The 71,333-nt window shown below is 42.4% G+C and overlaps 4 protein-coding genes across 9 annotated transcripts in view; all 4 read right to left on the bottom strand.

Moving 5' to 3' along the window:
- The window catches only part of LOC110521878 (major vault protein), a 26,407-nt gene extending 13,156 nt beyond the window's left edge, over nt 1-13,251 (bottom strand). The window contains exons 1-9 of one of the 3 annotated variants that reach the window (XM_021599811.2): nt 12,963-13,251; nt 6,498-6,667; nt 5,838-6,033; nt 3,994-4,117; nt 3,041-3,172; nt 2,792-2,886; nt 1,543-1,779; nt 1,210-1,335; nt 757-960 (exon numbers count right to left, since the gene is read on the bottom strand). In XM_021599811.2, coding sequence (XP_021455486.2) covers nt 757-960; nt 1,210-1,335; nt 1,543-1,779; nt 2,792-2,886; nt 3,041-3,172; nt 3,994-4,117; nt 5,838-6,033; nt 6,498-6,667 — 1,284 coding nt within the window. In that variant the 5' untranslated portion in view covers nt 12,963-13,251. Of the gene's footprint in view, nt 1-756; nt 961-1,209; nt 1,336-1,542; nt 1,780-2,791; nt 2,887-3,040; nt 3,173-3,993; nt 4,118-5,837; nt 6,034-6,497; nt 6,668-12,498; nt 12,769-12,962 lie in introns of those variants that run through there. The other 2 variants (XM_021599813.2, XM_021599810.2) reach the window with 2 other exon arrangements.
- Nucleotides 13,252-20,491: 7,240 nt separating this feature from the next.
- Nucleotides 20,492-37,136, bottom strand: LOC110521877 (ceramide synthase). Of its 3 annotated transcripts, XR_005040881.1 has the most exons (8): nt 36,463-37,135; nt 34,075-34,749; nt 33,766-33,849; nt 30,098-30,326; nt 29,595-29,690; nt 28,911-29,020; nt 24,150-24,514; nt 20,492-24,032 (listed from the first exon to the last, which is right to left on the bottom strand). XR_005040881.1 is itself a non-coding variant. In XM_036968773.1 (7 exons), exons 2-7 carry the CDS (start codon nt 34,197-34,199, stop codon nt 24,238-24,240), a joined length of 921 nt encoding a protein of 306 aa, XP_036824668.1. In that variant the 5' UTR covers nt 34,200-34,749; nt 36,375-37,136; the 3' UTR covers nt 20,492-24,237. The 3 variants fall into 3 exon arrangements, 2 of the variants coding, with proteins under 2 accessions (XP_036824668.1, XP_036824667.1); XM_036968773.1 differs by having other exon boundaries at nt 20,492-24,514; nt 36,375-37,136; XM_036968772.1 differs by having other exon boundaries at nt 20,492-24,514.
- A 596-nt stretch (nt 37,137-37,732) lies between these two features.
- Nucleotides 37,733-58,774, bottom strand: LOC110521876 (serine/threonine-protein kinase NLK2). Its single transcript, XM_021599808.2, has 11 exons — nt 57,188-58,774; nt 56,879-57,008; nt 56,311-56,366; nt 55,883-55,989; nt 55,524-55,609; nt 54,426-54,635; nt 49,493-49,594; nt 41,257-41,343; nt 40,885-41,083; nt 40,647-40,740; nt 37,733-40,531 (listed from the first exon to the last, which is right to left on the bottom strand). The coding sequence occupies exons 1-11, from the start codon at nt 57,496-57,498 to the stop codon at nt 40,483-40,485; spliced, it is 1,431 nt and encodes a 476-aa protein (XP_021455483.2). The 5' UTR covers nt 57,499-58,774; the 3' UTR covers nt 37,733-40,482.
- Nucleotides 58,775-58,897: 123 nt separating this feature from the next.
- LOC110521874 (myc-associated zinc finger protein) lies at nt 58,898-69,414 on the bottom strand. Of its 2 annotated transcripts, XM_036968650.1 has the most exons (8): nt 68,289-69,414; nt 67,521-67,671; nt 65,267-65,314; nt 63,843-64,207; nt 63,422-63,684; nt 61,261-61,324; nt 60,405-60,576; nt 58,898-60,210 (listed from the first exon to the last, which is right to left on the bottom strand). In XM_036968650.1, the coding sequence occupies exons 1-8, from the start codon at nt 68,319-68,321 to the stop codon at nt 59,885-59,887; spliced, it is 1,422 nt and encodes a 473-aa protein (XP_036824545.1). In that variant the 5' UTR covers nt 68,322-69,414; the 3' UTR covers nt 58,898-59,884. The 2 variants fall into 2 exon arrangements, with proteins under 2 accessions (XP_036824545.1, XP_021455480.1); XM_021599805.2 differs by lacking the exon at nt 65,267-65,314 and having other exon boundaries at nt 58,901-60,210; nt 68,289-69,412.
- Between the last annotated feature and the right edge of the window lie 1,919 nt (nt 69,415-71,333).

The raw sequence follows: 71,333 nt of genomic DNA, 5'->3' as shown, positions 1-71,333 counted from the left end.
AGTGAGTGATGCACATGGTAATGTGTTGTATGGCTACTTCAGGAATATGAACTCATCACAAGCCAGAAAAGGTGAGGAATTTATTCTGCAATGGTTATGAAAATATAATAAATAGGAAGACTCCTATGTCTTAATTATTTTAGATTCAAAACATGTTTAAAATATTTTTGCTCTTCTCACTAACAGCAAATGGCTGAATTCTTGTTTATGCTTTCCTGCTTTTAATTTTCATAATTTCCCCCCATTTTCACTTACTTGCCAGCTTTCAGTACAATATTTCAACCACTAGTAGATGTGCATGCACATGGTCTAAAGTTTCCAGAGAGGTGAGCACATTCTCACATCGAAATTGTTTTAATATAAATGCCAACTTTTGTGTGAAAACTGGAGCACGCACATGTCGGGGTATATTTTGTACATAAGCACAGTTTATAAATGGAGGCCCCTGGTCCCCAAGACGTGGAGAGATACTGTCCACTAGGAGGAATGTGAGCGCCTATTACCATCTAGTTCAACCGTGAGCTAGGGCTCTTAAGATGGTGGGTTCAATCCCAGTGCTAGGCACTTGTTTAAATTGTTTGTTTTAACAGCCCATCTCAAACATTAACCAGTTGGAATTAATGCCAAAAATGTACTGTCAAGTTCTGTTTAACCTAGCCCTAACCTTATCAGTCAAAATGACTGCCTAAACTTAACGGTCGAGTTGCCATTTGGGCCGTAGCCCGTCTTCAAACATTCAGCTGGGTAAAAACTCACCTTTCCTGTCTTGATGTCTCGGACATAGATCCCTTCGTTCTCGTCCAATGGGATGGCCTGTCGCCGTAGCATCACCTCCACGGCAGCCGGGGGGACGTACTCGATTGGTCCACGTAGCATCCAGCGGTCACCGGGGCGACGTTGGACTCCACCCCTCCGGGAGAGCTTGGCCCTCTCCTCCTCCTCCTCCTCCTCCTCTTCCTGCTGGCAGAGAGGAGAGGAGAAGGGAGAGAGAGAGAATGAGGGAGAGAGTGAAGGAGAGAGAGAAGGAGAGTGGGGGAAAATGAGAGAGAGAAAGAAAGAGAGAGTGTACATTGAATGGATTGTGTACCGGCCAAACCAGTCAGTCCTGTTAAGGATCGTTGTTGTATTTGACTAAGGTCCATTTGTTTCCCCTCCCAGCTGCATTTAAATTCTTCCACCATTCCCCCTCCCTCCCCCCTCTTTCCTCACCTCCTGTGTATCTTTGAAGGCCTCTACGGCCCTCAGCACCAGGCCCTCCTCCTCAGAGAGAATGTAAACATCCTGGATGCCCTCCTCTAAGTGCTCCCCTGGTTGCAGGAAGAACGAACGCTCCCCCTGGGAGGAGGAGAGGAGAGAGAGCAGTGTTAAATTAAAGCTAATTGGGGAAGTGACTAAAAACTACAAAAGGCAAATTAATAAACAAATGAAGTCACTGAACTTTCCTGAACTTTCCTCGCCAGTGTGTAAAACAGCAATGAGTGACTAAACAAACATTTGACCAAACAAAGGAGTGTAAGACAGCGCTCTCTTTCACAGTCTCACCTTGCACACCCTCTTCTGACCCAGCTGTGGTTTACCGTCTGGTCCCACCGGGTCCAGGATCACACAGTACTGACGGCTGCTCAGCGTGGTCACGTTGACCACTCCCACCACTTCCTCGGCAACAGACGGGATGTGTGCCTCCCGCTCCGCCATGGTAACGAGCCACTCTTCCCCAGTGCGCCGGTCCCGCCCCCCGGCGTCACGGAATGGCCGTATTGCTCGCACGTGCAGTGCTTTCTGAGAGTGAAAAAAAAAACTGAATTTGTTTAGGCAGGTCCTACAAAACATCACAAGACTAATAACATGTATTTTCTAATGAATAGAAGAGCATATGGAGTTTAATTAGGCCTATGTTACGGGTCAGTGCAGCCCTGGCTGCGCCATTCAAATGAAATCAATAGTTCGCTATTTTGCTTATTTAAACAGACAAGACACACCTATCCGATCACAGTCAGACATTTTATAGTAAGAATATAATGGAATATAACAGAATAAAATACAAATAATATTTTTCCCACGGGGATGTGTGGAACCGCTATTCATTTTTATTTGATTTAAGTTACATTTTGAAACATGCATTTTTTTTTTTTTTTTTTTAAATCAACGTTTCATCCCTTTCCTAACCTCACTCCACCTCGTTAGAAGCAGGCGTAGGATCTCATCTTCACCATGATACAGATAGAAAATAATATCCAATCCCATTTTCAAAAACACGAAAGTCTCATATTCATATTTCACAACCTCCGTGGGTTTTTGGAGTTGCTAATACGCAAGCAAAATAATAGGCCTAATCTTGATTTAGGCTGCATTGCATGCAAAAAAAAAGAGATATACCACCTCCACTTATTTTCCCAGCCAGAAAAACAATTAAACAAATAGCCTATACAGATGGAAATTCAGTGAAACAAAATCACATTGATTTATTATCAGTCAGTGAAATAACAGGCTTTTGGTCAGGAATAAGCTTAGGCTACTAAACTACTGCGAGTGAAGAGCAAAATAATTGGAGACCGCCAATCAAGGAGGGAGGGGGAGAACAAGAGATGGTGGATGAATCAAAAATAAAATAAAGGGCAGGAGAGAGGAGGGGAAAGAAAAGAGAGGGAGAGAAAGGAGGGAGGGGGAGTAAATGGTGGAGAGAGCGAGAGAGAGAGAAGGAGGAATGAGGAGTGATTGGTAAAGAGGGAGAGAGTGAAGGAGGGAAGGGAGTGATAGATAAAGTGAGGGCGAGAGAGGAGGGCGGTGTTACCTTGTCAGTGAGGATGAAAGCGTTGACAATGTCGAGGACCTCCTCATGAGCCCCTGGTAGATACGCCCCCACCTTTCTCACCTGCCACTCCTCACCTGGACAAAACACACAGGGAATCACTCAGCTAGGTAGGTGTGTGTGTCTGTGTGTGTGCAAATCTGTGTATGATAGCGATACAACATCTGCTACTTTTGTGTACATACATTATATGCACAATAAAAAATATAAAATACAGTATATGTGTCTCACCAGTGACCCTGCGGACGCCGCTCCTGTCCACGCCCTCCTTGCGCGCTCGGAGGCGGATGGCCTGGTTCTCTTTGATCACCATGGCCTTGATGGTCTCCAGCACTGCCACCTCCTTCCTGGGGATGTACGTCCCTATGGGGAGGGTAGAGGTTAAGGGTCGGGGGTTAGAGAAGCATTATTAGGCAATCAGGCTGTGTTTGGAATCGGGTACTATATACTGTTTGGAATGTAAAAAAAAAATGTATATTTGTCACATGCGCCAAATACAACAGGTGAAATGCCTTTAACCAGCAATGCAGTTAAGAAAAAAAAATCTTTAAAAAAAAAGGATAAGAAATAAAAGTAACAAATAATTAAAGAGCAGCAGTATATACAGGGGGTACCAGTACAGAGACAATGTGCGGGGGCACCGGTTAGTCGAGGTAATGTGTACATGTAGGTAGAGTTAATGTGACGATGCATAGATAATAACAGAGTAGCACCAGCAATGCAAATAGTCTGGGTAGCCATTTGATTAGATGTTCAGGAGTCTTATGGCTTGGGGGTAAAAGCTGTTTAGAGGCCTCTTGGACCTAGACTTGGCACGCCGGTACCACTTGCCCTGCGGTAGCAGAGAGAACAGTCTATGACTAGGGTGGAATGTACTACGTTTCTTGCATACTACTTTCTTCTACTACTTGTTATTTTTTATTGAGATTTGTACTGCATTGTTGAGGGAGCTTGCAAGAAAGTATTTCACTGCACCTTTTATACCTGCTGTAAACTGTGTATGTGATGAATCCAATTGGATTTGACTTCAACAAGTCAAATTAGAAACAAATTGAAAGAGCACTAGTTATCTTGTTAAATCAATGCTCTGATTTGGTAAAAAAAAAATATTTATCAATATGACCACTGTAAGGACTGAAGTAAATTGTAATAGATGTGTTAGGAGTGGTACCCAGAGAACTCACCTGGCCCTTCGAACAGCCACTCGTCTCCAGCCACCCTCTTCTCTCCTCCCACCTCCTCAAAGTCCAGCAGAGCCTGAAGGCGCAGGGCGGTGTCTGGGTAGACGATCTGCAGCACTGTCACGTGCTGGGAGATATATAGATATTATATATACATACATGAAGTCAGAGGTTTGCATACACTTTGCTTGAAGTCATTAAAACCTGTTTTTCAACCACTCCACAAATTTCTTGTTAATAACAAACTATAGTTTTGGCAAGTCCGTTAGGACATCTACTTTGTGCATGACACAAGTCATTTTTCCAAAAATTGTTAACAGATTATTTCACTTATAATTCACTGTATCACAATGGGTGGGTCAGATGTTTACATACACTAAGTTGACTGTTCCTTTAAACAGCTTGAAAAATTCCAGAAAATGATGTCATGGCTTTAGAAGCTTCTGACAGGCTAATTGATATCATTCGAGTCAATTGGAGATGTACCTGTGGATGCATTTCAAGGCCTACAAACTCAGTGCCTCTTTGCTTGACATCATGGGAAAATCAAAAGAAATCAGCTAAAGACCTCAGAAAAAAAATGGTGGACCTTCACAAGTCTGGTTCATCTTTGGGAGCAATTTCATAACCTGAAAGGCCACTCAGCAAGGAAGAAGCCACTGCTCCAAAACCGCCATAAAAAAGCCAGACTACGGTTTGCAACTGCACATGGGGACAAAGATTGTACTTTTTGGAGAAATGTCCTCTGGTCTGACGAAACAAAAATAGAACTGTTTGGCCATAATCACCATTGTTACGTTTGGAGGAAAAAGGGGGAGACTTGCAAGCCAAAGAACACCCTCCCAACCGTGAAGCACGGGAGTGGCAGCATCATGTGCTTTGATGCAGGAGGGACTGGTGCACTTCACAAAATAGATGGCATCATGAGGAACGAAAATTATGTGGATATATTGAAGCAACATCAAGACATCAGTCAGGAAGTTAAAGCTTGGTCTTCCAAATGAACAATGACCCCAAGCATACTTCCAAAGTTGTGGCAAAATGGCTTAAGGACAACAAAGTCAAGGTATTGGAGTGGCCATCACAAAGCCCTGACCTCAAACCTATAAAAAAAAAAAATGTGGGCAGAACTGAAAAAGCGTGTGTGAGCAAGGAGGCCTTACACACCTGACTCAGTTACTCCAGCTCTGTCAGGAGGAATGGGCCAAAATTCACCCAACTTATTGTGGGAAGCTTGTGGAAGGCTACCCGAAACGTTTGACCCAAGTTAAACAATTTAAAGGAAATGCTACCAAATACTAATTGAGTGCATGTAAACTTTTGACCCACTGGGAATGTGATGAAAGAAATGAAAGCTGAAATAAATAATTCTCTACAATTATTCTGACATTTCACATTCTTGAAAGAAAGCGGTGATCCTAACTGACCTAAAACGGGATTTTTACTAGGATTAAATGTCAGGAATTGTGAACAACTGAGTTTAAATGTATTCGGCTAAGGTGTATGTAAACTTCCGAATTCAACTGTACATTTTAAAAAAAGAGATTAACACCCATGTAATAAGAATTGCTACAACTCTCCAAACTTCTAATGCCTAGGCTTTAACTCTGCAGGCTAACACAGTGTAGCATGCAGGAGAACCAGGTTAGCACCCAGGTCCCAGACAGTTATATTATCTTTCAAAGTGAATGCCTACGCTTTAGCTCAATGGGATTGTAATGGAGGTGGTTCAGTGAACCACACCTGTGTGCTGACCAATCCCTGCACCGAGACCTGAAGACTTGCATTAGCTCCCTGCACTGCTAACACCTAGGCTTTAGCGCTGACGTCTAACAAACAGACCGTACCTGCTGGATCTCCTCTCCAGGGTAGAGGGGGAAGGGGTCCTGGGTGAGCCGGATCTCCAGGTCGGCATGGCGAAGCTTGGCCTGTCCTGATTGGTCGAAGAGCACCTGTCCGTGGTCGTCGCGAGCAACGGGGTTGAGAACCACGCAGTAGTGGCGAGGAGGGACCATGGTCATTCGCACAGGGGAGAACAGTACTCTGGGAAGGAGGACACAATACAGTCACCTACTGACTGAAATACTAGTCTACGCAGATACTGTACATACTGAGTGTAAACGTGTTTGTACATGGCATATGTTGACTAAGCTAAACCTGTAAAGAAACATCTAGAATGCACCACCTACTTCCACTCTAGCAATATAGTCAACCTCTATGCACCTGTTCATGTGTATGCATGTGTGAGTAATCATATGTTTAAACCAGCCACAGAGGAGCACATATGGATTTAATCTGGGTAAAAGATGCCATTATAAATGTGATATTTGGCAACATTCAAAGTGTGCTGTCAAACATTGTGTAACGCTGTAACCACAGCTTGTTTGGCGTCAGTAGGCTTAGAAGAAACCAACCAACCAACCGACCGCACTTGTAATTAGGTAATTACACGCAGACCTTATCAGATAAATGACAGATAAACGCACCAACACACACACACTCCTCACCTCTCATTGTCCTGTCTGATGTAGGTGAGCGGTCCAATCTCCACGCGGGCGATATTGGTGTTTTGGTCCAGGACATGGATGTAGTGGTGGGGCGGGACACGTATGATTGACGCATCTACCAGCCCCTCAAATTTCATCCCGCCTGAGCTCCCACCATTCATGGATATCATCTGGAATGGCCGGAGTGGAAAGGGTTAATGGGTATATTCAGTGATGTGAAACGTTCCGAAATATAATTAATAGAGCTGGCACGATTTCCTATTCTATCTGACAGATAATCATATATCTGTTCTACACAATACTTGTCTATCTGAAAAGTTCTGTAATGTTATGTCCTCCAGAACAGGCCCCTGATGTAGCCTGCCCTACTGCCTAAAGGCGACGCTGGCCATGTTCGAGAGCATCAAAACCGTGAAGGTCAATTGTGACGGACTGACCTACAAATAATATTGAGCAGTTAATTATGATGCAAGGTTATTTGTATGTCAGTCCGTTTCGACACACCTTTAAAGTCAACTGCAATGTCGAACACGCCCACTGACCTCCTGACTCATTGGGTGGATCTCAATCTCCCCCTCCGACTGTAGCCATCTTACCGTAAGTGGAATGCACTGACTGCAAGTTCCTCTGGATGTGTCTGTTAAATGCCCAAAATGTAAAATGTTTCTCCCTTTCTTGCCTCTTTTCTTTCGGTGATTCTGATCTGAAGGAGTTGACCAGGTGAAAGCTGATCCCCCATTAGGAATCCATTATCTAGCTCTCCTCTCAAGCAGCTTCTCTCTCTGCTATTTTGAAACACTTGTGTAAGAACATGTGCCAAGAATTTGATTGGCTCCAAGCCTACTTCTGGACTAAAAAGATGTCCAATAGAGAAGTGCCTTTCAGTCCAGGACAAGGCTTACTGTCACCTGTGCTTAGTGGTGTAAAGTACTTAAGTAAAAATACTTTAAAAGTACTACTTAAGTCATTTTTGGGGGGATATCTGTATTATGTTTTTATAATACACTGCTCAAAAAAATAAAAGGGAACACTAAAATAACACATCCTAGATCTGAATTAATGAAATATTCTTATTAAATACTTTTTTTCTTTACATAGTTGAATGTGCTGACAACAAAATCACACAAAATGTATCAATGGAAATCAAATTTATCAACCCATGGAGGTCTGGATTTGGAGTCACACTCGAAATTAAAGTGGGAAACCACACTACAGGCTGATCCAACTTTGATGTAATGTCCTTAAAACAAGTCAAAATGAGGCTCAGTAGTGTTTGTGGCCTCCATGTGCCTGTATGACCTCCCTACAACGCCTGGGCATGCTCCTGATGAGGTGGTGGATGGTCTCCTGAGGGATCTCCTCCCAGACCTGGACTAAAGCATCCGCCAACTCCTGGACAGTCTGTGGTGCAACGTGGCGTTGGTGGATGGAGCGAGACATGATGTCCCAGATGTGCTCAATTGGATTCAGGTCTGGGGAACGGGCAGGCCAGTCCATAGCATCAATGCCTTCCTCTTGCAGGAACTGCTGACACACTCCAGCCAAATGAGGTCTAGCATTGTCTTGCATTAGGAGGAACCCAGGGCCAACCTGTGCGGCCCCCCAAAGAAATGCCACCCCACACCATGACTGACCCACCGCCAAACCGGTCATGCTGGAGGATGTTGCAGGCAGAAGAACGTTCTCCACAGAGTCTCCAGGCTTTTTCACGTCTGTCACATGTGCTCAGTGTGAACCTGCTTTCATCTGTGAAGAGCACAGGGCGCCAGTGGCGAATTTGCCAATCTTGGTGTTCTCTGGCAAATGCCAAACGTCCTGCACGGTGTTGGGCTGTAAGCACAACCCCGACCTGTGGACGTCCGGCCCTCATGGAGTCTTTTTCTGACCGTTTGAGCAGACACATGCACATTTGTGGCCTGCTAGAGGTCATTTTGCAGGGCTCTGGCAGTGCTCCTCCTTGCACAAAGGCGGAGGTAGCGGTCCTGCTGCTGGGTTGTTGCCCTCCTACGGCCTCCTCCACGTCTCCTGATGTACTGGTCTGTCTCCTGGTAGTGCCTCCATGCTCTGGACACTACGCTGACAGACACAGCAAACCTTGCCACAGCTCGCATTGATGTGCCATCCTGGATGAGCTGCACTACCTGAGCCACTTGTGGGGGTTGTAGACTCCGTCTCATGCTACCACTAGAGTGAAAGCACCGCCAGCATTCAAAAGTGACCAAAACATCAGCCAGGAAGCATAGGAACTGAGGAGTGGTCTGTGGTCACCACCTGCAGAACCACTCCTTTATTGGTGGTGTCTTGCTAATTGCCTATAATTTCCACCTGTTGTCTATTCCATTTGCACAACAGCATGTGAAATTTATTGTCAATCAGTGTTGCTTCCTAAGTGGACAGTTTGATTTCACAGAAGTGTGATTGACTTGGAGTTACATTGTGTTGTTTAAGTGTTCCCTTTATTTTTTTGAGCAGTGTACATCTACTTCACTTATATTCTTAAATAAAATAATGTACTGCTTACACCATACATATTCCCTGTCACCCAAAAGTGCATTTTGAATGCTTAGCATGAGAGGAACATTGTCCAATTCACACACACGTATCAAGAGAACATCCCTGGTCATCCCTACTGCCTCTGATCTGTCGGACTCACTAAACACACATGCTTTGTTTGTAAATGATGCCCGAGTGTTGGAGTGTGCCCCTGGTGACAGAAACAATAAAAATGATGCCATCTGATTTGCTTAATATACGGAAGTTGAAATAATTTACACTTAAGTATACTTCAGCAAGTACAATTGATACTTAAGTATATTTAAAACCAAATAATGTTACTCAAGTGGTATTTTACTGGGTAACTTTCACTTTTACTTGAGTAATCTCTATGAAGGCATCTTTATTTTTACTCAAGTATGACAATTGGGTACTTTTTCCACCACTGTCTGCATTCAGGGAACTATTATTTATGCTGTCCTAGAGTGTATGCTATAACTAAAGAGAAAATATTCCCATTAGACAGTGTCCTTTGACACGTTCAGACATTTGTGGGAGCAAATACACCTGACAAATGACGCAAACTGGCCAGACCAGGTAACAGGTACACAATGGGGGCTAAAGAGAACAAAAACTAAAGTACAACATGTCTCTTTTTATATGACAAACCTATGGACACTCCCACCATGTACACACACCTGTCATTTACACAAATCTGAGCCAAACATGACAAATCGGTCATACAGGCACACCTTTCACAAACCGGCACACCCAATACTATTGCTATTTCACTATACATTCCAGTGCCTCCACCCACTCAAGAACTATCAAGCAAGAGGGACAGTACACAAACAGTGGGGCAAAAAAGTATTTAGTCAGCCACCAATTGTGCAAGTTCTCCCACTTAAAAAGATGAGAGAGGCCTGTAATTTTCATCATAGGTACACTTCAACTATGACAGACAAAATGAGAAAAAAAATCCAGAAAATCACATTGTAGGATTTTTAATGAATTTATTTGCAAATTATGGTGGAAAATAAGTATTTGGTCACCTACAAACAAGAAAGATTTCTGGCTATCACAGACCTGTAACTTCTTCTTTAAGAGGCTCCTCTGTCCTCCACTTGTTACCTGTATTAATGGCACCTCTTTGAACTTGTTATCAGTATAAAAGACACCTGTCCACAACCTCAAACAGTCACACTCCAAACTCCACTATGGCCAAGACCAAATAGCTGTCAAAGGACACCAGAAACAAAATTGTAGACCTGCACCAGGCTGGGAAGACAGAATCTGTTACTTTGGTCCCAGCTCTCTTCAGGTCATTCACTAGGTCCCCCCGTGTGGTTCTGGGATTTTTGCTCACCGTTCTTGTGATCATTTTGACCCCACAATGTGATTTTCTTTCTCATTTTGTCTGTCATAGTTGAAGTGTACCTATGATGAAAATTACAGGCCTCATCTTTTTAAGTGGGAGAACTTGCACAATTGGTGGCTGACTAAATATTGTTTTGCCCCGCTGTAGCTAATGTATTATAACGTGTACATTGAGTTCAAGTAATTATAAGGTGTGCGCTGTGTACTGTACTAGGTGTGAAGGTAAGGTGTGAAGGTACAGTACAGCAACCATCGTCACCCACACCATCTCACAGCGCACAATCCCATCCATGACACCAAAAGCACATATGGTACACAAAATGTCAAGTGTAAGTGTTGGTTCAGGGAAGTTAGTGGCAGTGGACGCATAAATTCTGGCCTAATGACAATGGCTAAATGTCATTACACTTTGTTGTTGTGTAACGCATGTCTCTTTCCATTCACCACTGTTTGGAGGCTGGAAATATGTTTTGAGTGGACGAATGTGTGCGTGTAGTAAAGGAGCTCATCGACGTGATTGTTTGACAATCGGATGACAACATCATGACTGGTTGTGTTTATGTCACAGTCAAAGGTAATACATTTTAAAAGTTAAATGACAAATCTTTACGACTAGGCCCACAGAGATCCTATTGAACTAATCAGGATTCTATATGCAACTCTGACTCGGCACATACGCAAGCTTGTGCACACATACTGTAGGACGGTGTGTCAAACTTTGTGTGCTGCTTTTTTTGGCCAGGTCTTTCTTGTTAAAGGGATTCTTTGGATCCCAATGAGACTAACCTTGGTGCTCCCGAGTGGCGCGGCAGTCTAAGGCACTGCATCGAAGTGCTAGAGGTGTCACCACAGACCCTGGTTCAATTCCAGGTTGTATCACAACCAGCTGTGATTGGGAGTCCCATAAGGCAGCACACAATTGGCCCAGCATTGTCTGGGTTTGGCCGGGGTAGGCCGTAATTGTAAATAAGAATGTGTTCTTAACGGACTTGCCTAGTTAAATAAAATAAAACTGCTAAAATAAATATGTCCTAGTTATTGGACTGTAGGGGGGTGTGGTTATGCATTCTTGAGCGTAAGAGATAGTGCTTCCTGTTGAAGTGGCTTTAACAAAACAAAAAATCTAGAAAAGGTGTGACATAAATTGCAATTATTGCTTATGCTCCAAACCTCATCTGCCATGTGAAGTTTGCTGTCTCCACAGCAACATGTCTGGCATTGATAATGCCCTGTGTTTGAGAGGCAGAAATACATATGTAAGAGTGCGTGTCTACAAAATAAATCTCCCTTTTAAACTTAGATTTTACCTAAGCCAGACATTCAACTTCCAGACCACAGAAAAGTTAGCCTGCCCATTGAACACCACAGTGGAAACTATAAGGTTCCAGAAAGAGTCACAGAGCATAACGTTCATCTCTGTTGCTTAGAGGCAGGGAGGAACCAAATAGATATAGCATTTACTATCAGTGGTGTAGGAGATATGGACATAATAAAGTTTCTTTGAGGGGGCAAAGTGCATCCGTTTTACAGTGAGCTCAGTACCAGGTGATTTGGGTGTTTCCATATAGAATTAGGAAATAGAACACAAAACATTCTAGTAAAGGCTAGTTCCAATACTTTAACAGTACATTATTCAGTCCTCACTGATCCAGGCCCGGTTTCCCAAAATCATCTTAAGGCTAAATGTATCGATGAACATAGCCTTAAGATGTTTTTGTGAAAAACCGGGCTTTGTGTTTCCTCGTATTGCGGTGACTAATCAACTCCAAGGAAGGATGATGCATTTTCATTTGGAAGAGTAGTCCCGTTCTAGGCGTTTTATTAGCAACTTTTTAAATGTCTTGGAGCAGATTCCAGAAGTTGAGATAGTAAATGTAAACCATCGACCAAGTTGAGGTGTAAATGTTGTTTTTTTTAAGTTGAAAGAGCAATCTGTGAACAATCTTTTTCACTTCCACAACCAACCGTCATACAAATCAACCTTGTCATTTCTTAAAGTAGAAGGTTACTAGTGCACTATCGGAGCTTTAAGGCAATCCACATTTATTAGGTCTACTTTATTGCCACTATTCAATGCACTTTAGAATGGCAACCAACTAATCTAGAGTTGGTAGCTATGATAATTTCTTACCTTTGTTGAATAATTGGGCAGATTCTTCTCCTAGCTTGGCAGAATCAAATGGTCAATGCGCTTCTCTTTTATTTTGCTTTTAATACGCTTCTGTGTGGTTGGTGGGCGTGCCGTCATTAGTTACTACAGCCACAAAGTCATAAACCCCACCTATTTCTACAATTTCTCTTCATTAAAATGTGATTTGAACCTAACTCCTAATAGTATAATCTTCAAGTTCATACGTTTATGCCGAAGGCAAGCCAAAAATATGTTCTATGATACAGACAGTTTGACTTTGTGTCTGGGCTATCTAATGGAAACCATGCGGAAGCAATCCCGGAAGAACGATTACAAGTGACGTGGTTTACTGGACGACAGCTGTTATTTGATCTTAATTTAACTAGGCAAGTCAGTTAAGAACAAATTCTTAATAACAACGACGATCTACCAGGGAACAGTGGGTTATGTGAACATATTCTTACCTTGTCAGCTCGGAGATTCGATCCAGCAACCTTTCAGTTTATGGGCCAACGTTCTAACCACTAGGCCGCCCCATTCATATATGTACTAGATACACTTGTAGTGTTTAGTTCCTTTGCTCTAAGAGCCTATTGACGCAGTACTGCCATTATTATTTTTAAATATAAAAACCGCGTTCAAGTGCTAGTCGGAACCAGGAAAGTCAGAAATGTTGCAGCACGTGTATAACTAGAAACAGTTAATAAATCTGAAATATTCTAAGTTCCGACTGGCACATGAACGCGGCATAACCCTGTGGTACTACTGCAGTTTCTTTCTTACGTCATCCGTGGAGGATTTCCTCTAACGCGCCACCAATGCACTCAGTTTAAAATGCATCACTGTCAACAATTTGCTGCAACTTCGAAATGGTTTGTTTTGTTTGATTTAGGCTATTCGTTTTTTTTTCTATTTCTCAAAACGTCTTAACTTTCCAGTCAATCTGCAAATCTGTGGCCTATAAACATCAGATATATGCAATACAATCTAAATGATATCAAAAACAAAAGAGCTGCTTAAAAACAAGAATTGAAAACGCCTAAAAAATAACTACATTTGTAACTACACATTTACAGGTGCTCTCTGTTTAGGCTGCTAATGAAGGCGCCATGGCAACTACAATGCTGTGGAAAAGTATTTGCCCCTTCCTGATTTCTTTTTTTTTTTGCACATTTGTCACACTTAAACGTTTCAGATCATCAAACAAATGTTAATATTACACAAAGATAACCCAAGTAAACTAAATGCAGTTTTTAAGTGATGATTTGATTTATTAAGGGAAAAAAGCTTATCGAACCTTCATGGCCCTATGTGACAAAGTAATTGCCCCCTAAACCTAATAAATAACTGGTTGTGGCACCCTCAGCAGCAACAACTGCAATCAAGAGTTTGCGATAACTGGCAATGAGTTTTTAACATCGCTGTGGAGGAATTTGGCCCACTCTTCTTTGCAGAATTGTTTTAATTCAGCCACATTGGAGGGTTTTCGAGCATGAACCGCCTTTTTAAGGTCACACCACAGCACTGTATATATATATTGTGTGATGATGGTGTCTATTCCACAAATGACCACCTGCTAAATCTATGACATTAAAATGTCCTATTTAATATTTTCCATCTGACTGCCGCATCAGCCCAGACAGGGAAGTTATACATTTGATCTCCATCATAAAAAGCATCTAGACATTATCTCACATTTCTTTTAGACTAACTAATTTGTTTCAATATTCAAATTCGATCTCCAATTGTCCCATAGTAATGAACATGAAGGGGTTGGGATAAGAGAGGTATTTGTGTTTCTCAGCCAGTCAAAATCATGAATCAGCTGGCATACATTGTATGGATATATACAAATAAATGGCAATTGAAAAAAGGTCAAAAGAAAAGAAGTGCAGCTAAACTCAGCAAAAAAAGAAACGTCCCTTTTTTAGGACCCTGTCTTTCAAAGATCATTTGTAAAAATCCAAATAACTTCACAGATCTTCATTGTAAAGGGTTTAAACACTGTTTTCCATGCTTGTTCAATGAACCATGAACAATTAAGGAACATGCATCTGTGTAACGGTTGTTAAGACACTAACAGCTTACAGACGGTAGACAATTAAGGTCACAGTTATGAAAACTTAGGACCCTAAAGAGGCCTTTCTACTGACTCTGAAAACCTCATCTGCGTGAACATGCCTTAGGTATGCTGCAAGGAGGCATGAGGACTGCAGATGTGGCCAGGGCAATAAATTGCAATGTCCGTACTGTGAGACGCCTAAGACAGCGCTACAGGGAGACAGGACGGACAGCTGATCGTCCTCGCAGTGGCAGACCACGAGTAACAACACCTGCACAGGATCGGTACATCCGAACATCACACCTGCGGGACAGGTACAGGATGGCAACAACTGCCCGAGTTACACCAGGAACGCACAATCCCTCCATCAGTGCTCAGACTGTCTGCAATAGGCTGAGAGAGGCTGGACTGAGGGCTTGTAGGCAGCTCCTCACCAGACATCACCGGCAACAACGTCGCCTATGGGAACAAACCCACCGTCTCTGGACCAGACAAGACTAGCAAAAAGTGCTCTTCACTGACGAGTCGTGGTTTTGTCTCACCAGGTGTGATGGTCGGATTCGCGTTTATTGTCAAAGGAATGAGCGTTACACCAAGGCCTGTACACTGGAGCAGGATCGATTTGGAGGTGGAGGGTCTGTCATGGTCTGGGGCGGTGTGTGACAGCATCATCGGACTGAGCTTGTTGTCATTGCAGGAAATCTCAACGCTGTGTGTTACAGGGAAAACATCCTTCTCCCTCATGTGGTACCCTTTCTGCAGGCTCATCCTGACATGACCCTCCAGCATGACAATGCCACCAGCCATATTGCTTGTTCTGTGCGTGATTTCCTGCAAGACAGGAATGTCAGTGTTCTGCCATGGCCAACGAAGAGCCCGGATCTCAATCCCATTGAGCACGTGTGGGACCTGTTGGATCAGAGGGTGAGGGCTTGGGCCATTTCTCCGAGAAATGTCTGGGAACTTGCAGATGCCTTGGTGGAAGAGTGGTTAACATCTCACAATAAGTACTGGCAAATCTGGTGCAGTTCATGAGCAGGAGATGCACTGCAGTACTTAATGCAGCTGGTGGCCACACCAGATACTGACTGTTACTTTTGATTTTGACCCACCTTTGTTCAGGGACACATTCCATTTCTGTTAGTCACATGTCTGTGGAACTTGTTCAGTTTATGTCTCCGTTGTTGAATCTTGTTATGCTCATACAAATATTTGCTGAAAATAAACGCAGTTCACAGTGAGAGGACATTTCTTCTTTGGCTGAGTTTAGTTTGCAGTCTTTCAAGCAGTGGTGTGAAGTATTTAAGTAAAAATACTTTAAAGTACCACTTCAGTAGTTTTTTGGAGTATCTGTACTTTACATATGTTTGACTACTTCTACTTTTACTTCACCACATTCCTTAAGAAAATATTGTACTTTTTACTCCATACATTTCCCTTGACACCCAAAAGTACTCGTTACATTTTGAATGCTTAGCAGGACAGGAAAATAGTCCAATTCACACACTTATCAACCGAACATCCCTGGTCATCCCTACTGCCTCTGATCTAGTAGACTCACTAAATGCACATGCTTCGTTTGTAAATGATGTCAATGTTGGAGTGTGCTCGTTTACTGTGTGACTTTTACTTGAGTCATTTTCTATTCAGGTATCTTTACTTTTACTCAACTATGACATTTGGGTACTTTTTCCACCACTGCTTTCCAGCGTCAGTTCGAAGTTATTGTGTTAGCTGTGTTGTTGGCTAACTCCTCTGAACAAGTGTCTTAACGATAGAGCACATTTTCGATTCCAGGCGAAATCGTAGCTTATTAGCTCATTGTTATGGATGTATCCAAATAAATGTCCCTTGAGAACAGCTTAACAAATTCAGTTACTTTGCTGTTATTTGGATAACTAGCAAGTAAGGGATAAGAATGGTCAGTATGTCAATGGAGCATTTAGAATGAACGACTGGGTCGCGTCTATAGATACAGAACAAAAAGAACGAACAACTGGGTCACGTCTCTAGCAACCCTAGATTTGTGTCGGGACTATATAATGTGGAAGGATGAAATAGTACAAATACAGTAATCAAAATAACGTTTTTAATTCAAATATGTCGATCATTATTTGAATATGTTGGTAACCTGTTGTATAAAAGTGATAATACCCTTGAAGCCGGTGTTTGCTGGATATATTGGCACGGTTTGCCGGCCCTCGACTTCGTCTGGGGCCTAACAACACCCGTACCAATATATCCAACAAACACCGGCTTCGAGGGCATTATCACTTGAGGATCGTACCTTTTTACAATTTTTGCCTAAAATGACATATCCAAATCTAAATGCCTGTAGCTCAGGACCTGAAGTAAGGATATGCATATTCTTGATACCATTTGAGAGGAAAGTTTGTGGAAATGTGAAATTAATGTAGGAGAATATAACATATTAGATCTGGTAAAAGACAATACAAACAAAAACCTGCGTTTTCTATTACATTTTTTTCGTCATCTTTGAAATGCAAGAGGAAGGCCATGATATAATATTACAGTTTAGGCGTAATTTAGATTTTGGCCTCTAGATGGCAGCAGTGTGTGTGCAAAGTTTCAGATTGATCCAGTGATGCCTTGCAATACCGGACAATATTTTGTATAAAGTCTGCCCAAATGTGCCGAATTGGTCAATTGATACATTTTCAAGTACATAACTATAGAGAACATACAAAATGATATGGTAATACAAAATGTAAGTTTACACACTCCCAGGAATATCATACATGATGGATCATTAGCTAATACCCTAACTTTCACACATCTAGATGGCCGGGCAGGGTGGGTGTGGAGCCAGAGACAGCAGTGGTTAAAACTGTAGAACCCAGTTCCTACATTTGAATATAAAAATGGATTTCATCAAACAAAACTATGCTACATTTTATCTCTGAGACCCTCAGGATGACAAATCAGAGTGAGATTACTGAATGTAAGTACATTATTTACCTTCACAGGGGACTGTATCAAACCAGTTTCTGTGATAAGTTTTTTGTTGTTGTGCACTCTCCTCAAACAAAAGCATGGCATTTTTTTTACTGTAAAGTGGACAGTGCAGTTACAGTGCCTTGCGAAAGTATTCGGCCCCCTTGAACTTTGCGACCTTTTGCCACATTTCAGGCTTCAAACATAAAGATATAAAACTGTATTTTTTTTGTGAAGAATCAACAACAAGTGGGACACAATCATGAAGTGGAACGACATTTATTGGATATTTCAAACTTTTTTAACAAATCAAAAACTGAAAAATTGGGCGTGCAAAATGATTCAGCCCCCTTAAGTTAATACTTTGTAGCGCCACCTTTTGCTGCGATTACAGCTGTAAGTCGCTTGGGGTATGTCTCTATCAGTTTTGCACATCGAGAGACTGACATTTTTTCCCATTCCTCCTTGCAAAACAGCTCGAGCTCAGTGAGGTTGGATGGAGAGCATTTGTGAACAGCAGTTTTCAGTTCTTTCCACAGATTCTCGATTGGATTCAGGTCTGGACTTTGACTTGGCCATTCTAACACCTGGAAATGTTTATTTTTGAACCATTCCATTGTAGATTTTGCTTTATGTTTTGGATCATTGTCTTGTTGGAAGACAAATCTCCGTCCCAGTCTCAGGTCTTTTGCAGACTCCATCAGGTTTTCTTCCAGAATGGTCCTGTATTTGGCTCCATCCATCTTCCCATCAATTTTAACCATCTTCCCTGTCCCTGCTGAAGAAAAGCAGGCCCAAACCATGATGCTGCCACCACCATGTTTGACAGTGGGGATGTTGTGTTCAGGGTGATGAGCTGTGTTGCTTTTACGCCAAACATAACGTTTTGCATTGTTGCCAAAAAGTTCAATTTTGGTTTCATCTGACCAGAGTACCTTCTTCCACATGTTTGGTGTGTCTCCCTGGTGGCTTGTGGCAAACTTTAAACGACACTTTTTATGGATATGTTTAAGAAATGGCTTTCTTCTTGCCACTCTTCCATAAAGGCCAGATTTGTGCAATATACGACTTTTTGTTGTATATGTGATTGTTGTCCTATGGACAGAGTCTCCCACCTCAGCTGTAGATCTCTGCAGTTCATCCAGAGTGATCATGGGCCTCTTGGCTGCATCTCTGATCAGTTTTCTCCTTGTATGAGCTGAAAGTTTAGAGGGACGGCCAGGTCTTGGTAGATTTGCAGTGGTCTGATACTCCTTCCATTTCAATATTATCGCTTGCACAGTGCTCCTTGGGATGTTTAAAGCTTGGGAAATCTTTTTGTATCCAAATCCGGCTTTAAACTTCTTCACAACAGTATCTCGGACCTGCCTGGTGTGTTCCTTGTTCTTCATGATGCTCTCTGCGCTTTTAACGGACCTCTGAGACTATCACAGTGCAGGTGCATTTATACGGAGACTTGATTACACACAGGTGGATTGTATTTATCATCATTAGTCATTTAGGTCAACATTGGATCATTCAGAGATCCTCACTGAACTTCTGGAGAGAGTTTGCTGCACTGAAAGTAAAGGGGCTGAATAATTTTGCACGCCCAATTTTTCAGTTTTTGATTTGTTAAAAAAGTTTGAAATATCCAATAAATGTTGTTCCACTTCATGATTGTGTCCCACTTGTTGTTGATTCTTCACAAAAAAATACAATTTTAAATCTTTATGTTTGAAGCCTGAAATGTGGCAAAGGGTCGCAAAGTTCAAGGGGGCCGAATACTTTCGCAAGGCACTGTATTAACAAGAATTTAAGCTTTCTGAACATATAAGACATATCTATGTCCTGGAAAGTTTGTTGTTACTTACAACTGTCAGGATCAAAATAGATATGAAAGGAGCAAAGCCCAGGTAAAACGTTAGAGGAAAACTGCCTCCGTCTTCTGAAAACCTAACCCTGGGATAGAGGTTTATTTTTCAGAGAGACAATTACACAAAATGCAATGCCAAAGACACACGAGAATTGCTTTCCAATAGGTGTTAGCTGTTCCTGAGTGGTCTAGTCTCAGTCCTGCTTTAAAAAAATCAGCAAGGTTTAAATATCGCTGTCCATCAATGACCCCCCCCCCCCCCTCCCCTCCCCTCCAAATTTACTGAGCCTTGACAAAAACAATCAATATATAATGCCCTAAGAGTTGTGGAAAGTTGGTCAAATCTTCATGAAAATTATTCACAGCTGTAATGGCTGCCAAAGGTGCTTCCACCAAGTATTAACTCAGGGGGTGGAGACTTATCCAATTATATATTTTTTCTTAATTTAGAAAATGTCTAGAACTTTCTTTCCATTTGAAAATATGTAGGTTGTGTAGAAGAAAATATAATTGAATCCCTTTTAGATTGGATTTTAAGGCAGCAAAATGTGAAATACGTTCAAGGGGGCGGAGACTTTCTATTGGCACCATAAACAATTCTCTACAAACTAATGTGTTATCATAGCTAAAAGGAATTAGTCTATGTCAACTAAAATATGTATTATAAATATAATACAGTATATATGTTTTTCATTTATAGAATCCCACTCAAGTTTAAAAATGAAATCATTATTTTCTAAATTGAGGTACAGACATGACATGCATTTCAGGCAGTATTGGCAGTATTTTACAACCAGCAGAAGTCCTACTGTGACCCGTCAGAAACAGAATTGCAGAGCCCTGGGTACATACTCATAAAGCGTCTCAGAGAAAGAGTGCTGATCTATGATCCGTTTAGCTTTTCAGATCATAATGATCATTACGATTCATTACGATTCCATGGACATGGGGGACCTGATCCTTGATCAGCACTCATACTCCATGAATGTGGGCCATGGACTGTAAGAAGGATACCCAACAGCAGTCTTTGAGAGAATTGATCAATGAACACAATTTAAAGTGACATCATTGTTCAAAGTCTAGTGATTCTTGAATGAAATAAATGGACTCAACCAGGAATCTTCTTTATGCACAAACAAAGGGGAGGACTTTATTGGTCAATCTGTTGCATGTAAAGCAAAACTTCACTCAAAGTTCATGGTGCTTATTTTGAAAAGCAGTGCAGTGGTGCTAGAACAGTAGAACCATGATGTCATGTTGGCCGTCAGAGCAGAAGACGAGAGCAGAGTATGTCAGCCAACAGAACAGGTCTAAGTCCGAAACGGCACCCCAGTGTTCCCGACATACTGTAGTGTACTACTTTAACCAGACCCTGGTCAAAAGTAGAGCACTATGTAGGGAACAGGGTGCCATTTCAGATACAGAGCCCACGATTAGTCAGGCAGCAGTCGACAGACAGAACACAAGCCCATATGTACAGGAAATATATCATTTATATATGTATTCGTATGTACATTCAAACCATTTCAATAAATAACAGAGATACATTAAAATAAATGTATAAAACAAACAAACAATATGGAAGATGCAGTCGATTTTTTTGTAATACTTTCCATGACAGAGGACTTAGGAACTGGTAAAATAGATGATGTTATCTTTTGGGAGGTAACGCTACCTAGTGAGCAAAATTGGTCGAAAGACATTTTTTTGCTCAAAGGGTTTAACATGAAGGCATCATAATTTATAATGGACTAGAAGGGGTCAATTGCAAAAGTAAACACTAGAAGATATCAAATTTTTGGCTTAAATCATCACTAACTTGTCTTAATGTCTTAACTCCAACACCTCTCTCTCTCACTCAAAGCGTATCTTCTCGAACTAAACTTTGTAATCGAGTGCAAATTATATTTAGTTTCAGTTTCAGTGACCTCTGTCAGATGAGGAACAGAAAAAAATTGCTCTGGTGTGGAATACGCATGAAAATAATCATAGGGCTCTATTCAATCTGTAACGCTGAAGCGTTACAGATTCCGCTACAGAAATGTGTAGGCAATTTCCGATTGAGTCGACACATGCAGCCTCTGATAAAGCGGGAACATTGCCTTTAAATTTCAATCACGCTGAAAAGCTGAACTTCCGTGATGCGGATTGAATAGACCCCCCTAATCTTACATCTACCTAGATGTATATATTTCCTCAATTCCCTTGACTAACCAGTGCCCCCCGCACATTGATACTGTACCGGTACCCCCTGTATATAGCCTCGCTATTGTTATTCTACTGCTGCTCTTTAATGATGTTACATTTATTTCTTATTTTTTCTTTCGGTATTTTTCTTAAAACTGCATTGTTGTTTAAGGGTTTGTAAGTAAGCATTTCACTGTAAGATCTACACCTGTTGTATTGGGCGCATGTGACAAATACAATTGAAACGACATTTGTGAACATAATTCATTTTTGGGGAATGACGTTTGATTTGTACGATCAACTCTACAGTTTATATCCATTGTCGGACGCTTAGGTTTACTTTTTGGCATGGAAAATAATGTTGATCATACAATTTCCCCAATCAATGTACCTTTAAATCAGTTATAAAGCAATGAATGAAAAAAAAACCCTCTATCATAACAAAACGTTTCAAAATGTTAAAAATCGGGTAGCTGATTCGGTTCTGGGTGCGGAGATGAACAAGTCCTCAATAAGCCATTTTAAATAGTACCATAACTGACCATTGTAAATAGTAACTCTAAGTGTTACAGTGTTCCCAGGTTAATATCGGCCAATTGTCAAAAAGCCATTCTCTCATTCCTATCATGCAGCTATTCAGCAGAAAAACGCCTGATGCAATAAGTATAGTCCAGCATATTATACAGTAGTCCCTCTATGTGTTCACTTTTCGTCGATGAACCGGCAGAGAGATCTGAGACCAGGCTAGTAGAGTTACAACCCAAGGCAGTGGTCAAGTGTTCAAGGTCCGCTCACCTTGGGATTGAGTTTCAAGGACCACATTTCAACCCTCTTGACTTGGGCTTCGTCCCAAATGGCAGTTATGACGCAAACTTAGATACAGTAGACAGCTACATTGGTGCCATTGCAGTGTCAACATGAGTAAACGGCAGCAAAACATAATTAAAATCACAAGTAAAACGAACACACAAAAAACTAAAAACAAAAGTGGTTGAAATTGTGGTCGGAAAATTTGAAAATTACTACCCCACCACCACCCAATCCAACCTCGTCAGTCCCTTCTCTCAGTGCATTGTCAATATGTTCTTTCTTCGGCCCTATCGCACAAATTCCTCAATGCATAAAGGGAGTACCACAGTTGCCAGTGCCATCTATTTCAAATTCCCCCCATACGGTCGAACACACTGCAACAACTTACTCTGTCTAAATCCTTCATAATCCTGCTTTAGATCATCTAGGAATCCCTTACATCCGCAGACTCTAGAACGCCTGTAGGTTCTAAAATGTGGTTGCCCCGTTTAAGCCTGCAGGAGATCCAATTCCACAACAGCTTTCCCTAACATAACAGAACCATGGCGATGATAGCAGTGTTCCTGATCATTATATCATGTTGATGGGGTTTCTGAGACAGTAAACACCTCTCCAGGCATGGTAAAGCTCTGGTAAATTGCACAGACCCACCCAGTCGTGTACTGAAGACTGCCTGCCAGCATTATTCAACTTGGGTGGGTGACTGGGACAGCACAGCTGCATCATTGTCCCATTTGAGTCTACTACTCCCCCCCTTCTCTCTCTCCCTCTATTAATCTTGCCAACATTCCATCTCTCTTTCTCTCCTCTTTTGATTGAAGTGGGGAGTGAGTACAACAGATGGCAGGAGTAATAATAATGTGCTACCAATACTAAGTCACAATACATTTAAAAAAAAATTAAAAGACAATCAACATTAATAAATAAATAAATGCTTTGAATGAGAGCAATATAAAAACCTAACATGACATCTACTCGTCTACTAGTATAAACTTGTCACATTTTGGGGTAAACCCCCTTCCTCCCCTCCCACATTAGTTTTCTAACAGGAGAAAAGGGAGCGAGAGAGAATTTCAGAGTGGAGAGAAGGCAGAACGAAGCAATTACCAGAGGCGCCGGTGCGTGTTCCTCTGTCCTTTCCCAAGACAAAAGTGGATCAGAGTGGATCATCTTGATGGACAAACAATACAGTACCAGGATCACAAGTTGAAATACTGGTGTTGTCTTCATCCCCCTTTTTGCAGTCACCAAAATCAACTGGTCACCAAATAATAATTTACTACATTGTTTCTATACATTATGATATATTCATTTGTATCCTTCCCTAATCTAGAACAGCAGTTGCATTTCTCTTTCAAGAGAAGAATACTTTTTTTATCTATCCCTTTAACTCAGTCAAACTCAGCTCATGCTTAGTCTATTCTTCTCTGCCTCCCTCTATCACTATTGCTCTTCAATGTGTTCTCTCACCCGATCATCCTTTTTCTTTTCAATCCATTCATTTTTCCCCATTCAGTTTGAAATCAGTGTGTACAGCACGTAATATTTAAATACTTGCCAAGTCTTTCTCCTGTCTATACTTCTATCTCTCTCCCTTATTCATTTATTTCTTTCTTTACCCTCTCCCCTATCAATCTGCCGCTCTTCTTCCAGAGGTCCATGTAACTAAAGGAGCAATAGAAGGAGGGAGGGAGTTGTAGAGGATGAGAAACAATTTCTCTCTCCCTCTCTTCTAGGTTATAGTGTCATTGCAATACAGTACAATAGATTCCCTTGACAGACCTCAGTCTTCCCGGCCTGGTCTGGCTGGCCCCGTCCGCACAGTGATCCTTCTTCCTCTCCATCTTTCCCTCCCTCTTTCTTTTCTTTCTCAGTGTGTGTCGGTCTCTCTGTCTGCCTTGTGGGGGACAGGACTGTAGCCGTTGGCCGGGGGAGGTAATGGGGCTCCCTGGCCGGGGCAGCATCCCCTATCAGGCTTGTTGAGGGTGGCCGGGGGCCGGGAGCGCGAGGCCCCGGTGAAGAGGCGGAAGGCACCCCTGCAGATGAGGGTGAACCAGTAGACCTGTGGGGCCATCAGACAGAAGGCCCCCACGTTGCACTGCCAGGGAGCCACAAGGGGCACTGTGTAGAGGGGGATGGAGGCATACCTGCAACACAAGGAGGAGGATGTGAGGCGTAGGGGGGAAATGAGGGTTAATGTTTGCTTAATGTTGCTAGCTAACAAGCTTACCCAGATTTTTTAAAAACTTACTTAGAGCAAACTTGTTCATTTGAACAAGTTCTATAACAAGACACCTTGTCTCAAGCGAGCTATTGTCAAGGATTTTGGTTTATGGCTAATGACTTTAAAATGAACAATCTGATTTAATACAAATAATCAAGGAAGAATGCTTCCCTTATGGAAAAAAAACAAGATTTTCACATTGTGATCACGTCCTTTTATGTTATGTTGTGATAACATGATAACATTTCACATGTCAAAACGTGTTTTTGGATCAATTCACATGTGAAATCATTTGCAAACATGTTTTTGGAACATTTCACATGAGATCATGATTTCACATGTGCTGACATGTTGTCACGTGTCGTTTCAGATTTGTATCCCCATGTGTCACATTTATTTCACAAGATCATGTTTTCAAGTGCCCACATGTTGTAAAATACGTAATTTCATGTTATCACGTTCCTTTACATGTTGTCACATATAACATTAACTTCACATAAGATCACGTGAAATTCAAGTTGTTTTTCCGTAAGGGACCATGTTAAGGTGTTTATAAGGCATTTGTTTTACCAGTCGTCACGACGTCATGTGATGGTCCCAGATTGTCCCAAACCATCACGGATCCCTCCGGAACTTTCATTACACACTCCCTCTGATTGTATTTATATATGTGTGCCCTTTGGTTCCATTGGGCAGTCGATTATTGTTACAATGTCCGTTGGTGCGTGTGAGTACCTCTGCTGTGTGTTTTGGGCTTTCGTGCCCTTGTGGATTGCGCAGATGAATACGGGTCTCGTCCTGTGTGTTAATCATTGTGCGAGTGTGTAATTTATTCTAGGTACTCCTCGCTCTTTTGTTTTGGGTTTTTACCCTGTGTTTTGTTACGTGTTTGTTTGGTCTTCGTCCCCGTGCCTTTACACGGCACGCAGTAATTTGGGCTTAATAAAAACCCTTATTACGCAATCCTGCGCCTGTCTCCCGAATCTCTTCATACCAACGTGACAGAATAATCTACCATTAAGGGAGACAGTGGGAATGCTCCGTCCGCCGCAACTTCGGCAGTGGCAAAAGGCCCATCCGTAATTTGTGATGAATAAAAAACCCTACTGCGCATTCCTGCATCTGTCTCTCGATCCTTCATGCCAACATCTCTGCACTTAGCTAGAGTGCCATCTGCACTGCTATTTTAGTTATCATTTAATCTGGCTATTCTCTCATCATTGATTTCATTTACTTATATCAGTAATTTGAGGATTTTCTGTATAGTTGTCTAATGTTGGTGGGGAATATTATTCAGTTGTAATGTTTTTCCTGAATAACAATGATAAATAATAGCTTTTCTTTAGTGTATTTTTTAGCAAATCTGAGATTCACTTTGATGTCCCAAGTGTAGAAATATAGGTGAAATCAGTTATTGACACCGACGTAATGACGTAGCAGAAAGATCGGAATGTTGTGAACCAAGAGGTTGTGAGTTCAAATCCCAGGTTAGGACACGTTGAATAATAATTACTGTATCAATAAACATACACAATGTAGTCCTGTACACCGGGTGTACAAAACAGAAGGAACACCTGCTCTTTCCATGACAGACTGACCAGGGGGAATCCAGGTGAAAGCTATGATCTCTTATTGATGTCACTTGTTAAATCCACTTCACTTACTGTAGATGAAGGGGAGGAGACAGGTTAAAGAAGGATTTTTAAGCCTTGAGACAATTGAGACATAGAACTGGCCCGTCCGACGCCACTGTGTGTGTCTGCCATTCAGAGGGTGAACGGGCAAGAAAAAATATTTAAGTGCCTTTGAACAAGGTATGATATTAGGTACAGTGCCTTGCGAAAGTATTTGGCCCCCTTGAACTTTGCGACCGTTTGCCACATTTCAGGCTTCAAACATAAAGAAATAAAACTGTATTTTTTTGTGAAGAATCAACAACAAGTGGGACACAATCATGAAGTGGAACGACATTTATTGGATATATCAAACTTTTTTAACAAATCAAAAACTGAAAAATTGGGCGTGCAAAATTATTCAGCCCCTTTACTTTTAGTGCAGCAAACTCTCTCCAGAAGTTCAGTGAGGATCTCTGAATGATCCAATGTTGACCTAAATGACTAATGATGATAAATACAATCCACCTGTGTGTAATCAAGTCTCCGTATAAATGCACCTGCACTGTGATAGTCTCAGAGGTCCGTTAAAAGCGCAGAGAGCATCATGAAGAACAAGGAACACACCAGGCAGGTCCGAGATACTGTTGTGAAGAAGTTTAAAGCCGGATTTGGATACAAAAAGATTTCCCAAGCTTTAAACATCCCAAGGAGCACTGTGCAAGCGATAATATTGAAATGGAAGGAGTATCAGACCACTGCAAATCTACCAAGACCTGGCCGTCCCTCTAAACTTTCAGCTCATACAAGGAGAAGACTGATCAGAGATGCAGCCAAGAGGCCCATGATCACTCTGGATGAACTGCAGAGATCTACAGCTGAGGTGGGAGACTCTGTCCATAGGACAACAATCAGTCGTATATTGCACAAATCTGGCCTCTATGGAAGAGTGGCAAGAAGAAAGCCATTTCTTAAAGATATCCATAAAAAGTGTCATTTAAAGTTTGCCACAAGCCACCTGGGAGACACACCAAACATGTGGAAGAAGGTGCTCTGGTCAGATGAAATCAAAATTGAACTTTTTGGCAACAATGCAAAACGTTATGTTTGGCGTAAAAGCAACACAGCTGAACACACCATCCCCACTGTCAAACATGGTGGTGGCAGCATCATGGTTTGGGCCTGCTTTTCTTCAGCAGGGACAGGGAAGATGGTTAAAATTGATGGGAAGATGGATGGAGCCAAATACAGGACCATTCTGGAAGAAAACCTGATGGAGTCTGCAAATGACCTGAGACTGGGACGGAGATTTGTCTTCCAACAAGACAATGATCCATACATAACGCAAAATCTACAATGGAATGGTTCAAAAATAAACATATCCAGGTGTTAGAATGGCCAAGTCAAAGTCCAGACGTGAATCCAATCGAGAATCTGTAGAAAGAACTGAAAACTGCTGTTCACAAATGCTCTCCATCCAACCTCACTGAGCTCGAGTTGTTTTGCAAGGAGGAATGGGAAAAAATGTCAGTCTCTCGATGTGCAAAACTGATAGAGACATACCCCAAGCGACTTACAGCTGTAATCGCAGCAAAAGGTGGCGCTACAAAGTATTAACTTAAGGGGGCTGAATCATTTTGCACGCCCAATTTTTCAGTTTTTGATTTGTTAAAAAAGTTTGAAATATCCAATAAATGTCGTTCCACTTCATGATTGTGTCCCACTTGTTGTTGATTCTTCACAAAAAAATACAGTTTTATATATTTATGTTTGAAGCCTGAAATGTGGCAAAAGGTCGCAAAGTTCAAGGGGGCCGAATACTTTCGCAAGGCACTGTACCAAGTACACCGGTTTGAGTGTGTCAAGAACTGCAATGCTGCTGGATTTTCACGCATAACATTTTTCCGTGTGTATCAAGAATGATCCACCACCCAAAGGACATCCAGCCAAATTGACAACAGTGGGAAGCATTGGAGTCAACATGGAGCAGCATCCCTGTAGAACGCTTGACACCTTGTAGAGTCCATGCCCCAACAAATTTAGTCTGTTCTGAGGACAAAAAAGGCAACTTAATATTAGGAAGGTGTTCCTAATATTTTGAACACCGAGTATGTCAAAGTATCAAATTTGTAAGTTGTAAACACTATGTTACAAGCACTGTGTGAAATATAACGAATCATGTCCCAAAAACACATGTTTTTACATGTTTTCATGTGTGATTTTCCACATGTGAAATCAAGGTTGATAGAACTAGGTAACAAAACAAAATGGTGACATGGTGCTTAGTGGCTAGATAGCTACATGCAAGCAAGCAAGATATTTTCAATCAGACAATGAGAAAGATATTGCTTATTTATATATATGAATGATATTATCTGCTAGCTAAGTAGCTAGGCCAGAAGCCTACAAACTTAAACTTGTAACCTACCATCGTAGATCTTAAGAACGCGAGATAAAAAACAATACGCATAGATGAAGTTGGGGACAGACAGACAAGCGCACAAGACAGAAAGACACAGCTAGACAGAGACAGACAGACAGCTAGACAGAGACAGACAGACAGGTAGAAAGAGAGACAGACAGACAGGCAGAAAGAGAGACAGACAGACAGGCAGAAAGAGAGACAGACAGACAGGCAGAAAGAGAGACAGACAGACAGGCAGAAAGAGAGACAGACAGACAGGCAGACAGTGGTCAGTATGTTACCTGCTGTAGGCGTAGTAGAGGTAGGGGAAGAGCAGAACTCGACAGACGAAGAAAGTGACCAGCATGAGAGCGCCATTCACTTTATGAAGAAGAGTGTGCTGCTTCTTGTACTGAGGGGGACAAAGAGAGATAGAGAGAGGGCAGGAGCCAGGGGAAGGGGGAAAACGAGAGCAGGGTGAAGGACCCGAGAAAGAGAGCTTGGGTAAATGTTAACCCAAAAATCACAGGAGACAAGAATGTTAACATGAACGCTAGTAAGTGAGCACTTCAGAATCAGAAAGACTTGAGTTCTTAGACTGCTGCACAGAGAGTAAGAGACTGAGGAAGGAAGGTAGGAAGGAAGAAGAGGAGGAGAGAGAGAAAGCAGGTGGAGAGAGAGAGAAAGCAGGTGGAGAGAGAGAGAAAGCAGGTGGAGAGAGAGAGAAAGCAGGTGGAGAGAGAGAGAAAGCAGGTGGAGAGAGAGAGAAAGCAGGTGGAGAGAGAGAGAAAGCAGGTGGCGAGAGAGAGAAAGCAGGTGGCAAGAGAGAGAAAGCAGGTGGCAAGAGAGAGAAAGCAGGTGGAGAGAGAGAGAAAGCAGGTGGAGAGAGAGAGAAAGCAGGTGGAGAGAGAGAGAAAGCAGGTGGAGAGAGAGAGAAAGCAGGTGGAGAGAGAGAGAAAGCAGGTGGAGAGAGGAGTGAGTATTACCCGGATGAGGATTTTCCCCAGGCAGACGGACGGAGTGCTGAGTTCAGCCATAAACATGACACCCTGGAAGTAATCGCCCTTTCCCTGCCTCCAGAACTGAGAGAGAGAGGAGAGAGAGATGAGATGGAGGGCCATGATATGGCTGATAAAGTATATAGACAGACCATTGAAAGAAAAGCTCACAAACAAGCACACCTCATCTCCCCTTAAAAGCACATGTCCATAGAAGGGATGTTAACATTGGCTGCCAGTAGCAACAGGAGGCAGATGGGGGTTGGAGCAGGAGAGTCTAGTCTGCAGATGGCAGCCGGTTAGGAACAATTTTAGGGATCAGAAACCAAATCACCATCAGATCATCTCTATCTGACAAGACTTAAAGGGTTAGTGTGTGTGTTTACATGTTTATCATTTGCTCCCCCCACCCTTTAGACAACAGACAGACCGTGGCACGGTAGACTAATAAAATAGTCCGCTAGAACCACCCTAGTTACAGCGATAGTTACCACGGAGACGGGGAAGCAGATGGTCACCATGACGACGTGGTGCAGCACCATGAGGAACTCTCTGCGCAGGTAACTGGCCACTTCCGAGCCCATTGGCTTTGGCCTGCCGCCCTCCTCCTCCTCGTGCCCTTTAACCTGCAGCTTGTGCCAATAGCACAGGAACATGGCGTAGATGTCGTACGCAAAGTAGGGCACCGCAAACAGGATGTAGGTACTGGTAAGCCAGTGTCTGGAGAGGTGTGGTGCAAGAAGGGGTGGGGTGGGGGGGGACAGAAAGTGAGAAAGGAGAGAGCGAGAGAGAAGGTGTAATAGTTTAAGTTCTATGTAACAATGTGTGCCAACGTGTACACTGTAGCTGCCTATGTGACTACCTATTGCCTGTTTCAGTGCGATGCATCCTGTATGTGAGGCTCTAGCCTAGACGTCAGGGGGTTAAGTGACTGGCCAGGATGCATTGATCTGGGGCACGTGCGTGATTTGGGCAGGTACGTGATTTGGTATTCAAATGAGCCGGCACTCACGCGAGCGCCTCCCTACTTTGACTGGCAAATGAGGGCAAGGGAGAGGGAGGGAGTCGGTGACTGGCAGTATCTCTCCCCCCCCTCTCCTTTTTTCCTCTCCCTTTTTCTCCCCCGCCTCCTAATTGATGGAAAGACGAGGGGGAAGAAGTGCAGCTGTGTCACATTGCGAGTTATCTTAGGACACCAGTGTCTGACTCACAGCATCTCACTAGTCTAAAGTATCTTCCATTCTTCCTCTCCTCCTCTCTTCCTTCAACCAAAAACAAATCTTCCACTTTCAGTGTGTATTTTATATAGTTTTATGTAGTCCACTGTTAACAAAGTTGCAGTTGTAAAACCAGTGGAGACATGTTTGAGTAGCTGCTCCTACAGTTCCATAGCAGCATGCTGCAGTCTAGGTTTCTGGCTTCTGTGTGACTGCATTACAGATACTAAAATAGTGCTGCTGGCTTTGGGACAAATAGAGGTTAATTGGGTTGAAATTCTAATTAGGTTAACAGGGACAAGGTGAGCAGGGAGAGAATTACAGATTATTACGCAGACACTTGAATACTTTATTTGGATCGAAAGTTAAACATACACAGCAAATTGGCCAGTGTTAACTTGTGTGGATTTCTCAATGTCACATTTATAGTGTTGACTCAGGAGTTAAATTAACTCTGTAAGAGTGAAATTAACACTCAGCGGTGTAAAATAGCCCCAATGTGGGGGTTAATAACAAGTGTTGAGTGTGAGAGTGTGATTGTGTCAGTTTTACTCTGTGGAGAGTAAAACATTCCCATCATAACACACCCATCATTATCAGATTTCCTAGCATGCTCTACTACCAGGTAAACCTTTTTAGGATTGTTTTTTAATATCTGTATTTTTGCATCTACATTGACTGATTAATCTCATGCTACACAAAGATAAATAACATACATTCTTCTAAACTAATCCAATTAGATTTATTGCACCATTTACTGAAATGGTTGTTCCAGTTGAAAATGGTTTAGGTCACAAAAGAAACTCTGGGGGGGGGACAAAATGTGCGCTTGGTTCATAGAACAGGGGTTACGTGAGTGACCTCCGGTAGCCACTAAATGCGGCTGTAAGTTTCCGTTTTCTTCCAAGAAATGTTGCTCTAACTTCTAAACATTAGAAGCCACAAAATATTAATGAAAACATTAAGACTTGTGTTTCCCTCAGAACAGAGTGGACAGGACCAGGCAGTAAATCAGACTGGTGAAAAAATAACATGATCAACTGTGGTTCTTTTCTACACAGAAAAACATACACAATTATTGCCTGTTGTTTTCCTAAATCCTTTCTGATGTATTTCAAACCATACTTCTGACTGAAATAATATTACAAATCAGTCTAAAACAATGTTTGACATGCTGTCATAGAACCAATTAAAAAAGTAAAAACATTGTTAGTTGATTACGTCACTTTTTTACATGGTGGGGTTACGAAACATTTTTTATAACAAAGTGGGGTCACGGACCAAAAAAGTTTGGGAACCCCTGCTTTAGGTGGTCTACTCACAATGTTACTAACCCTAACAGTCATTCTGAATGCAGATGCGGGTGAATACAAATTCCAACTGTTGGATGTCCTAACTGGCTGAATTCCAATAAGAATCCTACATCACTTTGCAAGCCAGCAGAATGTGACTTGCGGGCCTGATGTGGCCTGTAAACTAGGAGGTTTCTAACACCACTGTGGTAGGGTAAAACTCGGCCATCAAACTAAGGCCTTATGATATATTACATGTATTGCCCTAAAGAGATTAATTTTAATGATAACATTTGTCTACAGTAAGGAAGTCATTTGGTGAAGTCCACAGGGCTGAAAGTGAACGAATTCAACAACCATGTCTCTGTCACCAACAAATAGAGTCATGGGTGGTAACTCTACAATTTACTCAAAAAAGCAAGACACACTGGGAAATTATATTGGAGGAGTGGCTTAGTGGGGGTGTGGCTTTCAATTAGTTGTTTTTGGCGAGTTAATTCATATCATATCAAATAAAAAAATCATGATGGAAATAGGTAGTTTGGGTACAATTTTATAAATGCCAACAGATAATTTGTTCGTTGGACATGGTGTGATTTCTTTGTGTTGGTAAAATTAATTGTGAGAGAAATAGTGGTGGAAACGCCTTTATTCGCAAATATTTATATAATAACCATCATAGCATAGTAAACTTGGAGTCACGAGATGATATGGTGTGCGGTCCTCCCAATATGACTCGGGGAAACCATGCAGTTAATTAAGCTTCAGATTAAATAAATTAATGATTAATTTCACACACTCCTGGGTCTTATTATGGTGACATGACACCGTTTGACAAATAAAAATACTTATTATACTTATTATCAATAATAATCTCATCATGTAGACTAGCCTACTACCCACACTGTATCCACAAGCTGTTGGCTAGAGGGCACATGCCAAGACCAGAGTAGTTTGTGACAAAACTATCCGTAGAGTTTAAAATGCAATGGGAAAAACATTGAACTTTAGACTTGTATTCACTACATGAAAAATGTAGTGAAAACGCACATTGTGTGCACTACGTCATCACACACTGACTTTTATCTGCAACGAGGCCATTTAGTGGGAACCCACCGCTGGTGGGAAAATATGCAGATTTTCTTTATGCAGATTTTAGAATATGCGCATGAAAATCTGTCGCCAATTGGATGGAAACCTAGCTAGTGTTGATTCAACGCTGGAAAATGTGCTGTGTAGTTAAGGACCCAAATCATTTTTAGACGTCACACCTCTTTCGACGCGCACACACACACACACACGACTTTTTGAGGGGCATGTGCTCAAACAAAAAAACATTTGTAACTGCGGTTAATGACTTGTTGAGCAATTATGACTGATTATTTAGTTATATAAAAGCAATAGACGGCCACGTCTTAATGGCTAATTACATTTCACATATTTAACGACGACTTGCGGGCAGTGGGTCCAGAACAACAATGACAAAAACTGTATACCCAAAACAAAGGGCACTTTAGAGGCTGGAAGAACAGAGGCATGTGCTCTGCACATATAGAGCCTATCTGTGCAGGTGCCTGCAAACACACACACACACCGGGAACACAAAACTTTACAGCAACTACTACTGCATTATCATTACTCTGTACTTACTGATCCTCGATGACGTCCTCACAGGAGGATGCGATGATGTAGCCAGCTAAGGAAGCCATGATGGCTTGGATGGATGACACCAGCCTAGTGGGGAGAGAAAGGGCAGAGTGGGGTTTCAATTGACATATTTATACCCATAACTCCTTAGAAAAAAAGCATTGACATTCAACAATGTAAACCATAGCAGAATAGTATAAAATGTCAAGCAAAGCAGAATAGCATAAGATAAATGTACGATAGGTCTGCATAGTCCTCACATTGACTCATCTGACTTGTGTGTGTGTGTCTGACTTGTAAGTGTGTGTGTACCTGGCAGACACGATGGTGGCATCTCCCTCGCTCAGAGCCAGGCCTGGGGTGTGTTTCAGGCATCTCTTAGACAGCAGGAACAAGCCTGGGAAGAAGATGGAGCCAGCAGCCAGGATGCTCAGCATGGTCCCTGAGTGTGTGTGTGTGTGTGTGTGTGTGTGTCAATGAATGTGTGTGTGTGTCTCAACAGGTACTTCACCACTGCCCTCAAACCACTTGACAAGTGGGAAAGGTTGAATGACTGATCTATGCAGGGTACTCTCAAAGCTATGGCAGCAGTTTCCGATTATCATTTGCTACTGGATGTTTGAAGGTAATGATAGGTATATCATTAGAATGCATGGCAGCGTGTAAGTACTGTCAATAGAACACTAGTACGGAATTTTAGTAATGTTATCCTAGTTATGTTATGCTAGTAGTAACGCTATGCTAGTGTTATGCTAATGCAGTATGTAGTCAAATGCTGTATTTGTTATTAGTAGGCTAGTTTTGGGGCTATTTTGGGGAATGAAAATGGACTTGCTCGTGGTTACGGTCAATGTTAATGAAATAGATCAGGAAATCATCAGGAAAGAGAGGGCTACGATAAAGCTGTGGGTGATATGTTTGTTAACTCCCCACACCTCCCTCCCAACCCCCTGCTCATAACCAGCAGAGGCCTGGTGGCTTCTGGGTCTACACACAAAGACAGACAGAGAGACAAACAGAAGATGGGGGATGGGGGGGACAAAGAGAGAGAGAAAAAAAAAATCTATTTCACACACCTTGATTAAGAGTTAAGTAAATGTACAATAAAACAGTTATATGCTTGCAAAACTGTTCAACTGTCATATAGTTTCAACGAATGTCACATTTATTCAGTGTCATCATGCAGCCTTTTAAAACATGATCAAAATCGTATCCACTCAAGCAATTACCTTGTGTGTAGACAGCCCCTACACTACACTCTAATCTCACAAATGCTGACAAATCCATTGACTACACTGTAGGCGTCATGTATCGCTGGCTGTACCACTTGTGCTACATGACTCCGGTGGGGAATGAATTAATTTGAGGTTTTCCACTGTCATTGCTCTCTAGGTAAATGCATGTACTCAGTGGGACCAGAGAGACAGGATGAATAGGTGGAGAGAGAAAGGTGGCTGAAAATAGATTTAGAAAGGGATTAGAAAAGCAGGAGATTTAGACAGAGTACAGCTGGGAGAGAGGGAATTAGTGAGAGAGAGAGAGAGAGAGAGGGGAGATGGGGTGACAGTTGACAAAGAGGAGTACCTACAGTACAGATGGGAGATGAGGGGTATGAGGGGTGGGGTGGAGGAGGATGTTGTTGGGGCGGGGCCTATTGTTCCATCCTAGGCTATGTTGGACAATAGCGGTTAGGTGATGCACCATCACACTAAAACAACAGGTTCATCCCATAACCAAAACACATGCATGTGGTTTTGATTGACGGGATAAAGGCCTATCTGGACATAATATAAATACTTTCAGATTTATCTTGGCTAGCTGATTTTTTTTGGTCAGCACAGCAGTACATAGCCTACAGTCCGGAGGTGTAGCCTATCAGCAATTTTCAGGGTGGGATAATAATAATAACAATTTAAAAATAGTCCCCTCCATAACCCTGTCACCCTATGATGCCAAGCATATCTTGACGTTGCTATATCGCTAACTTGGTAGAAAACACAGGCTCATTTCACTCAAAACCTAGCTGGCAAGCCCGTGCAACAACGTGGCTCGGACTCAATTATCAAAATACGCAATGCGAGTAAGTAACCTAAGTAAACACGGTCCTCCTCTATTACAAAAATAAACGGGACAAGCCTGTTGCACTAAATAGCAGTTATAAGGACCCATTAAGTCAACTCAACACATTATTTTGAATATGGCAGACTTGTGCCTGTCTTGGAACGGCTCCAAATCTGCATGGGCTAACCTTTGTCATATGTTTGACTGCTAGCCACTGTTGTCTACTGTAATCCAGTGTAGACTACAAACTGGACAAATCAATGTAACTATTTGAGTGTGATTGCGAGCTCGCTTATATTTGCATTCAATACATTTGTACCTGGAGCTGTTTCATGCACAAGAGTGATTGAAGCTTGTAACAGGTAGTGTGTGCACGCGGTTTGCCTAGTATGAACACACGCAAGGGATACATTGTCTAGCCTGCTTTCAGTTTTTACAGATAATGCATGCATGCTTGCTAAGGGTGACAGATTATTCAGGCCTGTATAAACTAAAGCGTGACTGTTTGCGACAAACAACATTTATTACAGACATAGAGTTTCTTGCCTAACCTCGGAGCAGGATGGTGAGAACGAAGAAGAGTTGGGTGTTGGGGTAATGAAGGGAGAGTAAAAAAAAAAAGAGATAGGCTAAATTTACATTTGGGTGATGCGGCGTCCCGTTCTGCGGCCCGGTCGGTCGGATCAAGGGGAGATCAGTGTGTTGGGTCCTGGTTGTAGCCCACACGTCGAGAATTGTTCCACATTATTATTGTGTTTTGTTGCCTTATTCCGTGTTCTGGATATCTGCAAGAAATCAGAACGTGCGTCAAGCAAGACAAATTGATGTGTGTGTTCTCCCCGCTTCTGCCTTGTGGTTCCCGTCTTGGTCCGAATCAGAATGACTCCCTCTCCGACGTGTTTGCCTTCGGATCGTTGCTTCAGTAATTGTATTTCTGAGCGGCAAAATTATTCTGAAGTCGATGGCTCTCTCGAGTGTTTTGATGTATATTGCGAGGGCACAGCTCTTCTCCCGGTTGGCCGCCGTACTAGCCTCCTGACATCTGAACAGTTATGCCATATCGACCGACCTTATTGCTTGCCCGACACATTCACTGTGAAGTCTTCAGCTGTTTATTATTTGATGACCTGTCGCACTGGATCCGTGGACGTAGAACTAATTTCAGCAAACATTAGTCTAGAAAAAAAATCCTAGTGTATGCATGATGCAGTCCCGCTGTGGATAAAGTGTAGCCATTAAGCCGGTCACATAGCCAGTTCGCTGTCACCTCCCCCTTGCTCCCGGGTATGGTAAGCTATGACTCCTAGGACTCGCAGTGCTGTGACAGCCTACTGCTGTCCCTGGATAAAGTCTTCTTTTTTTTTCTCTCAAGGGCAACGGACTTTAATAGCCTACCAGAAGTCATTTTCAGATAAAGCTGTCTAGGAAAAAACTCCTTCGTTTGACAAGACATCAAACGGTGGTTAATTAGGTCTGTAGGCCTACAGCTCTAAACATTTTGGATCTTGGAAATTAAGATGTTTAGCACATGGATAGAACATATAGAAGCAATCTAATGTGCACAACCTCTGCAGGTCAACCTGATAACCTGTACAATAATGTGATAAATTGGGTAACACTTTACTGAAAGATAGACACTTGTCAAATGTATAAACTGATTATATCTCAGTAACATATATAGGCATAATAACCAGAGTTATCAGACATGTTGAAATATCGCCATATAGAATGAGAACATAAAACTTTCTGAACACAAGAAAAAGTATACAACCAAACATTGTATGGGGGGGCAAAAAATAACGTGCAATTTGAGGGAGCAGCCCTTAAGTCAACAACCTGGCACAGTACAATGTAACGTTGCCCTTTGAGCCCCCTCCCCATTGATAAGCGGACAGACACCACACAGGAATATTATCCAGTGACTATCCATTTATTCATTCACTACTTTACTCTAGTCGTTTTCTTAAGAAATTCAAGTATTTGTTGGGAGCACAAGTCCAAAACGTTTCCTAAAACATGACAAAAAAACAAACCAACCAACAGAATTTTAACATTTTCAAAACAGCAGTATTCAACATCAGTTTCATATTCAGAATAAAAATAAAAAAAAACACAAGTATCACTTTTTTTTTCTTGTCATCAGAAACATTTCTAACATCAACATCCCCAGGTGTAGTCTCTCCAGTGCCTATTGAGCTCATGAACAAAGGATATAGACTCGCTTCCTTTTCCTTCAGTACATGCGTCCCAAATGGCACCCTATTCCCTATATAGTGCACTACCTTTGACCAGACCCTCAATAGTAGTGCACTACAAAGAAAATAGGGTGTCATTTGGGATGGATCATAGATCTGATCTGAAGAGAACTGGACATCTGAAAGCAAATCCCTAACGGTGCTTCTCTCCGTTAGGGATTTGACCAGTCTTCTCTTCTCCTATCAGCACCAATGAACGAAAGAAGGGGAGGATAAGAAGCTGCTTTAAGCTACTGAACTGCCAGAGGAGGCTCCTCCAGTGAGGAACGGGATGTCCTTATTGGCTTCTACATTAAGCATAGCTGAGTCATACTCCTTAGTGCACACTGTAGGAAAACATTTTGCAACAAGTTTCTTATTGAACAAGTTCAAGTAGTCCCTCCCAGTTTTAGTCTGTTTGATTTTTTTGGTGCCTAATGAATAAGACCCTGCTATAAAAGGCTAACAGAGACGAGAGGACAGTGTGAGGGGGATAGAGAGAAGAAAGGAGGGTGTGAGGGAAAGAGACGTACCCTGGTGAGCTCTTCTAAAACTCAGCCTGCTTGGGCTCTCTACTAAAGACAATAGCAAAGTTGTGAAACCAAAAAATAACTATTTTAAATGGATCACATCACAAAACATAAAAATATGAATCATATTTCCTAAAATCTAATTCATTAACATCACCACAAGGTAGGTGTGTCCACGGCGACAACTTCCATTGCACTGCATTCAAATCCAAAAGCATCTTCCTTTAAAAAAAAATCTTTATATATCATAAATACAGACATGCAGGTTTAAGTGAAACATTCTGGCAATCCCCGTCAACCACTTAGCCTACACTTCCAATAGCACCATCAGGTGGCGGGACAAGGGCCTGACCACTGCCATGACGGCAATGCCAACTAGCACAGTGCAGCGTCTTCAGGAGCCTCATTTTAGTTAGTACTAGCTCCAGTCAAGAGCTTCAGCGCACAGAGCTTTGCGGTTCCTCTTTGTGGAGAGAGAAGAAAAAAAAGTTGAGGCACACTGTTATTGGTGAATAATATCGGTGTGTATTTGTGTGGTCGGGTCCACAGTCTTTGCAACGGAACACCTGAGCCGTGAACTCAACTGGAAATAAACCAACAACCAATAAAGGAAAAACAAAACACAGCAGCATTTCACCAACACATTTCAACAAGCTGTTCTTCCTGCCATCTGTCCCTCATCTTCCATCCCTCTCTCCAAGAGGGAGCGACAGAGGTTAAGGACAGCGATTTAGTACAAAGGAATGACATCACGTTACAGTGCGTAGCAGTTGAGTTGGGTCTATGTACACTTCACCCAGTAGACTCTCTCTGGGTTCCCTTTTTGACCCCAACTGTTTTTGAGGTAATGAAATCATTGAAGCAGAAAACTGCACTTTCCCTTAAATTCTACACACAGACACATACTGAAAGGGCTGACTACTCAGTACATGGGCACAACACGTGCTCAAGCTCGAACCGCCACTCACAGAGAAGCTAAAAATAAACACAAATTAAAATATAAAATAATATGATTTTAAAAACATGGGCGAGGCTCCATCTGCCTCAGAAGCCGTGGCCACACCCAATCAAAGAACCAGGTCAATTTGTTGTCTTGGAAATGGTTTGATCTTATGGACGAGGGCAGATTGGGAGGGAAGATTCACAAGTAGCACGGAGTGAACCTCAAGGCCAGAGGTTGCATTGTGGCGCAGATCTAAAACCAGTTTACCGAAGATATTGAGAATGGGCCTAGTGAAACTATCAAACCAAATCAATGGAATCAATGATAAAGGTAGGGTCATCAATGTGACATTAACATGACTAAGTCACTGAGAGCACAGGTAAGAGAGTATGGTATCGCCAGGAGCACGTTGCTTAGACGCTTTTCATCATATTGCACGAGGCTGGAATGACTTAAAAATTAACAGAGCAGAACAATTATTCAACATAAATTAATTAAACAGCTATTCCTTTGTCTCCACCTTAAACCAGATTGGAGCACAACACAACCAACTTCAACTCTTCTAGTAATAAATGTTTCCAATAATTTCCCTCTTCTACCACTTTCCCTCTTTATTCCCTTTTTAAAAATTCAGCAGCACATTTTAGTTTTCAGCATTGGGGAAATGCCTATAGCCTTGGTGTAGTCAAGTCTTCACCAGTGTCAATAGTAGTTTTCATTGTTGGGAACTGTAGTTGTCATTGAAGGGAAATGTAGTCTTTAGTAAAAGTGAGCATTTCCTCCAACAGACACGGTTCTTCTCTCTGAGAGGCTGGCGTACTGTTTCATTCACCCCTCCCCTCCATCCAGAGAAACCCAAACCTATCTCTATTATATTGACCAAAGCAAGTCTTGTTCTTTTTATCAAACTGAATTTCCCATGATTCTTCTTGTACTTGAACGATACTCCCCTTCATCTCTCCTCCTTCCTGGAGACTTTGGAGGAATGCCACGCAGTAGACCTGAGAGATCAAGAAAGATAGAGAAAGAAAGAGAGATTTAGATAGTGCATGGAAAAATAGTATTTTAAGCTGCATGTATATTAGTTGTGTTCATCCCTCCCTTGGTGTTCCTCACCTGATGAAGGTCTTGAAGGCGGCACTCTGGGGGTTGATGCACAGCGGCACTCGTTTCCCCTGCTGGTGCTCTGTTATGAAGCGATGGATGAGCTCTGAGAGAGCGAGAGAGGAGAGATTGCGAGAACGAGATCGCAACAGGCCATCAATTTCAATAACAAGCTGGGTTGGAAAAAAGTCAAAGAGAAGAGAATTGAAGAGAAAGAGGAGTAGAGGGAAGAGCACCCGATAGCTCATACCTTTGCCCTGCCAGACAGAGAGCAGGCTGTTATCGTAGCTGTGGCTGAAGTTCCGGTCGGCAGGCGGTTCAAAGTCACGCGTGTACACACGCCCGCTGGGCACAGAGTAGCAGCACTGACACATGCACGTGTGGTATCGCAGACGGCCCTCGTCCAGGTAGGGGTGGGAGAGGGCGTCGTTGCCCGAGATCCGTTTGGCCTGAGTCACACACATGGAGAGAAAGTTGGTCCCTCTCTAATCTTGTATTTACTGTAGCTAGCTATGCATTTTCCTTCTCAGAGGTAGCTAGCTACATTTTCAGCTCTTGTTGCTTAAACTTCCCTATAAAGAGGTAGCCAATTGTGTGACAATAGACTCCTGTCTGCACTCACCGGATCAAACACCAGCATACGACACAACAGGTGCACGGCCTCGTGGGTCGCCCCGTCCGACAGCATATATAACACAGAGAGCGATGGCTGAGGGGGAAGGGGGGGGCGAGAGATTTTACATCATGAACTGCTGCACCTGGTTTTAGATAAGGATTGTGTGTGGGGTATAGATTTGATAATATCTGGGCCCGGTTTCCCAAAAGCATCTTAAGGCTAAATTCACCAATTAACTTAGTCTTCCAAGAAGCTTTTGGGAAACTGGGCCATGAGCAGTAATATTTTGGCACCCTTGCACGATTCTCTATTTCTTCAAAAATATTTTGGGGAGGTTTTAACATAAACACAAACACATTTGGCAGGAGATGACAAACGTGTTTGTTTGTGTTTATGTTAATACCCCCCCCCCTTTTTTTTTTAAAGAAATAGAGAATCGTGCAAGGGTGCCAAAATACTGTGTCCATCTTCCATGCATAGCCTACAATCCAAGTATAAAAGTATAAGAAATTAATTGTATATAGCATACACCATCACAATAAATCCATTATTTATTTTAGACAGGTCTAAAGAAACATAATGAAGAAAATGTAGCCTATTTCATAAAAACAGAATAGCATATTCTGAGTCGTCCTTATGTTAGGCCCTGATCTGACTATGCCATATGGCTGTGGGCTACACTAATTCATTTACAGACAAGATTTGCTTAGAATTACGTGGCATTCTTTTATAGTATGAAGAATAGAATTGAACATAGCTGAATAAAATAGAAAGCATATTTTCCACCAAACGATTTCCGAAGGACACATGCAGCTATTCAGTGTTGAGCGGTTATTAACAAAGAAACAGGGGCTCCAATATATTTAATTTGGAGTTATTTATGCAATGCTAGTTGTGATACAAACTTAGAATGTATAAAAAAATCAAAACATATAGCCTAAGACTGCATGATGCGACAAATTATTTGAAAAAAGTCACATGAAAGACACGAGCTCTTCTCCTTGTGCAGGCTCCACATACTTCATCATTCTCTCATTCACAATTTGACAAGCAAATCAAATCAAAATTGATTTGTCAGATACACATGGTTAGCAGATGTTAATGCGAGTGTAGCAAAATGCTTGTGCTTCGAGTTCCAACCATGCAGTAATATCTAACAAGTAATCTAAAAATTTCACAACAACTACCTTATACACACAAGTGTAAAGGAATGAATAAGAATATGTACATAAAAATATATGAGCGATGGCCAAACGGCATAGGCAAGATGCAGTAGATGGTATAGAGTACAGTATATAGAGTGGGGCAAAAAGTATTTAGTCAGCCACCAATTGTGCAAGTTCTCCCACTTAAAAATATGAGACAGGCCTGTCAATTTCATCATAGGTACACTTCAACTATGACAGACAAAATGAGAAGAAAAAAAATCCAGAAAATCACATTGTAGGATTTTTTTATTAATTTATTTGCAAATTCTGGTCGAAAATAAGTATTTGGTCAATTACAAAAGTTTATCTCAATACTTTGTTATATACCCTTTGTTGGCAATGACAGAGGTCAAACATTTCTGTAAGTCTTCACAAGGTTTTCACACTGTTGCTGGTATTTTGGCCCATTCCTCCATGCAGATCTCCTCTAGAGCAGTGATGTTTTGGGGCTGTTGCTGGGCAACACGGACTTTCAACTCCCTCCAAAGATTTTCTATGGGGTTGAGGTCTGGAGACTGGATAGGCCACTCCAGGACCTTGAAATGCTTCTTACGAAGCCACTCCTTCGTTGCCCGGGCGGTGTGTTTGGGATCATTGTCATGCTGAAAGACCCAGCCACGTTTCATCTTCAATGCCCTTGCTGATGGAAGGAGGTTTTCACTCAAAATCTCACGATACATGGCCCCATTCATTCTTTCCTTTACACGGATCAGTCATCCTGGTCCCTTTGCAGAAAAACAGCCCCAAAGCATGATGTTTCCACCCCCATGCTTTACAGTAGGTATGGTGTTCTTTGGATGCAACTCAGCATTCTTTGTCCTCCAAACATGACGAGTTGAGTTTTTACCAAAAAGTTATATTTTGGTTTCATCTGACCATATGACATTCTCCCAAGCTTCTTCTGGATCATCCAAATGCTCTCTAGCAAACTTCAGACGGGCCTGGACATGTACTGGCTTAAGCAGGGAGACACGTCTGGCACTGCAGGATTTGAGTCCCTGGCGGCGTAGTGTGTTACTGATGGTAGGCTTTGTTACTTTGGTCCCAGCTCTCTGCAGGTCATTCACTAGGTCCCCCCGTGTGGTTCTGGGATTTTTGCTCACCGTTCTTGTGATCATTTTGAGTGTGACTGTTTGAGGTTGTGGACAGGTGTCTTTTATACTGATAACAAGTTCAAACAGGTGCCATTAATACAGGTAACGAGTGGAGGACAGAGAAGCCTCTTAAAGAAGAAGTTACAGGTCTGTGAGAGCCAGAAATCTTGCTTGTTTGAAGGTGACCAAATACTTATTTTCCACCATAATTTGCAAATAAATTAATAAAAAATCCTACAATGTGATTTTCTGGATTTTCTTTCTCATTTTGTCTAGCATATTTGAAGTGTACCTATGATGAAAATTACAGGCCTATCTCATCTTTTTAAGTGGGAGAACTTGCACAATTGGTGGCTGACTAAATACTTTTTTGCCCCACTGTACATATGAGATGAGTAATGTAGGGTATGTAAACAATATATAAAATGGCATTGTTTAAAGTGGCTAGTGATACATTTATTACGTACATTTTTATCATTATTCAAGTGGCTAGAGATGAGTCAGTATGTTGGCAGCAGCCACTCAATATTAGTGATGGCTGTTTAACAGTCTGATGGCCTTGAGATAGAAGCTGTTTTTCCAGTCTCTCGGTCCCAGCTTTGATGCCCCTGTACCGACCTCGCCTTCTGGATGATAGCGGGATGAACCGGCAGTGGCTCAGGTGGTTGTTGTCCTTGATGATGTTTTTGGTCTTCCGGTGACATTGGGTGGTGTAGGTGTCTTGGAGGGCAGGTACTTTGCCCCCGGTGATGTGTTGTGCAGACCTCAATACCCTCCGGAGAGCCTTACGGTTGTGGGCGGAGCAGTTGCCGTACCAGGCGGTGATACTGCCCAACAGGATGCTCTCGATTGTGCATCTGTAAAAGTTTGTGAGTGCTTTTGGTGACAAGCCGAATTTCTTCAGCCTCCTGAGGATGAAGAGGCGCTGCTGCGCCTTCTTTACCAAGCTGTCTGTGTGGGTGGACCATTTCAGTTTGTCCGTGATGTGTACGCCGAGGAACTTAAAACTTTCCACCTTCTCCACTAATGTCCCGTCGATGTGGATAGGGGGATGCTCCCTCTGCTGTTTCCTGAAGTCCACGATCATCTCCTGTGTTTTGTTGACATTGAGAGTGAGGTTATTTTCCTGACACCATACTCCGAGGGCCCTCACCTCCTCCCTGTAGTCCGTCTTGTCGTTGTTGGTAATCAAGCCTACCACTGTAGTGTTGTCTGCAAACTTGATGATTGAGTTGGAGGCATGCATGGCCACACAGTCATGGGTGAACAGGGAGTACAGGAGAGGGCTGAGAATGGACCCTTGTGGGGCCCCAGTGTTGAGGATCAGCGGGATGGAGATGTTGTTACCTACCCTCACCACCTGGGGGCGGCCCATCAGGAAGTCCAGGACCCAGTTGCACAGGTCGGGGTCGACACCCAGGGTAAGCAAAAGGGAGTGGGTCTAGGGAGTCAGGTAGGGTGGAGGTGATATGGTCCTTGACTAGTCTCTCAAAGCACTTCATGATGACGGAAGTGAGTGCTATGGGGCGGTAGCCATTTAGCTCAGTTACCTTCGCTTTCTTGGGAACAGGAACAATGGTGGCCCTCTTGAAGCATGTGGGAACAGCAGACTGGGATAAGGATTGATTGAATATGTCCGTGAACACACCAGGGAGCTGGTCTGCGCATGCTCTGAGGACGTGGCTGGGGATGCCGTCTGGGCCGGCAGCCTTGTGAGGTTTAACGCGTTTAAATGCTTTACTCACGTTGGCTGCAGTGAAGGAGAGCCTGCAGGTTTTGGTAGCGGGCCGTGTCAGTGGCACTGTATTGTCCTCAAAGCGAGCAAAGTAGTTGTTTAGTTTGTCTGGGAGCAAGACATCGGGGCTGGTTTTCCTTTTGTAGTCCGTGATTGACTGTAGACCCTGCCACATACCTCTCGTGTCTGAGCCGTTGAATTGCGACTCTACTTTGTCTCTATACTGACGCTGAGCTTGTTTGATTGCCTTGTGAAGGGAATAGCTACACTGTTTGTATTTGATCATGTTTCCGGTCACCTTGCCTTGATTAAAAGCAGTGGTTCGCGCCTTCAGTTTTGCACAATTGCTGCCATCAATTCACGGTTTCTGGTTGGGGAAGGTTTTAATAGTTGCTGTGGGTACAACATCACCAATGCACTTGCTAATAAACTCACTCACCGAATCAGCGTATTCATCAATGTTATTGTCTGACGCTATGCGGAACATATCCCAGTCCACGTGATCGAAGCAATCTTGAAGCGTGGAATCCGATTGGTCGGACCAGCGTTGAACAGACCTGAGCACGGGTGTTTCCTGTGTTAGTTTCAGTCTATAGGCTGGGAGCAACAAAATGGAGTCGTGGCCAGATTTTCTGAAAGGAGGGCAGGGAAGGCTTTATGTGTGTTGAAGTTAGAATAACAATGATCCAGGGTTTTGCCAGCCCGGGTCACGCATTTGATATGCTGATAAAATTTAGGGAGCCTTGTTTTCAGATTAGCCTTGTTAAAATCCCCAGCTACAATAAATGCAGCCTCAGGATATGTGGTTTCCAGTTAACAGAGTAAAATTAAGCTCTTTCAGGGCCGTCGATGTGTCTGCTCGGGGGGGGGGGGGGGGGGGGGGGGTATACAAGACTGTGATTATGATCAAAGAGAATTCTCTTGGTAAATAATGTGGTCGGCATTTGATTGTAAGGAATTCTTGGTCAGGTGAACAAAAGGACTTGAGTTCCTGTATGTTGTTATGATCACACCACGTCTCGTTATTCATAATGCGTGAAGAAGCCAGGTGGCTGTACCGACTGACGTATCCAGAGGGAGCCATGTTTCCGTGAAACAAAGAACGTTACAATCTCTGATATCTCTCTGGAAGGCAACCCTTGCTCGGATTTCGTCTACCTTGTTTTCAAGAGACTGGACATTGGTGAGTAGTATGCTCGGGAGAGGTGCGCGATGTGCCCGTCTACGGAGCCTGACCAGAAGACCACTCCGTCTGCCCATTCTGCGGCGCCGTTTTCTGGGTCGCCGACTGGGATCCAAGCCATTGTCCTGGGTGGTGGACCAAAGTCGTATTCCTGGTCGTAATGTTGGTGAGTTGACGTTGCTCTTATATCCAATAGTTTCTCCCGACTGTATGTAATAAAACCTAAGATTTCCTGGGGTAACAATGTAAGAAATAACACATAAAAAAACAACAAAAAAATAGTTATATTCTGACCCATCAGACTAATCTTAATTTAAATCTTGTCTATACATATGGCAATATACACTACAAAACCCAAAATATGTGGACACCTGTTCGTCGAACATCTCATTCCAAAACCATGGGCATTAAGAATGAGTTGGTCCCCCCTTTGCTGCCATAACAGCCTCAACTCTTCTGGGAAGGCATTCCACTAGATGTTGGAACATTGCTGGGGGGACTTGCTTCCATTCAGCCACAAGAGCATTAGTTAGGTCGGGCACGGATGTTGGATGATTAGGCCTGGCTCGCAGTCGGCATTCCAATTCATCCCAAAGGTGTTCGATGGGGTTGAAGTTCTTCCACACTGATCTCGACAAACTATTTCTGTATGGACCTCGCTTCGTGGCCTTGTCATGCTGAAACAGGAAAGGGCCTTCCCCCAAACTGTTGCCACAAAGTTGGAAGCACAGAATCGGCAAGAATTTCATTGTACGCTGTCGCGTTAGATTCGTCCGTCCGACTGAAGCGTCCGTCCGGTGAAGCGTGATTCATCACTCCAGAGTACGCATTTCCACTGTTCCAGAGTCCAATGGCAGTCACTCCAGCCGACGCTTGGCATTGGTGATTTTAGGCTTGTGTGCGGCTGCTTGGCCATGGACACCCATGTCATTAAGCTCCCGAAGAACAGTTCTTGTGCTGACGTTGCTTCCAGAGTTTGGAACTTGGTAGTGAGTGTTGCAACCGAGGACAGATTATTTTTACACGCTTCAGCACTAGGCAGCCCCGTTCTGTGAGCTTGTGTAGCCAACCACTTCGCGGCTGAGCCGTTGTTGCTCTTAGACATTTCCACTTTACAATAACAGCATTTACAGTTGACTGAGGCAGCTCTAGTAGAGCAGACATTTTACGAACTGACTAGTTGGAAAGGTGGCATCCGGAAGGTGCCACGTTGAAAGACACTGAACACTTTAGTAAGGCCATTCTATTCCCGGTGTTTGTCTATGGAGATTGCATGGCTGTGTGCTTGATTTTAGACACCTATCAGCAACAGGTGGCTGAAATAGCCAAATCCACTAATTTGAAAGAGTGTCCACATACTTTTGCATATAGTGTATCTGTGGAATTATTTTTGATTTAGAATGGCCCACAAAAAAATACATGTAATCCGTAGCCGGCACTCGAATAGCAAATGGAGGTTACGTTTTTTAATATGCAAGCATATACTTAGCCATTAGGCTAGGAGAAGCTTTCCCGACAGTAAATTGAATTAAATTGCCAAAATTATATAGAGAAATGAATAAAATCATTCAAAATAGAATACTAAAGCATGATTTAGCCATGGAAGATCATTAGCTTCTTTAAAAAAAATAAGTTGTGGATGGTTTTAAAATCACATTGCCTACAGTCCGAAGGAAAGGCAGCGTGCGCAATTTGGGCAGATTCATTGTCGAGTTGCGACGGCCTGTGAAAAGTGGGGAGACCAAGCCAGGCATATCGCAATTTAAAAATACAATCGCGGGGAAAAAAAGCAAAGAAAGAAGAAACATATCTGATATAGCTTATAGACTAGACCTACTCTAGGTTATACTCACTCAGCCATGCATTGAATGTTCTTTTTTTGCTAACACTGATTGAGTTATATTATGACTATCCAACCTATTCATCACACTACGAATAGTAGGCTCTTATAAAAGTCAGCAAATGCGATTACGCATGTAATGTTTTTATTATAAAAGGTTAATTTTTATGGGGGAAATTATCTTCCCCAAAACAACTCACGCGCTGTCGATGTATGCCAGGTAGGCTACACTGCTTGTAAAGCGGATTAATGTGCTTCATTTTAAGAAGTGAGCAAGAAATATAGCAGCACAAGAAAGCTGGGATCCTCTTTCAAACAGTGGCCAGTCAAAACTCTGTTTGCACACGATGGCGCAATGGCTAGGCTTTTAAGAACACGTTTCACTCGGCTCTGTAAACTATGTGCTCTCCAACCGTGTTCCAGGGGTCCTATGCCTAGGCTACGTTTGGAATGATTTGGCCACTGTAATTGTGATACAAACCTTATAAAAAAAATATAGGCCTATGGACTAGGCTACATAGTGTGCGACTATGATTATCATGCATCTGTCGGAACAGGGGCAGAAAAAAATCAATAATACATGTCCTCATATACACAAATAGCAAATGGAGGACACTTTTCCTGCGGTTCATCTTCATAGCAGCCAGGTAGGCTACTCCTGCTGTAAAGTGCTTAATATTAGGAGAGTTGAGAAATAAATAGTAGGCCTAGCCTACAGAAATCAGATGGGATCCTTCCTCCCTCGTTTCAATAGAGACCTTCAAAACTCTATTTTCTCACACAAATGCATAGCCTATAGAAATGTTCATGGGCTCTCACGAAGTGTTCAATTTGATTTTCGATTACATTTGCATTGATGTCAGAGTGATTAGAGGGACAATAAGTACCAGGCCATTAGCGACTGACAGTTAGCAAGTTTGATAGGATGCTAATGACCATCAGTGGCAGCAGAGAAGCAGAGAAGTCTAGTTACCGTGACTAAACGGTCACATGGAATTTGATTGCGGTCATGACTCGTGACCGCAGGTGTGGTGGTAAAACGGTCACTGTAACAACCCTAGTTTGGAGTAAGGTATTTACATTTGTAAAGTGCAAGGGGGACAATATTTGACCACAAGTGTCTCATAGTAATACAAAGGAAGGTCAGATCAGTTAGTGAGTAGTTCAGTGAGGAGGAAGTACCGGTTTGTGAGGTCCTCTCAGGATGTGAGCTCTGGCCCCCTCACAGGCAGATGCCATGGCCGAGAGAGGAGGGGTACCCAGCAGATCAGTGATCAGATCCAACTGAGAGAGAGAGAATGAGAGAGAGAGAGAGAGAGAGAGATTTAATTTGACAACAAATCTAAATAAAAAAAATTGACCATCCACAAGTGCCAAAAATTCGATACATTTGATTATTATTAGATAAAAGTTACAATTATTGCCCAGACAGATTACACCTTCCCCTCTTTCCTTTGCTTTCCCTCTTTCCTCCCTCACAACCTGTTGAATATGGTTCTGTGCCTCCCACCCCTCTACTAGAGCTGTGGCGGGTACAACATTTCGTCAGTACGTGATTGTCAAGCAAATAACTGTCGGTCTCACGGTAATTGACCATTAATTAACAAACATATTTAGCATCTCCTGGCTTCCATACATAGCCTACAAGCCACTGATGGCGACCTTTGGAACATCTACATTTTAAAAAGTCTAAGAAATCCATGTAATATAGCCTACACCTTGACAATAAATCTGTTATTTATTTTAGACAGGTCTAAAGAAACATGATATGAAGAAAATGTAATGTCTATTTCAGAACAGAATAGCATACTCTGAGTTGTCCTTTATGTTAGGTCCTGATCTGTCTATGCCAAATGGAAGTGCGCTACACTAGTTCATTTAGCAGACAAGATTTACTTAGAATTTCATGGCATTATTTTATATTATGAAGAATACAATTGAACAAAGCTGAATAAAATAGAAAGGATATTTTCTCCAAACGATTTGAGGGAGTGTGCACATGCGGCTATTCTGTGTTGAGCGGTTAACAAAGAAATAGTTACTCCTATATGTTTAATTTAGAGTTATTAACGTAACTTTAGTTGTTCTACAAACATTGGGCTATATATTTAGATTTTTAATACATTATAAGGCTGCATGATGCGACTAATGGCGCAAGCTATAAACACTTCATCAGTCTCTCATTCACAATTTGACAAGCACTTAATAATGCCTCGAATTTCATAGCAGCATCCCCTTTGTGTGGTCGTAATGCACCCTAAAAAAATCCATGCCTTTTGCGGCCAGTGGCCGTTGTGCCCTTGGCCCTAAGTGCTGCGTTGTGCCCTTGGCCCTAAGTGCTGCGTTGTGCCCTTCTCCCTGAGTGCTGCTTCCTCCGAAGCAACTCTCACTCACATGGCTCTCCATCACAGGCTACAAGTGAAGACAGACATATTGGGGACGCAACTGCGCAAGTCCTTAGCCAATTCCGGGGTGCATATTAAGGATATTGGAAGAACTGTCCAGATTTACTTATTCAGCCAACAAGATGAGTAGGGCTTATGAACAGAAAAAGCACTTATTCTATGCGAGAAATACATATCCCCCCCAAAAAACGTTTTACGTAATGTGGCTGACGCAACAGAGCAGAACGTTTAGCTTAAACTGTTGATAAACTATTTGGTTATTTCTTCACATTATAAGCGCAGCAATACACGCACAGCAGTAAGAGCGAATGTTACATTAGCGGGAAAATGAGAGACTAAAAAACAGCTTCTATCTCAAGGCCATCAGACTGTTAAATAGCAATCACCAGCAGAGAGGCTGCTGCCTACATACACAGAATTTAAATCATTGGTCACTTCAATAAATGGAACACTAGTCATTTTAATAATGTTTACATATCTTGCATTACTCAACTCATATGTATAATGCCGCTGACATTGCTCATCCATACATTTATATATTCTTAATTCCATTTCTTTAATTAGATTTGTGTGTATTAGGTATTTGTTGTGAAATTGTTAGATACTACTTGTTAGTTATTGCTGCAAAGTTGGAACTAGAAGCACAAGCATTTCGCTACACCCGCAATAACATCTGCTAAACATGTGTATGTGACAAATACATTTGATTTGAACACCATTATCAAGTGACCGCAAATGCAATTATGCATGTAATGCTTTTATGTATGCCAGTTAGGCTCTTCACCCCTTGTAAGAAGTTATTTGGCCACTTTAGTTGTGATGCAAACCTCAAACATGAAGGCCTATGGGCTAGGCTATATATATATATATCAGCAAAAATCGCTGAAGTTGAAGTTGGAGACCTTTATCTCCCTCACCAACTTTAAAACATCTGCTATCTGAGCAGCTAACTGATCGCTGCAAGCTGTACATAGTCCATCGGTAAATAGCCCACGCAATTTACCTACCTCATCCCCATACTGTTTTTATTTATTTACATTTCTGCTCTTTTGCACACCAGTATCTCTACCTGCACATGACCATCTGATCATTTATCACTCCATTGTTAATCTGCCAAATTGTAATTATTTGCCTACCTCCTCATGCCTTTTGCACACAATGTATATAGACTCTTTTTTTCTTTTTTCTACTGTGTTATTGACTTGTTTATTGTTTACTCCATGTGTAACTCTGTGTTGTTGTCTGTTCACACTGCTATGCTTTATCTTGGCCAGGTCGCCGTTGTAAATGAGAACTTGTTCTCAACTAGCCTACCTGGTTAAATAAAGGTGAAATAAAAAATACTAAAATATTGAGGTGTGCGACTATTATTCGTAAAAAATGCCCCCTAAAAAGGCTTTATTTCTTGCCTTACGCTGGGCATTAAGTGATAATATATCATTCACAAGTGATAGGCTAATATTGTCACCCATCAGACTATTCTTGATTTAATCTGATCTTTACATATACTAAATAATATACAGTACCAATCAAAAGTTAGAACACCTACTCATTCCAGGGTTTTAATTTATTTTGACTATTTTCTACATTGGCATTCTCTCAACCAGCTTCCTGGAGTAGTCATTACTTTAAGAACTTTTGAAGTTTCTTCAAGTGTAGTTGCAAAAACCATCAAGCACTATGATGAAACTGGATTATCATGAGGACCGCAACAGGAAAGGAAGACCCAGAGTTAGCTCTGCGGCAAAGGATACGTTAATTAGAGTTAACTGAACCACAGATTGCAGCACAAATAAATGCTTCAGAGTTCAAGTAACAGACATCTCAACATCAACAGTTCAGAGGAGACTGCTTGAATCAGGCCTTCATGGTCAAATTGCTACAAAGAAACCACTACTAAAGGACACCAATAAGAAGAAGAGACTTGCTTGGGCCAAGAAATATGAGCAATGGACATTAGACTGGTGGAAATCTGTCAGTGATTTATTTAGAATTCAAGGCACACTTAACCAGCATGGCTACCACAGCATTCTGCAGCAATACGCCATCCCATCTGGTTTGCGCTTAGTGGGACTATAATTTGTTTTTCAACAGGACAATGACCCAAGACACACCTCCAGGCTGTGTAAGGGCTATTTGACCAAGGAGAGTGATAATGCTGCATCAGATGACCTGGCCTCCGCAATCACCCGACCTTAACCCAATTGAGATGGTTTGGGATGAGTTAGACCGCAGAGTGAAGGAAAAGCAGCTAACAAGTGCTCAGCATATGTGGGAACTGTTGGAAAAGCATTCCTCACAAAGCTGGTTGAGAGAATGCCAAGAGTGTGCAAAACTGTCATCAAGGCAAAGGGTGGCTACTTTGAAGAATCTAAAATAGAAAATCTATTTTGATTTGTTTAACACTTTTTGGGTTACTACATGATTCCATGTGTTATTTCATAGTTGATGTCTTCACTATTATTCTACAATGTAGAAAATAGTTTTTAAAAAGTTATATATATATTTTTTTTAAAACCTTGAATGAGTAGCAGTGGTCAACAGGTGAAGATGCAGATCCCATCCTCGTCGCCAAAAATGTTGTGGAAATTCAGTACTGAGATAGACCTGGTCATTTCTCCAAACAACCATCTTTATTTAATATCAAATAATTCTTGCAATAATGAAGCCGACGACCCCACACTCCGAAGTGTGTTGCCGAGTGCTTAACTGATAATGAAAAAAAAACAGATCTTATATAGGACCTAAAAAATGCTTACCCGTCAGGCTGGTTCCAATCTCTCTCATGCAGAGTGGGGGCACCATAAGCTACTTTGGGTTCATCCCCATGGTCATCTCCATGGTAGTTGTTCTATCCCTCCAGGCTAAGTTTCCCAGATGCCGGGATGATGAGACAGAGGGTTTTGTTCTATTCCTCCAGGCTCCCTTTATCTCTGTTACACCCACCACATCTTATCTATGGAATGCCAGCTGTAGGTTTTTACCTAGCCATCGCTTAATCAGTTGCCAGACCAAGCTTCAAAAGTCTCCTCTCAGTTCACTCAGAATGAAGAGAGAGAAATGTCTTACTATTAGTTATGTATATAATCATTAACTATTAATATCAAACAAATCAGGTGAATATGAAAATGTTCAATCACAGTAGGTGTGTGCAACCTGTTGACTGGTACTGTATGTGTGAAATTTGTTTTGATTTAGGATGGACCGTTATCACGCACCTGTATCGAAACAGGGGCAGGGGGAAAAAATACATGTCATCTATGCACTTAAATAGCGAATGGAGGACGTTTTTCCGGTGGTTCATTTTCATTCCCGTTGCAAAGATAACCAATGTGCTTAATATTAGGAAAGTTGAGAAATAAATATAGTAGGCCTAGCCTATAGAAAGCTGATGGGATCCTCCTCTTTTTAATAGAGACCATGACCCTGTTTTATTGCGCAATTGCATAGCCTATAGAAATGCTTCGCAACATGAGCTCATGAAATGTTTAATTTGATTTTTGATTACATTTGCATTGATGTCAGAGTGATTAGAGAGACAATTGAGTACCAGGCAGTTAGCAAGTTTGGTAGGCTACTAATGACCATCAGCAGCATCAGAGCATGGAGAAGCATGGAGAATTAACATGACCGTGGAATTTGACTGCCTTCATGACTTGTGACCACCGGTGTGATGGTAATACGGTCACCGCAACAGCCCTACCCTCTACCTGTTGTATGGGGCTCTGGGCCTGGAACAGGATGCGTCGACCCAGTAGTTCAGCGAAGATGCAGCCCACCGACCAGACGTCTATGGCAGAGCCGTAATGGCGGCTGCCCATCAGCACCTCAGGAGCTCGGTAGTACTGAGTCACCACCTCCTGGGTCATGTGACGAGATGGGTCCGGCTCCTCCACACGTGCAAGCCCAAAGTCACAGATCTGAGAGAGAGAGAGAGAGAGAGAGAGAGAGAGAGAGAGCGAGCGCGAGAGCGAGAGAGAGAGAAAGGAGTGGAAGAGGGGGAATTTAGTTACATGATAATAACACTGAGTATACAAAACATTAATAACACCTGCTCTTTCCATGACAGACTGACCAGGTGAAAGCTCCCTTTTTGATGTCACTTGTTAAAGGAGGGTCGAGGTCAGGTCACATTAAGGTCACATTAAGGGAGAAGGAACAGTTTATTGCCCATTTCATTTAACTTCCTGCCTAGCAATAAAGATGTAATGTTTAGAGAAGGAGGAGACTCCATCCAAATTAGGGTTTATATACTACCACTGGTGGAAATATGTTTTTGTCTTATGCAGCTGTATGACCCAATAGGTGAATAAACTTGGTCTAAGCTTTACTAATCGTCCATGAGTTTTAATAAGTTCATTTAGAACCTAACAACAGTTTCCCATGTGTATCAACAATGGTCGACCACCCAAAGGACATCCAGCCAACTTGACACAACTGTGGGAAGCATTGGAGTCAACATGGTCCAGCATCCCTGTGGAATGCTTTCGACACGTTGTAGAGTCCATGCCCCAACGAATTGAGGCTGTTCTGGGGGCAAAAGGTGTGCGGGGGTAGAACTCAATATTAGGAAAGTGTTTGTAATGTTTGGTATAATCAGTGTAGGTTGACTAGTGTAATTACAGCATAATACACATGTATGTTTGTCAAAAGGTGTATAGACGAAATTCTTCAGCCCATATTGACCTCTACTAAGTTATTTTTTTCTTGACTAGCATAATGCTTCCTTGTATGTCTTTTGAGGAAGTTCACACACAGATTCACACGAGGACACACGCCAAAACAAACGTGTACACACACACCGTTACCTTGAGCAGGCAGTTGCTGTTGACTAACAGGTTCCCAGGTTTGATGTCCCTGTGCAGGATGCCAGCAGAATGCAGGTACTTCAGCCCTGAGAGAAAGAGAATCACTGTTACTCATAATGGTTCAAATACAGCCCGTAGCCAATTCTCCTTCAGTGTTTGCAGTCAATGACAACATGAATCTATCAATATGGCTCCATCACATGAAACAAGCTGGCTCCTTTAAACCTACAAACCCAGAAAGGCTAGGGGGCAAACTCACAAATGGGTTGTTTTTGGACTCAGGAGTCAACCTTTAACTTTGACTTCCACCTCCTTTTCAACTTCGCCCCTTTCCCTACTCCTCCCTCCGTCTCACTCACCTCTGAGGATCTGGTAGAGGAACACCTTGATGTGGTCGGTGGTGAGGGGCTGGGGAGACACAATGACTTTGTGGAGGTCACTCTGCATCAGCTCAGTGATCACGTAGCTACAGTCAGGCATGGCCCCACGGTCAAGGAAACAACAGACAACTATAGGATGTGGATGGACCACATAGATAGATACATGGAGTATTACGCTTTATTCTATCATAACACAAGACTATCACTAAATGGTATCATCTCTGTTTAGGTTTATCTTGATTTAAATTGTACTATGTAGATTCAGACTGTTTTGAAAGGAGGAGGGCATGATAATGGAGAGAGAAAGTGCAGGAGTGAACAATGGCTGACACATAACAGTCATGTGTGCACATGAATGTGCACACATAACAGTCATGTGTGCACATGAATGTGCGTGTGAAGGATACATTTCCTCGAAGCAGTCGATCTGTGGAGGCTGCAGAATGTCCAGCGCTGACAACACCTGTAAACACACATCATCATCATCATCACCCTTCTCGTTGTTTTAATGATTAGCGATCTAAAGGACAAAACAGACAGACGAACGGTTAAAAGCAGTGAGTGGCCATCCTATCGCCTCTGATCACAGAACATTGGCCGTCATTTGGTGTTCATTTTCTGACGATTGTACATCGCCACCATTCATCAACACTCAGCAAGGGATCTACCGTTCACAACCAGCATTTGTTATGGCACTTCTTGTCCTTAAGTGTCTAAACTATAACAAACCTCTAACTTCACAGTGATATTTGTAAAGCAAGCCTCTGTATGGAAACATCAATGAGCAGTGTGAAGATGCATCGCTATGTCTTATGTTATGGATGCAATACTGTATGAAAATGTCTTAAATGGCACCTTTTTCCTATAGTAAGTACACATTTTTTTACCAGAGTATAGGAAATAGGGTGCCATTTAGGATGCAACCTATGCGGGTTGTGCAGTCCTGTGTATAGATGTATTGCCTTCCATTCTTACGTTGTCGTGCTTGAAGAAGCAGAGCATCCTCAGCTCTCTGAAGACCCTCTTACAGGAGACTAGGTTCTGGAAGACATTGGGCATCTTCTTCAGGGCTACTTTACGCCCGTCACGAGGGTCTGTCACTGACCTGCAGGAGCAATATGAAGAGAGGCATCTGTTAGCACTGGTCACCAATGGGGAGGGCACGTGCACAGCATGTCTATCTCATTCCCTTGTCAGATACACACCCTTTTTTGGAAAGGAAAAACACCATGCAAAAACTCACTTGGAAATCAGTCAATTCTTATTTGAAATTGCACAACTTACCAGACCACACCAAATGCGCCATAACCGATAGGTCGATCAGGCTCCATCTCAGCAGGGCTTGGTACTTCACTGGCAGGACTACTATGAGGCTGTGGTACAGCGGCCCCGCCGCCGGTGCTTCCCCCAAGAGATGTTGGATGTCGTGGCGTCCCCGCCGGGGCAGTGGGTCCAGTTAGACTCGGAGTTGCAGTGAGGCCCGTGGAAGTGGCTCCAGTTGAGGTGTTGACGCAAAAATACTTATGGCCTAACTCAGATCCGGGGAACAGGTTACCACATACTGTCTGCTGCCGGCCTGTACCATGGAATGCCATTCTATTTCAAACCCCTATCAGAAGAATTCATTTAGGAGCTATGTCTAATACTGTACTCACTTTGAGCGTTGCATACATTACATATACATGATGCTAGAGTCTCACTTCAATGTTCTATGCAGGCATGATTGACTATGTTTCTTGCGTATAGAACATGCAACGGAGAATGTAAATCATGTCTGATATGGTTGGCAGCTATCTTGCAAGATATGTAATAACAGGAGCAGTGCTGTTTAGCTTGCTATTAGACTCGTCGTGGAATCACCAGTATTGGCTTCAGTGAGGTAGGTAGGTCACGACAAAAAAATATATAATTAGCAATGCGTGTTCCTGAGTTAACGTCATATAGACAGACACAATCGCTATCTAATTGGCCAGTGATCACACAATCAATGCAAGTCTGGTTGGGGGAAACAATGCCTGTCACTGTCAATACATTTGTACTTTGTTTTGTGGCCTAATTTTACGACGAGAAAGAAGTCTCCCATTAGCTAACAAGGCTATGTTACATTACCTGGCTACCAGCTCGCGCTACATTAGTTTATTGCCCGGGCTCAGCTAGCTACTGTAGCTACCCTTGTCTGGTTGAAGTTAACTAACGAACTAGCTAGCTAAACCTTAAAAGTAGACACACCTGTGTTTGCATATAGTTAGCCGAGTAATTACACTAGCTTATTATATAGCTAACCAGTTGCACTGTGTTGCGGAGGTAGCTAAATAGAGGTAGCAAACGCCCATACCATCCACTTCAGATGTCGGTCAATGAAATTAAGAGTCGTAGAACGTTAGCTAGATGGCATCAGCCCGATTGCTAACCAGCTGTTCCATGCCCCTTATAGATAGCCGGTATTTAGCTAGTAGACTACCGTGACCCTATATATTTGCTTTGAGCAAAAACACTTTCAGTAGACGAAACGATTCCAGGAAAATGAACGAAAAAACAAGCCAGCAAACGTTGTTCGCAGCGCGAGGAAATCCTATTTGATTTTACACAACGAAAGTCAGGTTTGCATCGCTAGCTGCGTTAGCCGGGGTTGTCAGCTAGCTAAATTGCTAACAAGCTAGCCATATCATACCCACAGCTAAAAGTGCCAAGAGAGATTAAACGAGCTGCTATGTGATAGATTCCATCGCTCTTCTCTATATCATCTGCTAAACATGTCTTCCGAATGATCCCTTTCTTTCTTGGAAATCAGCTGTTTGAAAGAGTGGGATAGTGAGTGAGTTGGGGGATGGATGGCAAAGGAGGAGAAAAGGTGGGGGAGGGTTAGACCACTGGTGTAAACAATGCCATGGACAATAAATCAACGGCTCATATAATCACTATTCAGATGATCATAAAATAAATATTAATAGTTCAATAATAATTAAAAAAAATCTCCATTCAGAGAAATACTCATTTTCTATTCTACTGCATCTCTGATATCAGATGCTATACATGTTCACAGATAAAGTGCATATAGGTTATACATACTACGGCTTTAATACAGTGACGTTAACAGAGGAGATTCTACACCAACAGATGAACAGTCAAGAATACAGTCTCAAGAATACAGTCTCACAAAAACGTGTCACAAAAGTACAAATACTTTCCAGACCAATGCATTTTTGAGAGAATAAAAAAATCAGAGCATCCAGAGTAATAACAAGATCATAAAAGCAAAGAAAGATGAGCATTCAGTGGCCAAATATACAAATAAATACCCATTTGATGCCACCTGTCTATCAGTCATAGGGTAAAGTTACATGGTGATGACATATTTCTGATGAAAAGGCAACAGTCCTTTCTTGGAGACAGTTCATTTGAAAAAGCTAAAAGCCAATGTAGGACCACAGCTCATACTGCGTCTGGGTGATCATATATTGTATAATCAATATTTCCAAGGAAAATAAATGGCGATGTATTTGTAAAATCCCAAACATTGTTATGGGAGTTTGTGTTCTGTGTGAATGGAAAAGTGGCATTTTGCACCAGAAAACTTTATATTTCGTTCAGTAGAATTTAATTGAAAGAAAAAAAACAGGGATTCCATGGTCTCTCCTTTCCTCCCCTCTCTCGTGTCCACCAATGGCAGTTGAGAAAGTGACTGTTGCATAAACAACAGCAACATTTTAAATAGGATCAAATACAAAGGGGACCTGGTTTGCAGCATACTTTGGCCTTCATAACATACATAGATATCCACTGGAGGGTATATGCTGATCCTGGTTCAGTTTTCCCACTAATGGTTAAGGTTAGGATTGGGGGAGGGGAAGCTGATCCTACATCTGTACTTAGGGGAAACTTCACTCCAGAGCCACATCCACTCCTCTCTCCTGACTGCAGTCTCCACAAAACCCCTCTACCTCCATCCCCTCTCCCCCTTCCCTCCAATGGGCCTGGCTGCTAGCTGAGAGAATGGGGGGCGATGCTGGAGCAGTCAGTGACCAGCAGGCCCACAGTTGAGCTGCCTGACAGAGACACGGCCACAGCCATGGTACCGGTCCCCGCGAGGCTACTGCTGGGCTCGCCCTGGACCTGGGTGACGGCGTGGGTGCCCATGTGGCCCTGTAGCTGGGTGGGTGTCTTGCACTGCACCCCACACAGTTGGCACAGCAGCACCCCGCCGGCACCGGCCCCGCCGAACATGCCCCGTGTCCCACCGCTCTCCTTCCACTCCTGGCCGTGGTGTTTCTGAGCGTGGACACGCAGGTAGGTGAGGGTGGTGAAGCCTGGAGGGAGATGAGAGGAAGGGAGATGAGAGGGAGGGAGAGCATTGAGAAATAAGAAAAGTTGAGGAACAAAAGATGACGAACAAAAGGTAAGGACATGAGGAATGAGAGAGGGATAACTGTGTAACCACCTCCGTTACACAGGTATTCTACTCTCCTTTCACACATTTAAAATAACATGGAAGTCCACTCACTGCGGTTGCAGAGGTGGCAGGCATGGTGCTGTGATTGGTTGTGGACCCTCATGTGATCGGTGATGTAGGCGGCAGAGAGGAGCTTGCCACAGATGTGGCACGGCACCTTCTCCTCATGGCGAATCAGGTGGGCACGGAGACGGTCCCTCGTGGCGAAGGCAGACGTGCAGGTCTGTGTAGTGCGTGCGTACACGCGCGCACGCACACACACACACACACACACACACACACACACAAAACCATTGGTGTATCTTGGGCATTTGGAAATGTTGCTTTGCCATTATATTTTAGAAGTTAGGCAGATCAATGTCATTACATTGCCTATAAAACAATTCATACAGTGTATACAGAGAACCAAGGGACATACAACAGGAAACAAGGTTGAAAATAGGGAGAAAGAACAAGGCAAGAGTTAAAATGTTGTCCCCCACAAATTATGCAGTTTCGCACTGATAGGTCATTCGGTGCCAGAGGAGTTAAGTTTTTCACAAAATAGTGTAAAATCGATAAAATTGGGTCAAATCCACCATGGCGGACCTTATGGGTCCCTGAGTAAAATGTGATCCTTGTGAGGAAGGACCTATGTACCGAATTTCATGACTTTAGGTCAAACGGGTTGAGGGGCGTGACCTTTCAAAGTTAGCTGGTTATAGTGCCACCATCTGGCCATTCAGTGTAATTTTGTAAATTACTGATCTTTATGGCAAGACCCATCTGAGATATCGCGTGTGACTGACTTACTAACTAACAGACAAACGGACTGAGAGAGATTCATCATGGGGGTCAAAAATACATGCAGAGAGTAGAAAAAGAGAGAGTGATAGAGTTAAAGTGAGTTAGAAAAAAAGAGGATTACCGGGCACTTGAAGGGTCTCTCAGTGGAGTGCACCTGTCTGACGTGACTGTTGAGGTGGTCGGGTCTGGAACAGACAGGAGAAGGGATTAAGACCCCACGTGTGTCTTATCTGTGTCTTATCGGTAATTTCTCGTCGATAGTGCTACCCATGCACTACAGACGTCAATTAGAACTGAATTCTATTAGAACTCCAGACTAGTTTCACAAAAATGTGCATGTACATATACAGTACCAGTCAAAAGTTTGGACACACCTACTAATTGAAGTTTTTTTAAATTTATTTTTTTACTGTTTTCTACATTGTAGAATAATAGTGAAGACAAACTATGAACACATATGGAATCATGTAGTAACCGAAAAAAGTGTTCAACAAATCTATGTATATTTTAGATTCTTCAAAGTAGCCACCCTTTGCCTTGATGACAGCTTTGTACACTCTTGGCATTCTCTCAACCAGCTTCACCTGGAATGCCTTTCCAACAGTCTTGAAGAAGTTCCCACATATGCTGAGCATTTGTTGGCTGCTTTTCCTTGACTCTGCGGTCCAAGTCATCCCAAACCATTGAGGTTGTGTGATTGTAGAGGCCAGGTCATCTGATGCAGCACTGCATCACTCTCCTTCTTGGTCAAATGACCCTTACACAGCCTGGAGGTGTGTTGGGTCATTGTCCTGTTGAAGAACAAATGATAGTGCCACTAAGCACAAACCAGATGGGATGGCGTATCGCTGCAGAATGCTGTGGTAGCCATGCTTGTCAAGTCTGCCTTGAATTCAAATAAATCACAGTGTCACCAGCAAAGCATCCCCACACCATCACACCTCCTCCATGCTTCACGGTGGGAACCACACATTGCGGAGATCATCCGTTCACCTACTCTGCGTCTCACAAAGGCACGGTGGTTGGAACCAAAAATCTCAAATGTGGACTCATCAGATCAAAAGGACAGATTTCCACTGGTCTAATGTCAATTGCTCATGTTTCTTGGCCCAAGCAAGTCTCGTATTCTTATTGGTGTCCTTTAGTAGTGGTTTCTTTGCAGCAATTTGACCACGAAAGCCTGATTCATGCAGTCTCCTCTGAACAGTTGATGTTGAGATGTGTCTGTTACTTGAACTCTGTGAAGCATTTATTTGGGCTGCAATTTCTGAGGATGGTAAATTTAATTTACTTATCCTCTGCAGCAGAGGTAACTCTGGTTCTTCCTTTCCTGTGGCGGTGGTCTTCATGAGAGCCAGTTTCATAACAGCACTTGATGGTTTTTGCGACTGACCTTGAAGAAACTTTCAAAGTTCTTTAAATTTTCCAGTTTGACTGACCTTCATGTCTTAAAGTAATGATGGAATGTCATTTCTTGCCATAATATGGACTTTGTCTTTTACCAAATAGGGCCATCTTCTGTTATACACCCCTACCTTGTAACAAAATAATTGACTGGCTCAAACACATTGAGGAAAGAAATTCCACAAATTAACTTTTAACAAGGCACACTTGTTAATTGAGATGCATTCCAGGTGACTAACTCATGAATCAAATCAAAGTTTATTTGTCACGTGCGCCGAATACAACAGGTGTAGTAGACCTTACAGTGAAATGCTTACTTACATGCTCTAACCAATGGTGAGACAAAAAAGGTGTGTGTGTGTGTGTGTGTAGGTAGGTAAGTAAAGAAATAAAACAGTAAAAAGTCATTTGAAAAAAGAGTAGCAAGGCTATATACCTGTTAGTCAGGCTTATTGAGGTAGTATGTACATGTAGGTATCGTTAAAGTGACTATGCATCTATGATGAACAGAGAGTAGCAGAAGCGTAAAAAGAGGGGTTGGCGGGTGGTGGGACACAATGCAGATAGCCCGGTTAGCCAATGTGCAGGAAGCTGGTTGAGAGAATGCCAAGTGTGCACAGCTGTCAACAATGCAAGGGGTGCTACTGTGAAGAATCTCAAATATATTTTGATTTGTTTAACACTTTTTTGCTTACTACATGATTCCATATGTGTTACTTCATAGTTTTGATGTCTTCACTATTATTATACAATGTAGAAAATAGTAAAAATAAAGAAAAACCCTGGAATGAGTGTCCAAACTTGTGTCTGGAACTGTATGTGCATGTGTGTATACTTGTCTCACAATTGAACCCCCACCCAGTCATACCCCTTCTCACCGTGAGAATCCCTTGGCGCAGTGGGGGCAGACATAAGGTTTCTCCACTCCTCCTTGGTGTGAGCGTACATGGTAGCTCATGCGGTCTTTCCTCTTGAAGCGCTGCTGGCAGATGGGGCAGTGGTAGGGCTTTTCGTCCGAGTGGGAAAGCCGGTGGCGGTTCAGGTGGTACACGTCTCGGAAGGCCTTCCCACAGGCCTCACACGCATGGTTCTTCCTCACCTGGTTGGGGCTAGGGTTGGGTTGAGGCCCCAGGTTCTGGTTCTAGGTTTGATGAGAAGGGACAGTTGGCTAGTGCTGGCTGTGGGGTCAGTGTAGCTACTCTGTTACACTGCACAATAAAGTAGACGAGGAAAGAGAGAAAGGCAAAGGGAGCAACAAATTATTCTTCAATAATTATGACAAAACAGGCACCAACCAACCTGTACCATTGTCCCGGCAACCACAACTGCAGCTTGGAGCACCTGGGGCGCAGCCATGGTGACGGTAGCTGGGGCAATGGACACCGCAACAGGTTGGCCCTCCTGGTTTCCAAGTGGGGAGGGTTGGGGGAGGGATTCTGCGGGAGGAGGATGAGAGGGCAGAGAAAGGTGGAGGAGGGAGAGAGGGATTGTTTGCCGTCCTCCTCCTCCCTTGCTCTCATCCTCCCTCTCTCTGGCTGCTCTGTCCTTCATTTTGATGCCAGTGTGCACCGACTGATGGCGCCGGAGGTTGTAGTTGTTTTTAAACTGCTTGTTACATGTGTTGCAGATGTGTGTCGGCCGGCCAGGCTTGGAGACGGCCTTCTCTAAAGGAGAGAGGGAAGAGAGAGGTGAAAGGGAAAGAGGGAAAACAGAAGTGTGAGAGAAGGTAACTCCTGAAAGGGAACTATTTTACTGCTGCTCTTTAATTATTTGTTACTTTTATTTCTCTTTTTTTTAGGTATTTTACTTAAAACTGCATTGTTGGTTAAGGGCTAGTAAATAAGCATTTCACTGTATGGTCTACATTCAGCGCATGTGACAAATAACATTTGATTTGAAATGTTTTGTAGCCTTTTTGTCCCATTTCAACAGAAGTAAATGAACGTAGCTAGCTTTCGCCAGTTGATGTACCATCAGAGAGCTAGCTTGCCAAAAATAGGTATTATTTTTGCCTCATTCACATTAGACCTGAATCAAACTATGAAACCAGCGGCCAAATGATTGAAGACTGATAATGCAGATTTTTTTTTTGTAGAATGTGAGTTTTATTAGAGTCGGTATAGCAATGTAATGTTATTGATTTGTCAGTTTCCCTAGCTAATTCCCTACTTTTAAAACTGACACCGTAATAAACAGCTCTACAGGCTTCACTGTCATGGTGCACCGTCAGTACAGAACACTATGATCATCATGTCTTAGCAGGATCAGATGGTGATAGCTGTCCCAGTAGGGTCAGACCGCCAGGAAAGACCAGTCTACAGAGCTCAGGTGAATTTTGCAGTATATTAACAACATCAGTGAATGGTACAAAGTTCCATCTTGAGTTGATGGGTAGACCTACAGGAGCTACAGGGCAGCATTTTAAGATTAAGGTTACTGTCTGGGATCTGGGAATAATGGTCATTTCAATTATTGAACCATTATATTATCCAAGAATAGAATCAAAGTATAAATGTACACCAAGGTAATTCAATGTCATGCCTCATCTTAGGAGGATCAGATGGTGACAGGTCTCAGTGGGGTCAGGCAAGCTGGGAAGACCCGTGCGTGACGGAGCTGAGGTGAATTTTAACAGATACAACACTTGATTCTCTATGTGCAGCAAACCCTAGACAAGCCAGAAGCTTCAAAGATCGAAACTGTTTTAAGGCAGTCTGACAAACCTCCAAAGTTGATTTCCAAACTGTAACAAGGGTTGATTGAGGCTTTTCCTGATGACACAAAGCATGTAAAACAAAAATGTGAGAAAGACCTGGTAGAAGATATTGATGATGATGAATGGATACAGATGTGTTTGAATGCACGGTCATGTTCATATCATCTTAGACATAAATTATTGCAGTTTAAGACCATCCATAGAACATACTAGATGCCAGTCTAACTGAATAACATGCACTCAGAAATGTCCTTCCTCAGCAGGATGTGTAAAACACAAAAGGGGACATATCTGCATATGTTATGGTCTTGTGAAGGCTGGCTGAATTCCGGCAGAGTATGTATTTTATCTCAGCATGTCTACAGATTCTCCCTTCTCTCTGTTTTTGTTTGCTTGGAAATGTTGATACTGGAGACTGTTATCAAATGAAACTGTGTAACTAAGCATCTAAGAAATACATTGCCATTAATAAAGTTATTAAAATGTTTCTTTGTTGAATATTTAAAACATGCAGTGAAGCTGCTCAACAACTACATCACATTAGTCATCTAACAGACTCCCATCCAGAGCGACACACAGAAGCAACCAGGGTCAACGTCCTGCTCAAGGGCACGTCGACAGATCTCCCACAAGGTCAAAAACGGGAATCCCAACCAGTGACCCATCAGTAACCGGCCAAAGCTCCCAATTTCCAGTCCACCAGCCCTCCAAGATCCCCCTCCCCCCTCAGTTCCCCAAGAGCTGCCCCTCAACCATTCGAGACCCCCCCCCCAACAGTCCCCAGAGAAAAAAGTATAATAATAATAATAATAATAATAAACACTCCCCACCCCCAAGACCCCCCCCCCCCCATGCACCTGCAACGAACAAAATGAACATAAGACAAAGACAAAGGAAAACAGAAAATAACAATGTAAAAAACAAAAGAAATCAAGGACAACAAAAATCATAACAGCAAAGCCAACTGAATATGTTTGAGTGCATGTATGGCACTATTTATTTAATTATCTATTTATATGTGTGTGTCCATGTGTGCATTTGAATGAGTGTGTGTTCATATGCATGTGTACAAACACCTGCACGTCATTGCTATTCATTGGAAGGTTGGTTATCCACAATGTCACAATGGATGGCAGAAATGTCAAGTTATGTATCACTCAGTCCTGGCCCTAGGGGTCGACCGTCCAGTGGGTTGCCACTCTGGGCTTGGCATAACACACCCAAAACCAATAATGAATGGGTCATATTGGATTGTGTAGAAATTCAGGAAATTAGCTTTAGATGCCCCCGAAAAATATGGGGGAGGACCCCCAGACCCTCCGCCGGGTTTTGCCCCCCCACTTCTAAAACCAAAGTCGTGCCCCTGGTTAAAGTAATGAAATACCAAGAAAATGGTCAAGTTCCTTAAAATGTGCTAAGAATGTTCCAAAGCCAAGCAACTATCCTGCACCATTCCCAGAAAGCTGTGGGATGGTTACATGCAAAATAACCACAGGACAAAAAATATATGGTTCTCAGAACATTATGTGCGTGCTGGGCAGAAACTAGAATCTAGCATTCTTGTACTGCTCTCACCATCACAGACCATCACAGACTCATTTTTAAAATTACATTTCTTTATCTTTTTATCTCTCTCACAACTTCTCTCTTTAGTCCTTCTCTCTCTCTCTCCACCCCTCTCTGTCTGTCACAAACATAAGCAACAGACACAGGGAGTGTGAAAAGGACATTGTTTCCTGAGGTAAGAAATCCTATGGTTCAGGGTGGGGCTGAAGAGATATCGGATTGTGTGTGTTTTCAGCTTTGATATGTAAAAAGAGGACATCAAGGTGCATCCGCTGAGTCTGCAGCAGCTGTGACTCTTGACAACAAGAAAACCTCTCTCTGGCCCTCCACCCACCTCCTATCTAGTTGTTTATTGGGGATTCCATGTGTTTATTGAATTGGAATAATATTGAATAAACATAGTGGTCCTCTGTGGCTCAGTCAGTGGAGCATGTAGCTAGCAACGCCAGGATTCGATTTCCGCTGGGACCACGCAGACACAAAATGTATGTATGTCGCTTTGGTTAAAAGTGTCTCATAAATGGCATATATTATTATTCTAATATTATTATAGACTGTGTAGAATTGATCAATTGAGTAAATTGTACCTGATCCCCCCCCCACCCCACCCTACCCTATTCCAAACACAGTGCACCATTTTAGTAGTGTACTATATAAGGATTGTGCCTTTTGGGACACAAGACCTGCATTCTCACCAGGTAATGGCTCTTCATTCAGGGCGGCTGTGTCCACTGTGGATGGGGGAGGGGCTATATGCTCTGTAGGGGGGCTCTGGGCAGAGCCAGTCATGTCCGGAAGCAGCTCTGATTGGAGGGCTGTCTCAGACTGGGTCTGTGAGAGAGGAGTCTGGAGAAATGAGAGCAATAATTAGCTGCTGAGAACTTGAAAGTCAGTTGTACAACTAAATGCATTCAAATGAAATGTGTCTTCTGAATTTAACCCCTCTGAATCAACATTTACATCTTCCACGCCCAGGGAACAGTGGGTTAACTGCCTTGCTCAGGGGCTCAGGGGCAGAACAACAGATTTTTACCTTGTCAGCTCTGGGATTTGATCCAGCAACCTTTCGGTTACTGGCCCAATGTTACTAACCACTAGGCTACCTGAAATACATCAATGGGGGATCATGCCACCTTTGACCACAGTCACCACACAAGCTCTCTAGGCTACCTGAAATACACATCAATGGGGGATCATGCCACCTTTGACCACAGTCACCACACACACACACACACACAAGCTCTCTCATAAGCAGTACAACAAATCTGTAAGGGGCACAGTTGACAAGCTGTCAGTTTAAAACTTATATGACATCACAAACATAATAAGCATGTGTATGATCCCAGGATCCCAAGTGCATTCACTTCTGCAGCCATAGCACTCTGATGAGAGAGACACTAAACAGAATGTGTATCTATTTCTCTGACACACACACACACACACACACAAAAAAAAAAACTTACCTGAAAGAGAAAATTACTCCAAGAAGAATCCATTTTGAAGCAAGATGATGTCAGATACTTTTATTCCAGGTGTCAAAACTAGAAATATATATCCCGCTGAGACTCGGGGCCAACCAACCATAGGCTGGGGCCAACTGATGAATCACTCCACCTGCTGTAATAGCCTACCTAGTTCCTCTCTGCAGTTTTAAATATCAACAAGGTGAATATTTCTGTGTGGAAGTTTAAATCGCGGTGCATTCAATAAAATCAATTATTATTGAAGATGAATGATCAATTTTGAAAGGCTGTCAGTTATATGCCAATATTATATGACAGTAATGATGTTGAACTAAAATGTTGTTATATGGTGTGGGGACGAAAGGATGCAACATGACTAAAATGCGACAAAATGGTTGATGCATGCTTTTAATGATGCATTTACAATGCAATTTACATTGTATATTTATATTATAGCCCAAGGAAAAATTATATTCTCAAATCGATGCATAAATTAGGTTATTGAAAATAAGGAAAAATATATCAAAAGTAATAATAAGTCCGCAGTTGTTTGTGAATGCGTGGAGGAAGAGTCATTTATTTATTTCGATAGCTCCGAGAGGCCAAAGCGGTGGTGGATTCCAAAGCCTCGGTGTTGCGTAAAATCGTGTCCCTAGCTAGAGAGTCCCTGATCGGCCGCAATCCAACCTTCGCCTCGGCTTTTCAAACGAGAGGATGACATCTTTCTTTTTTTCTATTTCTCTCTCCCTCCCACCCTCGCTGTCTTTCTTCCTTTTATTTATTTTTTTAAATATCTTCCCTCTCCCCTCTCTATCTATCCCCCGCCGCCGTGTCCCCTGTTTAAAGGGAAAGTATTTTGTGTAGCCTATGCACCCTCCTCTCTGTTCTTGTCTCCTCCGTGGCGTAAGCTGTTTTCAATAGACCCGTGCATCCGCCTTCTTGCCTCCGTCAGTTCGGCCGACAGAAATACCTATTTTATCAACAACTAGTAATGCAATAGAATTGCCCAACTCCAAACTTACATATCACAACATCCTTATAGTGAGATAATATTGAGAATACCCAACTAGCTGACATCAAGAGAAACGTATGAGCGCAATAAAACAAGATCACACGCATCTTAAAGGTAAATACACGCTGCAGGTGCAACAGCTTCATAGCAATAGGAATATATACAGTTGAAGTCGGAAGTTTACATACACCTTAGCCAAATACATTTACACTTAGTTTCACAATTCCTGACATTTAATCCTAGTAAAAATTACCCATTTTAGGTCAGTTAGGATCACCACTGTATTTTAAGAATGTGAAATGTCAGAATAATAGTAGAGAGAATGACTTATTTCAACTTTTATTTCTTTCATCACATTCCCAGTGGGTCAGAAGTGTACATACACTCTCAATTAGTATTTGGTAGCATTGCCTTTAAATTGTTTAACTTGAGTCAAACGTTTCGGGTAGCCTTCCACAAGCGTCCCACAATAAATTGGGTGAATTTTGGTCCATTCCTCCTGATAGAGTTGGTGTAACTGAGTCAGGTGTGTAGGCCTCCATGCTCGCACACACTTTTTCAGTTCTGCCGATAAATGTTCTATAGGATTAAGGTCAGGGCTTTGTGATGGCCACTCCAATACCTTGACTGTGTTGTCCTTAAGCCATTTTGACACAACTTTGGAAGTATGCTTGGGGTCATTGTCCATTTGGAAGACCCATTTGAGACCAAGCTTCAACTTCCTGACTGATGTCTTGAGATGTTGCTTCAATATATCCACAATTTTCCTACCTCATGTAGCCATCTATTTTGTGAAGTGCACCAGTCCCTCCTGCAGCAAAGCACCCCCACAACATGATGCTGCCACCCCTGTGCTTCACGGTTGGGATGGTGTTCTTGGGCTTGCACGCCTCCCCCTTTTTCCTCCAAACATAACGATGGTCATTATGGCCAAACAATTCTATTTTTGTTTCATCAGACCAGAGGACATTTCTCCAAAAAATACAAATCTTTGTCCCCATGTGCAGCTGCAAACTGTAGTCTGGCTTTTTTATGGCAGTTTTGGAGCAGTGGCTTCTTCCTTTCTGAGCGGCCTTTCAGGTTATATCGATATAGGACTCGTTTTACTGTGGATACAGATAATTTTGTACCCGTTTCCTCCAGCATCTTCACAAGGTCCTTTTCTGTTGATCTGGGATTGATTTGAACTTTTCGCACCAAAGTACGTTCATCTCTAGAAGACAGAACGCGTCTCCTTCCTGAGCGGTATAACGGCTACGTGGTCCCATGGTGTTTATACTTGCATATATTTTTTGGTACAGATGAACGTGGTACCTTCAGCCGTTTAGAAATTGCTCCCAAGGATGAACCAGACTTGTGGAGGTCTACAATTTTTTTCCGAGGTCTTGGCTGATTTCATTTGATTTTCCAATGATGTCAAGCAAAGAGGCACTGAGTTTGAAGGTAGGCCTAGAAATACATCCACATGTACTCCTCCAATTGACTCAAATGATGTCAATTAGCGTATCAGAAGCTTCTAAAGCCATTACATAATTTTCTGGAATTTTCCAAGCTGTTTAAAGGCACAGTCAACTTGGTGTATGTAAAACTTCTGACCCACTGGAATTGTGATAGATTGTTTCACTTATAATTCACTATCTGTACACAATTTTTGGAAAAATGACTTGTGTCATGCACACAGTAGATGTCCTAACCGACTTGTCAAAACTATAGTTTGTTAACAAGACATTTGTGGAGTGGTTGAAAAACGAGTTAATGACTCCAACCTAAGTATGTAAACTTCTGACTTCAACTGTACATCAAAATAACAAAAATGTTTGTTTTCAATAGATTGTTAAGGCTAGAATAAACCACATTGAGGTTGGCTAATGCTCCAGAGATAGATTTCTTACTCCTATCTGCATCTCTGTCTGTAAAAGAATGCTGCTGCGAATTTGACTATTGTAGTTACAATGGTTATTCCGTTAAACGTTAAATTACTGGAACAGTACACAAGGCAGAACAGAACACATCCAGGTTAATGGTCAGTGGCC

This window comes from Oncorhynchus mykiss, chromosome 30 (genome assembly GCF_013265735.2).
Source record: "Oncorhynchus mykiss isolate Arlee chromosome 30, USDA_OmykA_1.1, whole genome shotgun sequence".
Taxonomy (NCBI): Eukaryota; Metazoa; Chordata; class Actinopteri; order Salmoniformes; family Salmonidae; genus Oncorhynchus; species Oncorhynchus mykiss.
Note: the sequence above shows the minus strand (reverse complement) of the source record. Positions and strands in the feature narration are given on the sequence as shown.

Coding starts and splice junctions, on each gene's coding strand:
- LOC110521877 (XM_036968773.1), bottom strand. CDS start 34,199: ATGCTGAGCATCCTGGCTGCTGGCTCCATCTTCTTCCCAGGCTTGTTC. Junction 29,691..30,097: donor TCTGCTTCCCCGTCTCCGTG/GTAACTATCGCT, acceptor TCTCTCTCTCAG/TTCTGGAGGCAGGGAAAGGG. Junction 29,021..29,594: donor TGGGGAAAATCCTCATCCGG/GTAATACTCACT, acceptor TGTCCCCCTCAG/TACAAGAAGCAGCACACTCT.
- LOC110521876 (XM_021599808.2), bottom strand. CDS start 57,498: ATGGCATTCCATGGTACAGGCCGGCAGCAGACAGTATGTGGTAACCTG. Junction 56,367..56,878: donor GCTTCTTCAAGCACGACAAC/GTAAGAATGGAA, acceptor GTGTGTTTACAG/GTGTTGTCAGCGCTGGACAT. Junction 49,595..54,425: donor CCCAGAGCCCCATACAACAG/GTAGAGGGTAGG, acceptor TCTCTCTCTCAG/TTGGATCTGATCACTGATCT.
- LOC110521874 (XM_036968650.1), bottom strand. CDS start 68,321: ATGGATTCTTCTTGGAGTAATTTTCTCTTTCAG. Junction 65,315..67,520: donor GAATGAAGAGCCATTACCTG/GTGAGAATGCAG, acceptor TTGTGTCATCAG/GAAAAGCCTCAATCAACCCT. Junction 64,208..65,266: donor TTTGGAAATCAACTTTGGAG/GTTTGTCAGACT, acceptor TCTCTCCTTTAG/AGAAGGCCGTCTCCAAGCCT.